Source organism: Panulirus ornatus, chromosome 1 (assembly GCF_036320965.1).
Source record: "Panulirus ornatus isolate Po-2019 chromosome 1, ASM3632096v1, whole genome shotgun sequence".
Lineage (NCBI taxonomy): Eukaryota > Metazoa > Arthropoda > Malacostraca > Decapoda > Palinuridae > Panulirus > Panulirus ornatus.
In genome coordinates, this window is record NC_092224.1 from 67,593,567 (window position 1) to 67,665,655 (window position 72,089).

Sequence of the window (72,089 nt, forward strand, 5' to 3'; positions counted from 1 at the left end):
GGACAGTATACGTATACAGGTATAAACTTACTTTCAGTGTGTCATTTACAACCATAATGTTCGTAGATCTCCTCTTCGTACCTAAAATGCCTCACAACCCGACACATGCAGTATTCCAAACTAATTACCTTTTGGGTGTAGAAACAATGACCGTGTAAGCATAGACGTCTGATGGTCTAGGTTCTGGAGCACTTCAAATGATGGTGTGGGTAGTTTAAGAAGATAAGAAAGTGCAGACGTGAAGACTTGGTGGGTGTAGAGTGTATTCACCATTCAGTGATGTATGGACACTGTAGCAATGTGGCCAATGAATGTAGGTGTTCAGGACAAGGTGTGGGTGAATGTGACACTGAGGGCAGGTGCTTTGCCACTGTATAGCTGCGTAGATGGACATTGTAAGTGTATTGAGAGTGGGTATAGAGTTGTGGGCACCGAATGAAGAAATATGAATATGAGGTTGTAGATTTAGACACCCAGATTATGTGGGCCGCTTGATAGACACTATATGTAGACTGTGGATGTAACGTTGTGAACATTATTGGATGTAGATACACACTGGGAGAAGACGTGTAGATATTGTAGGTGTAGGACGTGTCAGTCCTTGATTGTAGAGACCACTGGGTGTTGCTGGAAAGACCATCAATGGAAATTCAAAGATAACATATATATGTGTGGAAGTATGGGTATATGTAGCTAGTCTGGATGCGGAACTGGATGTAATTATGAATATTCCAAGTTTAAGTCTGTCAGATTTAGTCACGTAAGTATTTAGTTACATGTGTTTTGACGCAAGACATGAGGACGTAGCATGGTGTAAGTGGTAGGACAACGAGGTGCAGTATGTATGAATATACGAAAATAGGTGTATTGATACTAAGTGTGAGGACTCAAAACTAAAAGTTTCAAGAAAAAAGATAACAATGGCACAAATGTGTCGCTTCTCTTGTCATTCATTAAAAGATTTTTTCATCAATACCTCACAGACTGAGGCAGGTGGCAGTCCTGTGCACGAACCCCCATACATACCACGGTAATCATTCAAGTCCTATTTGTTGAATGACATCACCAGGTCAAGATTTCTTGAGCTATGATTCACATTTAAACTTAACCGAGATTAAGAAGCGAGTATGGTCCACCCATGCAGATTCTGCAAAAAGATGCTGGCCGTTGTCATTTTCCTAAACTTAAAGCGGTGATCCCTACATTTAGATTTATTTTTTCTGAGCATTATTTAGTTTGCGAGCTCTCCGTAAAGAAGCTGGAGGTACGCTGTATGTCCGTTCGTTTTTCTGTTTGTTTGTATGTCCGTCCGTAATGTATGGTTTTGGTTTTGAGTAACGTGAGGTGGGAGGGACGCCAACGTAACGTTGTTGGGAACATGGGTTCGAAACAAAGTGGACAACTCCTTGTGTAGCCTGGTAGTGTGTGTGTGTGTGTGTAACAGTAATGCCATCATTATTCCACAGAATTACGGACAGTGTTACCAAGAGTGTTACGCCTGTGTTGGCTACATTGATATCATCAGCAGTATTGTGATGAATTTGGACACTGTGATTGAGAACAGTGTTGGCAACGTACAGGTGTTTCCCGTTGATGATAGTTGCTAACGCTTTGGTCCAGACTGTTAGCAACAATGTTCTCGTCACTTCTGACCTGCCTTGCACTCGCCGTTGTTGCAGACACTGTCGGTAGCTTTTGTTTATATGTGTTCCTAACGCCGTTCCGTTGGTGTGGATGTGATTGTCAACACTGGGATGAACAGTCGCCAGCACATGGTACATACGATGTGTGAGTCTGGTGTGGCCCCCAGTGTTCATGTGATTTGGTAAGTGATGTGAGTTTGCCTACCCTGAATCACTAGTTTGGGGTTCCTGTTGTTTGCCGGACACGTAAATCCAATCGTGGACACAGTCATGACTAGATTCTTGTAGTCTAGAGTAACAGCTTGACCTCTGTACAGATGGCTCCACACCCTTGAACATGCTACCAAACCAGCACATGTGTGAAAGCAACACCTCACCTGAACCCATGTAGAGTCAGCAGCGTCACACTCACCTTAACCCATGCAGAGACAGCAGCGTCACACTCACCTTAACCCATGAAGAGACAGCAGCGTCACACACCTTGACCCATGTACATCAGCGTCACACCCTTAACCCATGTACAGACACCACTGTCCCACCTTGACCTATGTACAGACACCAGCGTCACACTCAGATCCTTGAACACGAAGAACTGTATCTTACGCTTGTGTAGACCTGCCCTTGTGTGGATCGTGATACATCCAGAGTGTTGTCTGTGCTTCACCCACACGCTGGATGAGACCTCACGACACCCACACGCTGGTGGAGACCTCACGACACCCACGCGCTGGTGGAGACCTCACTACACCCACACGCTGGTGGAGACCTCACTACACCCACACGCTGGTGGAGACCTCACTACACCCACACGCTGGTGGAGACTTTACTACACCCACACGCTTGCATAAGCAACATCCACATCCACCCTCTGATCTAGACCTATGTCCCCTATTTGAGGTTATACTGGGAGCCGGCTAGGCTCATTGCCCCCTCCGCAGCCAGCAGGGAAGCGGATGGTCTACGGGAGCGGTCACCTCGTCTGCAGTCTGACCACACCGAAAATTTGACGCCATCATGTCCCTTGGGATTAATCTTGAATCTCGGTCACAATTAATCTCCAACTGTTTTTATGCTGATAATACAGTGAGCCAGCACTACAGTCACTCTTAAGTTCCTCTCCCTGACCCAGGTTCCTGTCTCTCCTCTCCCTGACCCAGGTTCCTCTCTGTCTTCTCCCTAACCCAGGTTCCTCTGTCTCTCTCCTCTCCCTGACCGAGGTTCCTCTCTCTTCTCCCTGACCTAGGCTCTTCTCTCCCCTCTTCCTAACCCAGGTTCCTCTCTCTTCTCTCCCTGACCCAAGTTCCTGTCTCTTCTTTCAGACATGCAGACCACAAAGACCCTGGCCCTCCGTCACACATATTACACCCTAGAGCAAGTAGCTCTTGTTAAACCTTTACATTCTTACTTCTTGGATCTCTGGCGGTGAGTGCCACGTACGCGTTAGCCTTGCTTGATGGCAGAACTTCGTCGTGGGTACTAGTAGGTAGGAAGGTATACATTCAAACTCTCTCTCTCTCTCTCTCTCTCTCTCTCTCTCTCTCTCTCTCTCTCTCTCTCTCTCTCTCTCTCTCTCTCTCTGGCCTCCCACCGCACCACACTGATGTCCTCATCATGTTTACACACAACCCCCGAGACGCAGACCAAACAAGCGACGCCGCGCCCTTGGCAGTGTCTTTTATTAATTGCTTAATCACAGGTTGTCCATCTCCGAAGGGGTAACCCCCTCTTACTAATAAAAGGCTAACTGGTCACCCCGGCTCAGTGGTTCACTCCCCATTTTCTGTGTACGAGGGCCGTTTTCCTTTTGTTGTAGAGTTTCTCAACCTAATTGGCTAATTGCCTAATTGTTCACAGCGCTTTGGTGGTGGTCCTTCGCCCTCAGGTGCTGTGGAACCCGGGATGAGGGTTGGTGGGGAACGTATACGTAAGATAAGATGGTATTCGAATCTATGATTATAAGTCTTTAATAAGCGTTCACGATTATCGTGCTATAAATGAGTCGGCTTTTTAAATGATCCAATGGAGTTATTATAATGATCAGATCCGTGTGAACGTATGTATATGTATATTGGACACACTCGTTCGAGCTAGTGAGCCAATCAGTTATTCGGATCCTAAGGCTGGAGCCTATTTATTCAGCGTATTGAAACCAGGAGCGAATTTCTACCATGAACTTAAATGTCTTATAAAAAAAGTTGAAAATGGCTAAGCATTTTTCCTTATTTTAGTACGAACCTTTTTTTTTTTTTTGAGGCGGTTTTTGTACAGTTTTGAATCTTATGAAGCAACTGCTCAAGTGAAGTCTTTGTTGAATCTTCGTTGTCTATCTGGAGATGTTAGTCATGTGAATTTGATGGTTTATGGCCAAAGATTTGAACACAAACTAGAGCACTATGTCCCAGATTGTGAACAAATAGAGCATTTTAGGGATAGGTCCCAGCAGACCCTGCAAGAAATGTCACAACACCTTGTTGTTAATAACACGATACTTGAAATGTTAAGATTGTATCCAGTTTTTGCATTTAGTTGATAAAGCTTGACATATGAAACAGTATCTATTACATGTAATGTTGCTTTTGTAACAAATCAATTTTTGTAATAACGTAAATGAATACTTGGCCACTGGGTCCAGACAAAGACGCTTTGTAACCTACGTAATCCTTTTTAGCTTCCGCTCACAGGATGAGCATGGGTTGGAGGATGAATTAGCCGATGATACTGTCATAAATCAAAAAAAATCATAGTCGTCCAAAATCTGAAAGTCCTGGTCATAATTCTACGTGACGTTACACATAAGCTTTCAAAAAGAGTGTTCATACTTCAGATGCCTCAGACATATGCTATGGCTCTGCAGTCCATCTGATACACTTTGCTGTGTATTTTGAAAAGGTAAGACTTGGAATAGAAAACGTAGATTACAGTATTCATTTGCGTAATCATGTGAAATACATGTACCTACATACATTAAGTGAGTCTTTGGGAAACCAATTTGATGAAAAAAATCGTCAATGTTATCGTCATTATTACCGTCATAATGATCAATATGATTATCATCAGTATCATCTATCAGAATTATCATCATCACTGAAATCATCATCATCATCATCATCATTATCCCTTATATTCACTATCATTAATCCTCATCATTATCATCATATCATCGTAATCATCAGTATCATCATCATCATCATCATCATCATATCATCGTAATCATCATCATTATCAACATCATATCATCGTAATCATCAGTATCATCATCACTGTCATCATCACTGTCATCATCACCACGGAAACTGACGTCAGGTTCTCTCAGTAAGACACCGGTTGTGCCTCGGATGGTCATGTGAGCACCTGCCTTATGTCTTGCTACAATGGGGGTTCAGACGTGACAAGCAGCCACTGTATCTTGATGATGCTGTACCTGTGTGATGAAGCTGAGTGATTCTAACCTCCTTGTGTGTGTCTTGCCCCCTATAACTCCTCCACTTATGCTTGTCTTATTGGCAGGGGCAAACTCCCCACCACCTACACCCCATGTTTTACCACTCTGTGAGCAGACACGAGCATATGGTATTTAGAATATAGTTAGACTTCACAGTTCTGCCGTCTATCTGGCATACTTATCACATTGTGCGATATTGATGTCGAAGTCGGAATTAAGGGCAGAGAAGTACTGAGAACCTTATAATTAAAGGCAGTGAGAAATATTAAGAATCTTATGTTTAAGGATAGTGAGAAATACTGAGAACCTTATAATTAAAGGCAGTGAAAAGTACTGAGAACTTTATGATTAAGGGCAGTAAGAAATATTAATAACCTTATTATCAAGGATAGTGTGAAGTACTGATAATCTTATAATTAAGGGCAGTTAGAAATATTAATATCCTTATAATTAAAGACAGTGAGAAGTACTGAGAACCTTATAATCATATCTTTGTCAACTCCTCTGATTTCTGATGTCTTGTTACTTCCTGGAAAAATAAACCTTTTGGTTGTGTTGATATTATTAGAGGTGCCAGTCCCTCGTGTGGGTTGGTCAGTGTTCTGGCCCATGATAGTCTTTAAATCTGACTGAGTTCTTCTCAGTTCTTTCGTCATGCAATGTGTGTTCTTCATACGTCCTTCACTGGCCAAGGTTTGATCTTGCGTCGATAGCTGATATGATCGTTTAAGTGCGGTGGAGCTAAGCCACACGTCAGGTTATCTCGGGCCGCTGCCTTTTGGTAAATATTCTTTAAGTTTTTATTTTGATGATTGATTTGTTTTGGGAGAATCATATAAAGCAGGTGGCTGCTGATGGGGTGTTCGTTATGCCTCTGACTGACTCTAGCATCCATCATAGTTGTAATTGATGATGTAGAGTGACACTGCGTAGTGATGTTGGTAGGATGTATTCATTATCTTTAAGACTTCTCTACTCCGCTGTCACGAGGGATTCAGTCTTTTGGGTTGAATTGAGGCCTTAATGGACAACTTATGATGATGGTGATTGGGTTCTGCCATACAATTTTTCCTCTTGAGGCTACAGAAAGCTCAACTGGCCACATAACCCTCGAGGACATTCTCCTCTCACTTACATGCCCGCTTGCATCATACTGTATAGCGTAGACTGAGTGGCTCCCGCTTCCATCCATACCACCCTTGCTCAAGCACCTCCACTTTACCATTTCCTTTCCACCTTGCGTTCTGTGACGAGACTGATGATCAGGTGGCTAGCCAGCATCAGACGCTCTGTGGTTTGACGTAGAACATGCAGTGATATGGTGGTATTAGCATAATGTGTTGTCATGTTTAACTGGGATAGTGTTCTTCCTTGGCCTCCTTGCATCCTGTGCCAAAGTGGGTTATGCGCAACAGCTGCTCCTCCTCAAATCTGTGTTGATGATGAGTGGCAGTGCCTCACACGAGGTGTCAGGAGTGTCACAGTGGGTGTTGTGGTAAGCTCTCCCTTCAGTGTTGTAGATCTTGGTGGTGGTGTTTAGTCTGCCTCTGAAAAAAAAGATAATGTTTGCTGCATCAATATCCCGTCCTCACGCACTTCCGTTTGAGTTGCATATGTTAGTTCATTTTAGCTACGTACACTGGTTGATTCTAGTGCATAAACTAGTTCATCTTCGTTGCACATGTTAATTCATTTTAGTTACATATACTATTTATTTTCGTTACATATACTAGTTTATTTTAGTAGTATAAACTAGTTCATCTTAGATACATATGTTAGTTAAGTGTAGCTACCTAAACTTCTTCATTTCAGTTACATATTCCAGTTCATTTTACTTACATGTATATAGGAAGAGCAGCTTCCCCCACCCGTGTGTTGATGCTCATAGAAAACGGTAAAGTGGGGCGGAATTCAAACCAGCTATCTTGCCGTGGTGGCCTAATTCTATACAAGACTTGTATCGTCTGTACACTGTAAGCAGTTTCTATCACCTGATTTCCATACCTTGACTGAGAGCATTTCTTTACTTTGCGTCTATGATATCCTCAAGATGGAACTTAGTGGAACATTTATTATATTACAGTTTCCTTCAAGCATCAGATAGATTTTGAACTGCAGTCATAACCACATTATGTATATATATATATATATATATATATATATATATATATATATATATATATATATATATATATATATATATATATATATATATATATATCATCAGCGAACAACAACTGACTCACTTCCCAAGCTCTCTCATCCCCAACAGACTTCATACTTGCCCCTCTTTCCAAGACTCTTGCATTTACCTCCCTAACAACCCCATCCATAAACAAATTAAACAACCATGGAGACATCACACACCCCTGCCGCAAACCTACATTCACTGAGAACCAATCACTTTCCTCTCTTCCTACACGTACACATGCCTTACATCCTCGATAAAAACTTTTCACTGCTTCTAACAACTTGCCTCCCACACCATATATTCTTAATACCTTCCACAGAGCATCTCTATCAACTCTATCATATGCCTTCTCCAGATCCATAAATGCTACATACAAATCCATTTGCTTTTCTAAGTATTTCTCACATACATTCTTCAAAGCAAACACCTGATCCACACATCCTCTACCACTTCTGAAACCACACTGCTCTTCCCCAATCTGATGCTCTGTACATGCCTTCACCCTCTCAATCAATACCCTCCCATATAATTTACCAGGAATACTCAACAAACTTATACCTCTGTAATTTGAGCACTCACTCTTATCCCCTTTGCCTTTGTACAATGGCACTATGCACGCATTCCGCCAATCCTCAGGCACCTCACCATGAGTCATACATACATTAAATAACCTTACCAACCAGTCAACAATACAGTCACCCCCTTTTTTAATAAATTCCACTGCAATACCATCCAAACCTGCTGCCTTGCCGGCTTTCATCTTCCGCAAAGCTTTTACTACCTCTTCTCTGTTTACCAAATCATTTTCCCTAACCCTCTCACTTTGCACACCACCTCGACCCAAACACCCTATATCTGCCACTCTGTCATCAGACACATTTAACAAACCTTCAAAATACTCATTCCATCTCCTTCTCGCATCACCACTACTTGTTATCACCTCCCCATTTACGCTGGTGGCGGATTCATGTGAGAAACTGCAGAAGCTGGTGACGGAGTTTGGTAAAGTGTGTGGAAGAAGAAAGTTAAGAGTAAATGTGAATAAGAGCAAGGTTATTAGGTACAGTAGGGTTGAGGGTCAAGTCAATTGGGAGGTGAGTTTGAATGGAGAAAAACTGGAGGAAGTGAAGTGTTTTAGATATCTGGGAGTGGATCTGTCAGCGGATGGAACCATGGAAGCGGAAGTGGATCATAGGGTGGGGGAGGGGGCGAAAATTTTGGGAGCCTTGAAAAATGTGTGGAAGTCGAGAACATTATCTCGGAAAGCAAAAATGGGTATGTTTGAAGGAATAGTGGTTCCAACAATGTTGTATGGTTGCGAGGCGTGGGCTATGGATAGAGTTGTGCGCAGGAGGATGGATGTGCTGGAAATGAGATGTATGAGGACAATGTGTGGTGTGAGGTGGTTTGATCGAGTAAGTAACGTAAGGGTAAGAGAGATGTGTGGAAATAAAAAGAGCGTGGTTGAGAGAGCAGAAGAGGGTGTTTTGAAATGGTTTGGGCACATGGAGAGAATGAGTGAGGAAAGATTGACAAAGAGGATATATGTGTCGGAGGTGGAGGGAACGAGGAGAAGAGGGAGACCAAATTGGAGGTGGAAAGATGGAGTGAAAAGGATTTTGTGTGATCGGGGCCTGAACATGCAGGAGGGTGAAAGGAGAGCAAGGAATAGAGTGAATTGGAGCGATGTGGTATTCAGGGGTTGAAGTGCTGTCGGTGGATTGAATCAAGGCATGTGAAGCGTCAGGGGTAAACCATGGAAAGCTGTGTAGGTATGTATATTTGCGTGTGTGGACGTGTGTATGTACATGTGTATGGGGGGGGTTGGGCCATTTCTTTCGTCTGTTTCCTTGCGCTACCTCGCAACCGCGGGAGACAGCGACGAGGTATAAAAAAAAAAAAAAAAAAAAAAAAAAAATATATATATATATATATATATATATATATATATATATATATATATATATATATATATATATATATATATATATATATTCATGGTAAACTAAATGTTTTCAAGATTTGCTTCTTACTTGCTGAGTACGAAGCGTGTGAGTTTCCACTGGAGGCTACAGAACAAACGTGAAAAATATGACGTAAATTCTCATGTATTATTTCCAATTTCTCAAATGTGAGTTGTTGTTAATATTCCCACTGCGGGGAAGAGTTTAGACTTGGTCAAATAATACGTGGTGTGCAACGCAATCTTCTTATGAGAATTTTGAGCACAGTTCATCGTGCTTAAAGAGATACAGTATGACCAAGAGATCATCATCCTCTAACCCCTCATAATTGTAAGAGTTTATTGCTGCATATCATCCATGAATGATTAATCAGATCAGATTCTTTATGATGCACGTCACTTGTACACGAGAGATTTGAGCTTTATTAAAATCCTTTTTCTTCACAGTATTGACAGCTGTACATGGCACTCTTTCTTTGCTGAGCTTTTGACACTATGTTTTGTGGGTATTGAATGACTTTTTTTTTCGTCTACCTGTCTAAGCCGACCTTGATGTAAACACGAACGCCCTTGATCAGTGGCATTTTGTAAAAAGAAAAAGTTATCATGCGGGCACTGTGTTGGGATCGAATTGCGTTTATGTTTCTAGATATTCGAAATATTGCATAACAGCAAGCACTTACGTTAGTGGAATACCGACGTTTGTAAGCGGATATTAACGTTTTCCCATCATATATTCAGACGAATCATCCTGTTTTTCTTCCAGTTAAGTCGCACCACACTCATCATAATGCATGACCTTTGACCCATTAAGACACGTATGAATGAATATCTGTTGGAGCATATTGGACCACGTTGATCAACCCAGGAGTAATGGAATGGCGTATAGTTAATTGATATTGACAGAAGGAAGAGAGACGTGAGAATTCTAGAAAACACCATGTCTTTCTCCCTCTCTCCAGAGGAGTCATGAGTATTGTTAGGGTACGTTGAATACACTTGGAAGGAAAACGGAAGATTAACATCTTTGGAGCATGTGTTGGTGACACGCGAGGAGCCACAGGTTCAGCAACCTATGATACACACTCGCAGTAGCTAACCTTAGATCAAGAACACAGTAGAGCACAAGGGAGCGTGTGTGTGTGGAGTTATAAAATCGAGTCGAGAAATCAGCGTCGCTCCTGTCTGACAGTCCTTGCATAAGGTATGGATATAAAAAAATGTATTGCCCCGAGTGTCTCTCTCTCTCTCTCTCTCACACACATCTATGCCCCTACGCATTCCGGCTCTGGCCCGGTATTAGAATCATCGTCGTTTCTCATTCATTTATATATTTTCTTGCTCCTCCTACTCATGTTCATTCCCTCCCCAGCCTCCAGCTGGGTTCTCCCTCTCCTCCTATATCATTAGCCTGGAACATCGTGACTTACCGCGGGGCCTTCACTAGCATTATATATAATACTTCAAGGACAAAGCTCTCGACTACCTGGTACGGCACAGATAAATCTCTCTCAGGTCCTGATATCAAATCTCCAACACTGTGTGTGTGTGTGTGTGTGTGTGTGTGTGTCTGTGTGTGTCTGTGTGTGTGTGTGTATGGGACAGGTGACGTGTCACCTGAGTTCGGGGTTGAGTCGCCTTCATTTACCCTCAGGACGTACTTGGATGTGGCTAACACACGCAAAAGGGATTTCGACTGAGTGACGAAGGCTGGCTTCTTCTTGTTCCTCAGCCTTGAGTTCGATGGTGTCCCCGAACGGAGAGGTCCTAGGCTGGTCTAAGGGCCCGGGCTGGGGACACTGCTCATCCCAGAAGCCATCAACGCTCGCGTAACCCCAGCCGGCATCCCGGGATAGATCCCGTGTCCCTGAGGACCGAATACCAAGACATGCACCATCTAGCGAGGTCGTAAATGATTTTTGCGAAAAGGACGAAAGGACGGAGATAGAAAACGGTTGTGAAGTTACACAATATGGAAAATGAATAAACCAAATATTAGATTAGAAAACGATGTCAAAGAAAATAGTAATAAATGTGAATAGAAGAGAGATAATATAGAGGATTAAATGAGACGACGGAATGGTAGAATTGTGACACAAGAACGTATTATAAAAGAACGAAGGAAAAGATCAAACAGTAGTATTTTATTCGCCAGAAACAAAACGTGAGAACTTCAGGACAAATGTTGTGTCTAGAAGGTTAGAAATGAGACGTAAATAAAGAGGAACTGGTTCAGGTTTCTGTAAGGAGAACCATGAGAGAGAGAGAGAGAGAGAGAGAGAGAGAGAGAGAGAGAGAGAGAGAGAGAGAGAGAGAGAGAGAGAGAGACGGGTCACTTTTGACGCCCCGGTGCAAAAGTGAATTACTAGCCCGCCAGCTGGGCTGGACGGTCGGCTTTTTATCACCAGGAAAAAAGCAAAAAACTACAAGGCTGAAATTGACCCAATTTCGCGGGTTATCCCAGACGGAGCAAGATATAAAGTTTGAAGTATTGGAGAATAGCTTGCGTATCGGGAATGTGTGTGTGTGTGTGTGTGTGTGTGTGTGTGTGTGTGTGTGTGTGTGTGTGTGTAGCTGTTACCAGACTTCGCCTGCTTGAGGTTACACCGCGAGTGAAAGGTCACCTTGTGCGAGGCTGTATCATAGGGGGAGTACCGTCATGCCAAAGAACTTCTCACTCCAAAGAGTCTACATTTCCTTGCTACTGGAAGTAGGGCAGCCCTTCCGGGGTAGCTGTTGAATAACAGAATATATACGAATAATCTTGAGTGCCTGTGTGCAGTCAGTCATAATATTATCTTCAACCAAGTCTTCAGCTTGGGCTCCGGGGGGAAGTGTCATTCATGCACTGCAGATTTCCTTAGTGATCCAAATCAGGGGACATGTGTGCAGTCCAGTCCTTCACTTGTGGTGCTCCTCAGCCCACAAGGATGAAACCTCTGCATTTCCACATTCTTATGGTGATGCTTTAGGGGACGTACTCGTTCAGGGGAAGTGACTCAACGATTGAGAGTGGCTCCCCTGCCTATACCACCCTCCACAACACCTTCAGCAGCCTCATCAACACAACATTCGCCAACCACGTCACCGTCAGTTGTAGCAAAGCCATGGTCGTGCACATTGCCCTCGCCTGTAGGCAGGTTTCACCTCGCATCTTTTGTAGAATCCATGACACAAAAGAATATGTCACGTTCTTCCTCCACCCCTTACACATTAGAGGGTGTATAATCAGCCCATAGGCCCATTAAAACAGATAACTCTGATTTAATAGCTTTTGTTAACAGAGAGATTTTGTCTAGACACAGATTCCCTTACGATCTAGCTGACATCTCCTGACGGCGGTAATTGTACTTACAGTTCCCTTCTTCTCAAGTTGGTCAAATACCAAACACAAATAAAAATCTATAAAAAACATATTCATAATAGCAAACTAAACATGGCTCTCTCTCGTAACATAAATAATACCATTTATCCTTGATACATAGATCTCTCTCTATATTACTTTACTTAACATCACTCTGGCAAGTTCACTGGCCTCAGTTATATAACATATGGGTTTGAGATGACTGAGATGTGTACAGATTACATTATACATTTACCAACAGCTTTGTATCACATACATTATTCCTGTGCCCATTCCGAGAGAGAGAGAGAGAGAGGGAGAGGGAGAGAGAGAGAGAGAGAGAGAGAGAGGCTTGACCTTGGCCTTCTCCCAGTTTCTATACAATTTCTCAAAGAAAACTGAATAAGATATAATGGGTAACTATAACATTTATTGGTAAATAGGGGAGATAACTGTAACAAATAATTCCAGAAATAAATTTATGCTCATAACAGTTATGTATCACACACACACACACACACACACACACCCTGACCAAATCTTTGAAATATATTTCAGGATTAAAACGTTAAGTTTTGGTGAAACGGTTAGTGTGCCGACTGGTCAAGGATGTCTCAGGGATCTAATGAACACTTAGCTTAGATTTTGACGTCTTTACGGTTGAGGTTGGATGACTGTGACTATCTGAATAACCAAAGCCAAGATGGTCGGGACTTTCCCCAGATGAAGGAACGTGGCAACGCCGCCTCCCACGAGCCACAGATTCCCAGAGATGTCATCTGTCAGCTGGAATCTCCTTAACTGTACCTTCGGTTACGACGCAAATTACACCTGTTGACGCCGTCTACGCCCACAGTTTGACCTCAAGACGCCCACAGACTCGCGACCATTGTTTGCCTCCCCTCACTAGCATCGAAGAGACAATACCTCAAGATTTTTCATCTTCATCTCTCTGGGTCAACCAATATCAAAGGTTTACCTCAGGATCGTGTGATCATATTCGACTTAAGTTGATAATTTGACTTGATATTATCCGGTAAATGACAGCTAGACCATAGTCTGTCTGCCAACCAGAGAAGTTTTAGCCAACGTAATGATATTTGGACTATTTTGGAGATGAATATTTGGTAATGCTATATTCTCTCGATATTCACACTGTTGGCTAGAACTTTTGGAGGTAATGATCTTAAGGTGGTACTGGATGAGGGAAGGGTTGGGGAACTGGGCCGAAGATGAGATGATGGTGAGGGATCAGGAAGGGAGCGATGGTACTGAGTGAGGAGGCTGGTCATGGGCAGGGGACGAGATGACGATAAAGGGTGTAGAGGTCGGTGTTACTGGGCTGAGGTGGGGTTGGTGGTACTGGACCTGGAATGAGATGGAGAAACATGCTCTGGAAGGGACCGGTGTTACTGGGTAGAGGAGATGGAGATGGTACTGGGTTAGGGTAGGTGAGTGTTGGTACTGGGTGGTGGTAGGGAGAGGAGAACGGGAAGATGGAGAGGTGACGTTGATATGTAAGTAAGGCAGTGTTAGGTGATGATGGGCTGGACGCGGTATGGTAGGCTGCTTAAACACCAGATGGAATAGTGGTATTAGGTGTGTGTCGGTGACAGTGAGGGATGGAATGGTTTCTCTGGATGGTGGATAAATGAACCAGTAAATAAATAAATGAATAAATAGATGAATAGATAATTAAATGAGTAAATGAATAACGGTTTATTGGATGTAAGGCAGCCATCTGGCTGGAAATATACAGCTGAGGTATTACAGACCTGGGAGAGGGACGGAGAAGGGTGGTAGTGGGTGTACTGGTGGTGCTACTGTACAGTAAGGGGAGTGTTAGTACTAGACATAGGAGAAGATGGTCATGTCATGGCGGGGAGATGGTGGGTCGTACTGATTGGGGAGATTAGAGTGAGGTCACTGTAGATGTGGTGTTACTGGGTGGGGAGGTAAAAGTGAGGTCACTGGGGATGTGATGTTACTAGGTGGGGAGGTTAGAGTGAGGTCACTGGGGATGTGGTGTTACTAGGTGGGGAGGTTAGAGTGAGGTCACTGGGGATGTGGTGTTACTAGGTGGGGAGGTAAAAGTGAGGTCACTGGGGGTGTGGTGTTACTGGGTGGGGAGGTTGGAGTGAGGTCACTGGGGATGTGGGGTGTGGTGTTTACTGGGTGGAGTGTAGGGCGGTGTTTCCAGCTTGGGCAGTACTTATCGGCACTGGGACGAGGAAGGATGGTGCTGGGTTGAATATATACTGAAAAGGGAGGGAGTAGTAACGTTGAGGTGGATATTGTAGTTATGGCTGAGTGGGGTGAGGTAGCGGGCTTTAGGGGGGACGAGTTGTACTGGACGGTCGAGGGGTGGAGGGTGGCTAGTTAGGGATGATACAATTGTAGGTTAGTGGGGGGGGGGGGGTAGTAGAAGCAGGGGGAGGGAGGGTTCGTTGATGGGATGGTGGATCTGGAGGTGTGTTGGCGTGGTTATGCTGTTTGGGGGAGGGTGGCTTTTTTGAGGAAGAACTACGAGAAACTGGTGTGGTTATAGTATTTGCGTGGAACTGGTTTATTGGTTCTGGACGTAAAAGTGGATGTATGTGCACTGGTGGAGCGAAGATCTAGTGATACTAGGCAAGGTAGGGTCTGGCTGTAGTAGTAGTTGTAGTAGTGGGTGGGAAGTGGGGCTGTTATTGGATGGAGGAGAAAGTGGAAGTGGGAGGTGGGTGTGGTGCTACCGGGCTGTGGAAGTAAGTGGTGACACATATCAAGACAAGCGATGATGGGCGATGGCACTGGGTAGGGGGTATAGTCATGGACTGGGTGGCAGTGAGCGGTAGTACCAGGTAGGGATGGGGCACTGGTGATGGGAAGATGTACTGTTAGGGTAGCAGTGGTATTGAGAGGGATGCGGTACTGGGATGGGTAGGAGTCATGGTTCTGAAGGTTGAAAGTAGTGATGATAAGCTTTGGGGGGTGAACTGGGCTGGGAGAAAAGGTTGGCGAGAGGCGATGGAGAGGAAGGAGGTACTGGGTGGATGAGAAATGACGTCGTTGGTTGAGACTAAAAGTCGAGGTACTGGGTAGAATGGGACGGTGGTGTTAGGCAATGGAAGGAATGGTGGTGCTGGGAGATGAGTCGTGGTAATGGGGAGAGGGGTATGTAATGCTGGGTGGATATTGGGTAGATTACCAGGTGGGAGGGAAGAAAGTGCTGGTACAGAGTAGGGAAGGGATTGGTTGACGGTAGATAAAGTGATGAAGGTATTGGGTAGGGCTGGTGGTATTGGGCAGGGGATAATTGGCGTTACTGGAGGGCGTAGGGGATGTTGAGTGCAGGGAAGACGGGATGGCGGTACTTCCTGTAGTAGGAAGACTAGTGGTACTATATGAAGGAACATGAGAGATGGTTGTGCTACTTGCAAGAGGGTCAGTCTAATGGTAACAGTGGGTCAGGAAGCAGCTGGTGTCGGTGGATCTGGGCGACGAAGGGAGCACTTACTGGACGTGGGTCAAAGCCTTCTAGTACTGGACGGCGAGGAGCGTTGCTGTCCTGAGCCAGAGATGGATGATGGTGGTGGTGGGAGGAGATATTAGCTGTGCTGGGTGTGGGGGCGTAATGACTCCAGCAGGCATGTGTGACCCTCGGTGGTGTATGAGGAGGACAGATGACAGTAAACCTAACTATCCATTGACCAGGTATAAATCTCCAGTATACTTAATATTATGAGCAAGAGAGACGGATTATTGTATGTGCTTCCTCACCCACCTCATTCTCCGGCACAACAGCTGGCAGTACGAGAGCGTCGCTGAAGCAACTTGTAGTACGCAGAGGCCATACTTCCGTGGACATTTTATATGAAATGTGTGAAAAAGAATTTCTTAGTTACGTACTGCAGCAAGGTTTTCTGGGGGGGAGGCTCAACTCTGCAACGAGAAAAGGAGGTTGAAATTCTATACGTAAAAGAAGTTGAAATGTGTATCTATTTCTAATTGAACAGATTGATTTACTGGTAATTGATGTCGTTAAAGTATTTGTCTTCTTGTGATGTAGGAGCAAAGGAGAGTCTTCACGTTGACAACATCTGGTGGTAGTTTGTTGCGATGTTCTGCAAACTTACAGATGGGAAAGCTGTAGTCCACTCTAGTGTTATATCTCAAATTGATTTAATACAAATAAATACAAGTGAATCTGAACAGCAACAGACCGCTGAGTCCTAACGTGGTTGTTTGTGATAAAGGAAAGAAAAAAGAAATCCATGGATCAGCGTGTTAGGAGTAGAGAGACATACAGGTTTTCTCTCAGAGGAAGACTTGTAAACTTTTCATATAATTAAGGAAGCACAAAGATTGTCGGTCGTGCATTTGAAGCAAAATGTATATTGATCGAGTCTGTGGTTAAACGTATCTACGATACTGCTTTCAGCTATTATGTTGGTCAGTCAGTCCATATGTTAACAATCCTGTTGAAGGAAAAAGTACTTTGCCTCCTTTAGGGTAAAACGTTTTCCCACGAGTTTATGTAACCATTGCTACTCGTGATATCAAACGTGCGTAACCTTAAATGGCTTGTTAGATCGAGATTATCGAAGCTTCAGATCACCTCTTGATCTTCTCTTTTCAAAGCTATATAAATTCATTTCGTTTAGTTGGCTCTGATAAGATTTGTTTCTCAGGTCGAGAACAATCTTGGTAACTCGCTTCTGTACTCTCTCCATTCTATCTGTGTCTTATCTCAGGAAGTGAACCAACCTGAACACAATATAAAAGATGGGGACTCACCAGTGGGTTGTAAAGAGTGAGGAATCCATGAATTATGTTCTCCCTTAGCACTGCATTTCTGCCCTGCAAATTTAGCTTTAGCTCACCAGAGATTATGACGCCCAAATCCTTTTCCTCATTTACTTTTCGCAGCTCATGAGAATTCAGCTCATTGGTGGAGGCTGGTCACTGGTGGTGATGGTGTGGCTGGCTGGTTGGTGGAGGCTGGTCACTGGTGGTGATGGTGTGGCTGGCTGGTTGGTGGAGGCTGGTCACTCACTGGTGGTGATGGTGTGGCTGGCTGGTTGGTGGAGGCTGGTCACTGGTGGTGATGGTGTGGCTGGCTGGTTGGTGGATGTTGTTCACTGGTGGTGATGGTGTGGCTGGCTGGTTGGTGAAGGCTGGTCACTGGTGGTGATGGTGTGGCTGGCTGGTTGGTGGAGGCCGGTCACTGGTGGTGATGGTGTGGCTGGCTGGTTGGTGGAGGCTGGTCACTGGCGGTGATGGTGTGGCTGGCTGGTTGGTGGAGGCTGGTCACTGGTGGTGATGGTGTGGCTGGCTGGTTGGTGGAGGTTGTTCACTGGTGGTGATGGTGTGGCTGGCTGGTTGGTGAAGGCTGGTCACTGGTGGTGATGGTGTGGCTGGCTGGTTGGTGAAGGCTGGTCACTGGCGGTGATGGTGTGGCTGGCTGGTTGGTGAAGGCTCTTCACTGGTAGTCATGGCTGGCTGGCTGTCAGGAGGAGGCTTTGGGGTGTCACTCAAGGTGATTGCCCAAAGAGATTTCATTTCCAACAGGTCCTCCCTCTCTCTCTCTCTCTCTCTTGCTCTTGTATTTCGGACCCACGACTAACCTGCAGACAGCACCGTCTAGACTACCATACAGTTAAACATAGCCAGACTTGCCTTCACAGGCAGTGACCTCTCTTTCCACAATCTTCACAGCGCATCCAGGACCTTTGCCCCACCACCTACCCTATGATTTGTTTCAGCTTCTATTGTTCCATCCGTTGCCATGTCCACTCTCAGGTACCTGAAACACCTCCTGTCCTCCAGGATTTCTCAATTCAGATTCACACTCAAACTGAACTGCTGCTCTCCCATGCTAAACCTCCATACCTTACTTTTATTCGCATTTAACTCTCAGTTTTCTCCTTTCACACTGACTCTCATACTCAGAAAGCAACTTCAGCACTTTCTCAGTCTAGTATGCTATCATCCACGTCATTTGCAAACAGCAACTGACTCACTTTCCCCCTTCCTTGCCCGTCACCTTCCCCTAGAAGACGAAAGAATGACCATCCCAACCACAAACGGATTAAACAGCCATGGTGACATCAAACATCCTTGAAACAGACCCCACCTTCACCTGTAACCACTCACCCGCTTCTCTTCCTATCTTGTACACGATTTTCCTGAGAGAGAGAGAGAGAGAGAGAGAGAGAGAGAGAGAGAGAGAGAGAGAGAGAGAGAGAGAGAGAGAGAGAGAGTACAAAAAATAAACATTCAAGTAGTTTCACTTGTCCTTTACACTCCCCTTCAACGCATTTATCACACACTGATTAACCCCAAGAGTTTCCCCCCTTCCCCGCCAACACGCGAGACCTGCAAGTAGGTAGGTAGGTAAGTAGATAGGTAGGTAGGTAAGTCGGTAGGTAGGTAAATAGGTAGGTAGGTAGATAAGTAGGTAGGTAGGTAGGTAGATAAGTAGGTAGGTAGGTAAGTAGGTAGGTAGGTAGATAAGTAGGTAGGTAGATAAGTAGGTAGGTAAGTAGGTAGGTAGGTAGATAAGTAGGTAGGTAGGTAGATAAGTAGGTAGGTAGGTAAGTAGGTAGGTAGGTAGATAAGTAGGTAGGTAGGTATGTAAGTAGGTAGGTAGGTGAGTATGTAGGTAAGTAGGTAGGTAGGTAAGTAGGTAGCCCCAGGTCTCGCCACTTGTGACCCTCCCTCATTAAAATCTTCGGGACTCGGGTTTACCGGCAAGACTTCCGAGTGTGCAGAAGGTCCCATAATGATTACACAATAGAACATCCAAATAATATTTCATTCGTGTCCTCCAACCGGTAATATTAGGCACTAAAAATTCCTCCCGAAGTGTTCCTCCAGGAGACGTTGAATCTCCCAAATTCTTATACCTGACGAAGTCGAGGTCTTTATTCGAACAGCTTCTTGAAAACAAAGGTGAAAATTTTTTATGAATACTACTTAAGCGTTGTCGTGAACTTAAAATGTATCATAGGCTAAATACTGTGTAGTCATATCCTATAACGAACGGGTCAAAACGCATCTTTACATGTGTGTAAATGATCAGTGTTAGGTGTAAAGCCAGAGTCAATGGACTGGTATCGGATGAGGTTTCGCTGTGGCCCGTGGGAAAATCGGTTGAGCCCGTAATGGTCATTTCGCGGCGTGAATCATGTGTGGGGCCGCCCTTACCTCTGACCCGCACGCACTATCGCAAACACCTAAAGTCTTCTGAAATCTTCTGATAGCCTTTGTCGTCTTTCGGATCCATATTGAAAACATATTTTTGGAGGAATGACAGTGTTAATATCTCTCAGGAGTTGATGTCACTGTTGTCGTCCTCAAGGGTAGTGACGTCGTGTTTGAATGTTGTATCTTCATGTTCAAGGGCCAACAGTCGCGCTCAAGGACCGTGCTGTCGCGCTCAAGGGCTTTCCTATCATCTTCGAGGGCCTTACCGTTGTGCTCAAGAGCCTTACCGTCGTGCTTGTGCAATATACCGTCGTGTTCAGGCGACGTATCGTCGTCGCACCGTCTTGCTCAAGCTAAAGGGCCATTGCACCTGTGGATCCTATACTCGCCTTCAAGGATCGTATCATCCGTTGTGCTCAAGGATGATGGAAGGCAACCAGACAAGCAGTAATTAACCAAACGACCAAATGTTCCCAATTAAGGATATGAAATAAATGATTTCTTGTTGCTTTGACACGATTTAATTATGTATCTTAATTGATGCGATAAGCGGAAATATATCCGAGGTTCCAGCAAGTATATACGCTACCTTTAAAGGTACGGTACGAATCGTTGGTAAATAAAGTAGATACATGCATGGACAGATAGACAGTAGTAAAGTCGTGCCTCTTGTTAAATGCCATAGTATTTTTCTCCTTTACTTATATATGTTTATATATATATATATATATATATATATATATATATATATATATATATATATATATATATATATATAGGCAGGAGAGAAAGATTTCTACCTCCGTATTCCCTGCTTGTAGAAGGCGACCAAAGGGGGCAGGTGCGAGGGTCTAGAAACCTTCCTCTTCTTGTATTTCCGTTATTAAGTCGGCACAGAAGAAGGAGCCAAACGGGGAGTGTTCATCCTCCTCGAAGGTTTAGGCTAGGGAGTCTATATGTATGTGAATGTAACCGATGTTAGAGGAGAGGAGAGATAGGTAGCATGTTTGAGGGGAAAAACCTGGATGTTCTGGCTCTGAGTGAAACGAAGTTCAAAGGTAAAGACGAAGAATTGGTTGAAATGTTTTAGGAGTGAAGTCATGGGCTGGTGAAAGGACAAGAGCTAAGGAAGGAGAGTAAGAATACTGCTGAAGCAGGAGTTGTGGGAGCGTGTGAAAAAGTGTAAGGAAGTGAGGTTTAGAATTGATGTGGATTTAAATGAAAGTGGATGGCGAGAGATGGGTGATTATTAGTGTATGCACCTGATCATGAAAAGGTCATGAGAGACCAAGTGTTTTGGGAGCAGCTGAGTCTCACTCAGCTGCTCCCAAAACACTTGGCCTCTCATGATCTTTCTTTTCATGACCAGGTGCAAGAGACTGGGTATTAGTGATGGATAATTTAAATGCAAAGGTGAGGGTATAATTGAGGGGCATGGGGTATTCGGTATTATGGATGAAAATGGCGAACAGCTTGTGGAGTTGTTTGCTGAACAAGAATTGGTGATTGGGAATACCTATTTTAAAAAGGACTCACACAGGTTTTCGTATGTGTCTTGAAAAGATGGTCAGCGGGCATTATTGGATTACATGCTAATTGGTAGAGTGTGAAAGAGAAACTTTTGGATTTTAATGTGCTGAGAGGGGTAGTAGCTGGTAGGATGTATGATCATTATCTTGTGGGGGCGAGGGAAAAGATTGGTAGAGGTTTCCGGAAAAGAGTGGACAGTGTCGGGGAGAAGAGAGTGGTGAAAGCAAATGAGCTTGGAAAAGAGAATTGTGTAAAGAAATACCACGAGAAATTGATTGTGAAATGGAAAGAAGTGAAAGTGAATAAAGCATGGGGGATGGATGAGAAATGGGAGCCAGCGATGGCATGTTTGAGAGATGCATGTGACGTGTGAAAAGTGGGAGTTGGGTAGATTAGAAAGGGTAGTGGGTTGTGAGATGAAGTGAAGTTGACTCTGAAGAGAGAATAGAGAGGCGTTTGACCGGTACTTAAATGGTTAGAGTGCAAATGATTAGGGGACGAATAGGGGAAAGCAGGGGGTGGTCAAGAGGAAGGAGCAGGAGTTAAAGAGTGAGGTAGATAGTAGTTGGGGTAAGCGAGTATCAGTAAAGTTTAGAGAGAATAAGATGTTTTTGAAGGCGGCTAATATTGTGCGTAAAAAAAAAAAAAAAGAACAAATAGGAGCATCTGTGAAGGGGGCAAAAAGGGAATTGGTAACAGATTGTGATGGAGGAGATGGAGCGGGTGTTTTGAAGGATTGTTGAATATGTTTGATGATAGAGTGGCAGATGTAGGCTGTTTTGATTGGTGCGGTGTGCGAAGTGAGAGAGTCATGGAGAATTGTTTGGCGAAGACAGAAGAGGTGGTGAAACCCTTGCGTAAGATGAAATGTGACAAGGCGGCTGGAGTGGATGGTAATGCAATTGATTTTTTTTTTTTTTTTTAAAGACATAGGGTGACTGTTTTGTTGATTGGTTGGTTACGATTTTCATTGTATGTATGGATCATGGTGAGGTGTCTGAGGATGGCCGGAATGCATGTATAGTGCCATTGTATATAGGCAATAGGGATAAAGGTGAGTGTTCAAACTACAAAGTGATAATTTTGTTGAGTGTACTTGGTGAGTTGTATGGGAAAGTTGTTACTGAGAGGGTGCAGGCATGTAGAGAGCGTTAGACTGGGGAGGAACAGTGTGGTTTCAGAAGTGGTTAAGGATTTCTGGACCAGGTGTTTTGTTTAAAAAAGCTTGTGATAATTCTTTAAGAAACAGATGGATTTGTATGTGGCATCTATGGACCTGGAGAAAGTGTATGATAGGGTTGATAGAAATGCCTTGTGGAAGGTCTTAAGAATAGACTGTGTGGGAGGAAAGAGTTTTCATCAAGGGTATAAAGTGTATGAATAAGTAGAAAGAGGACAGAGTAATTGGTTTGAGAGTGAAGGTTCGTCTGTGGCAGGGGTGTGTGCTGTCCCCATGGTTATTTGATTTGTTCATGCATGGGGTAGTAAGGGAGGTAAATGCGAGTCTCAGAGGGAGGGGCGAGTATGCAGTCTGTAGGGATGAGAGGGCCTAAGAAGTCGGTTGTTGTTTTGCTGATGTTACAGCATTGATGGTAGATTCGGGTGAGAAGTTTGGAAGAGTGTGTGTGAAAGGAGAAAGTTAAGAGTAAATGTGAATAAAAGTAAGGTTATTAGGTTTAGCAGGATTGAGGGAGAGGTTATTTTGGGTGTATTTGAATGGAGAAAAATTGGAGGAAGTGAAGTGTTGTAAATATCTGAGAGTGGATATGGAAGCGAAATTGAGTCATACGGTGGGTGAGGGGAAGAAGGCTTTGGGAGCACTGAAGAGTGTGTGGAAAGAGAAATCGTTATCTGGGAGGGCAGAAATAGGTATATTTGAAGGTGTCGTAGTTCTAGAATATTATATGGATGCGAGGCATGGGCTGTAGATGAACATATACGGAGGAGGGTGGATATGTTGGAAATTAAATGTTTGAGGACAATGTGTGGTATGATATGGTTTGATCAGCTAAGCATAAAAGGATAAGAGAGGTGTGTACTGATCTTGTGCTGTGTACATGTACACAGAACGTGTAGGTGTCTGCCGCAGCAGCAGGACCAACTCGAAAAATCTGTCCACAGTCGCCTTGTTGATGAGGAAACGTCTTGCCGTACCAGGGCCTTGACCAGGGTGAGAGGAGGAGGAAGGCGTAGGTGTACCTGGTGTGTGTGTGCGTGTGTGTGCTGTGCAGAGTGACACACACCTCACTCGCCATACCTCCTCCACTTTCCCTCCTCGAGGCTCTTGCCTCCTCTGTATCGCACATCGTCGGCGGCTCGCCTCACGACTCGTTCTTACACCAAGTGTCGCAAAAAAAGAAAAATGGCGACACTTGACATTCTCTGGAGGGAGAAGTATGCCAGGGGGTGTGAGTGTGTGGGGTATTCTCTTGTTCCCGTGGGATTCTCTACTACCCACACGGAGCAACTCCACACTTCCAGGCCTCGTCTCCAGACGCACCACACATTTCAACTTAGGCTGGACGCGAGACACGCCCGGCCGCCCATTTCATAATTGTTAATTGTCTGTGGCACTTGGCCTGCTCGGTCGCCCTATCGCGCGCCCCGCCGCCGTAATGCAAAAGGTCGCTGTATCAAATGACTCTGACGCAAGGGTTCGAGATGATGGTTGCTGTGATCCCGCTGTGTTTGAGGGAGGTTTCGCTGGTCACCTTTGTTGATGATCTGTGCTGCTGCTGTAACCAGCACGGCTCTGAGAGGTCTCTGCCTACCGTTTTCTCTGTTCATTTATCCGCCTCTTTGTTTACCTGTCTCTATATCCATCTAACTGTCTAACTGTATGAAGAGATAAAAGTTATCTACTTACCACCGTATTTTTTCTGTCTCGTAACCCTGTATATATGTACCATGTCTTTGTTCCTACGTGTACACACACACACACACACACACACACACACACACACACACACACACACACACACACCAGCTTAAGCCAGACACCCATTTATCGACCAGCCCCGCGTGGAGGAGGATGAACAGCTGCTATTTAGCTGTAGGCCGACTGCCTCGCCCAGGATTCGAACCCATGCGTTTTCCATCCCGGACAGGCCCGTGCTGATTGATGTTGAGTAACGCTAATCACATTGACCATAGAAACTGTTTGTAGATATGTTTATATATGAAGTTCGCCTTCAGCGACGGCAGTAAGCACCACAGGTTACGCCCCTGTCACTTACCCTTGCACTACTGTTTACATTTCACAGAACATGATCAAACACGTTATGAAACTTGTGACTTGGATAAATGTGAGAAACTGTTGAGTAACAAAAGAATAAAATCAGCGTTTTTCTTCCCACTGTGATGATATTTCTCTCTCTCTCTCTCTCTCTCTCTCTCTCTCTCTCTCTCTCTCTCTCTCTCTCTCTCTCTCTCTCTCTCTCTCCGCCAGAATATTATGGATACACAAAGCAGCGAGAGCCCACTGGGTCGTTTTCGAGACTGTTAGTGGAATCGACTAGAGAAAGAGAGAAAGTAAATCTTAAATGTGGAGTGAGTAGTAGATTAAATACATAACTAAAACGTAACTGTAAACGTACTTATTAATGACACAAATAACATCATTCTTGCTTATGAAACCAGGTAGGTGTTCGTTTTGCTTTCTATTTTTAATACGTATTTTTGTTTTACTACGTATTTCCATACTTTTGCCATAAGCATATTTGCCACTGTCTTCTTAGGTAAGAAATTTGCATTGCTATTTGATCTGAGGCTTATGAGAAAATTGTATGAATTTTATATAGTTCTGTATTAGTTTGTTTATACAAAGAGGCGTTATTTTGCCAGCTTCTGGTCGTTTATATCGCCATTACATTCGAGTCCCTTTGATGAAGCTTCAGACCCGAGAGATTCAAATCCCTTTAATGAGGCTTTAGATCCAAGAGATTCGAATCCCTTTAATGAGGCTTCAGACCCGGGAGGAGAAGGAATGCCTCAAATTACCTCAAAATTATATCTGTCCTTCCACTCTTGCCTCCACCATCACACTATCACCCAATTCACGTGGCCTTAGTGGTTGCTAAACTCCTCAGACACTACGGTGAAAAAAGTTTCATGTAATCAGTGTAAGACAGACTCAACATCTAATCACAGAAACAGTGCGAAAGGATCAAATGAGAGGGTCGAGTGTAGCACCTGCAAGCCTAGGCCTACCGTAGCAAAGGCATAGACAACGAGGGGTGTCGTGTGTTCCCTAACCCAGCCAATATCCTAGCACTGCGTTCCCTAACCCAGCCAATATCCTAGCACTGTGTTCCCTAACCCAGCCAATATCCTAGCACTGCGTTCCCTAACCCAGACCCATCCTAGCAACACGTGCTGTAATTTAGAGATGTTATTATCCTAATTATCCCGCGACCCACATCTGACTAGAGAAAATGGGGAAAGAAAACGGTGATGGCCTTGGATATAACAATAGCCAATCACGACGATGGTCCTTAAAACATAAATGCTACCGTGATATCTGTTATTAAATGACCTACACAACCATTTGTAATATTAATAGCCACCCTCACCCACCGTAATTGAAGGCTTATCTCCATCTGAACGGAACAGCGTAACTGTCACTTCCTTTGTATATGTTTAGTCCATTTGATATAAAAAATATATGAAACTCGGTTTACAGTTGTTCGTCAAAATATTCACTTGTATACAAAGCCGTCCTCGGGTTTTTTAACCGGGAAATAGGTTATTAAATTTGCATTTCCAATTTCAAGGTTGACCGTGATGATATGAGAAATGTTGATGCCCATTTTTGTTCGATTCCTGTAGCACTATCCAATGTAAGGTATCTCATCGCGCTCGTTAGTTCTCTAGATTCATTAAATATCACAAATGTTGAGATTTATACCTCAAGTCAAACTCATGAATTGACTACTCGTGCCATACTGATAAATCATTGAATAGATATTGCTGATTTTTTTTTTCTTTTAAATTGAAGTTATGAATACATGTGTTGGGACGAGCGTCGGCCATAGATCAGAACGCGTAACACAAGTGGCTCCCGCCAGTGACCACGCAGCTGCCAGAAGTACGAGTCATTGTATTGTATGTAATCCATTCAATTTTTTTTTCACAATATTTTGAGCATGTTGATAACTGCGATACATTTTGGTTAGATTTATGTAGATCAATATTCATAGATATAAACACTCGTAGGGTAAAGTGTTGGAAATTTTGATAGAATACATGTTGTCTTTATGCCTACATAACATAGCATTCTCAGTTGGGGAATTTTACGCTGCTGCTTGACATACTCATGGACTAGAGTGATTTCATGGCAGTATCAACATAAAGAAAATGAGACGTGGGTAGAATGACATAAGAAACTTACAAAGGAAAAAAAAAAACGAATCGTAATCTTGACGGCGTAACACAGGAGCAGAGAGGAAGACCCCGTTTTTACGCTCCACCCTCGGTAACTTGACCCGTGGGCTGGTGCTGGAGTGCGTCTTAACCCATTTATGAGAGGGCGATAACTGAGCCGTATTTCATCGGCGTTGACACTTAATTTTGGAAAGTTATGTTATAGTTAATGTGATTCAGTGTTGATTAAATTCGTGGTGATTAACTTACTTTGATAAGGCTGTTTACGGGAGGTTGTACTTAACAGAGATACGCGCTGCTACGTGGAGAGTTGCCATGTTTTGATGTCATTCATAAACAAAGAAACTCATTTAAACCTGTACTTTGAAAGGTCTTGTTGGATAACAAAACATACTGTGAGTCTGTAACTTAGTTACATATTCAATTTTTAATCATTCATAAGTCTGTATAAGGGTTCATGTTATGATTATCAGATTAATATATAGATACATTAGCTCAGCTGCTTGGAGGATATATTCGTCAATAATAATGATAATAATGATAATAATAATAATAATAATAATAATAATGATAATAATAATAATAATAATAATAATAATAATTATTATTATTATTATTATTATTATTATTATTATTATTATTATGGGGTTGTACTTTGGTGTACAGGGAATTGGTTGACTGGAGTTTAGATTAATGGTCAATGCTCAGAATGGCAATACGTGACAACTAGAGTGCCACAAGGATCAGTCTTGGGACCGGTTCTCTTTCTCATATACATTAATCATATTGATTATGGGTTGTATTGCAAGATAGCAAAATTTTTTGATTGTACAAAGATGGAAATTTAAATCTACAAATGAGCATGAACAGCTTGTAGCCGACGTACACCAAGTGATGAACTGGGCTCCTAAGTGGTATAGGAACTGACAGTTAGCGAGTTATTCTCTTCTTTTTTCAATATTTTTTCATTCATAACTTATACCACACAAATGTGCGAGTTTCTGATAGCTTCCATTGTCACAAACAGCGCCGAAAGACCCAGTAGTCTGTTACTGTTTGAATTCCCTTGTATTCTTTTGTATTCCTTGTATTGCAATGCATTATTATTCCTGAATAAAGCCAGTGGCTGAAAATATACAGACAGTAAAGAGATAGAATGCATACCATACGCAGGGGATTATAGAAAATAGATAATTAACATGATTTTTTCTTACTTCATCAGTTTGTTTTAAAGACATAAGTTTGTGATCAGGTCACCTCTCACTGTTACAGGCAAATTCAAGGCCTCCAGCCTTTCCCTGTAACTCAATTCTGAATTCTGGTACTATATTTGTCGCCCTCCTCTGGACCTTCTCTGTTTGCTCGTTGTGCTTCGTTAGGTTTGGTGACCAAACCTGGGGAGCATAGTCCAGTGTTAGGTCTTATAAAAGATGTGAACAGCTCGATGGACACTTCCTTACCCAAGAAATTGAATGCACTTCTGATATCTGCAAGCAGAATGTGAATCTCCTGAGGTGGGACTCTGATGTCGGGTTGGATGCGATGTCGACTCCTCAGAATCCTCTCTTACGTAGATTCCTGCTGTTTACACCCATGGAGACGAGATTGATATCGAGGCTTTCTTTCGTTGTAACTCATCCTCTTGGCTTGAAAGTTACTGAGGTTGAAGTTTATTAACCATGTATTGGACCAGCTTTGCAGTATGTCAAGGTATCTTCGTACCGTGACGCAATCCTCGTCGCTTTTCCGCCTCCCTCGTGACTTGTGCTGCATCATCTGCCAACATAGTCGGGTCGGAGTCCATACCATTTGGCGAGTCATTCACATAAATAGCTCCAGAAGGGTCCCTGAGGCACTCTGTTGGTGACCTCAACCCAGTTTGAGAAGGCTTTTCTGTCATGCGTCCGTTGTTACCTTTCAGTGTGTGTGTGTGTGTGTGTGTGTGTGTGTGTGTGTGTGTGGTCCCAAATCATTTTCCTCTCGGCTCTGGCGTCTCACTACCATCAGAAACTAAGAAAAAACTGATCCTACATGCCTAGTATAACTAGTTTTCATTTTCACGCGACCAGGACCTCCATCATTGATCATAGTTGGACTTTACTTCACAGATACATTTTTTTTCTCCTCGACCTAAGACGAAGAATGCTACAAACCAGTCGAAAATATCTTTAGCCACACCTGTTATCCAGGGTGTCATTCACCATCCGTCGGATTCATCATTGTATATATCAAATAGCCAGCTATCTCCGTATACAAGAAAAAATGTCTTTACTAATGTTTCATCTGCTTGGGCCCAGCCCGGTTTGTGGAGGTAGAGGACACCGGAAGACTTTACCATGTAATCACCACATCTTAGGCGTACCCCTAGGCGGTGCGCGCACTCCCCAGACGTTCTCAGAACACCCGGGAACCACACTGCTGTGTCTCAGCAGTTGATGCCAACTGAATTAATATCTATCGTTCGTGACGACGACTTGTCTAAGCATTGATGAGCCCTTTGGCCACATTGATGGACCCTCTGGCCACATTGATGGACCTCCTGGCCACATTGATGCACCCTCTGGCCACATTGATGGACCTCCTGACCACAGTGTTGAGCCCTCTGGCCACATTGATGAACCCTCTGGTCACACTAGTGGACTTGCTGGTCATACTATTGAACCCTCTGACCACACGTACCGGATCCTTCAGCTGAATCTCTAGACCCCTGCGCCACCCACACCTATAGACCATCTGGCCTATGTACTGAGTCCTCATTAGCTGCAGTGGCCACACTGAGGGGGAATAATATCTCTAGAACGTATCTGATGGAGAGTGAATCACAATAGACCAAAGAGTAGAGGAGGAGTGGATCACTCTGGACCATAATGGAGTGTGGGAAGCCTTGTAGTTGATATGATGCGGCAGGTGTAGGGTCGGCACCACGTCCTTGGGGACTTTACGAGGATAATGATAACTGAAGGTTCCACAGGCCGGGCCAACCGACCTACAAGAGCACCTCCAAAGGTTCTTTACTGCAGGGCCTCCAAACATAACCATTCGTGGATCATTGAATGGCGTGGATGGAATCATGACGGTTTGAATGTTGACGTTGTTAATCAGCTTGGTTATCTAAGTCATCTGGTCTGTCAGTTAGTTCTTCAGCCAGTTAGAAAATCAGTCCATTGGATGACCAAAAATATGACAATCAAATATACATCGGGAAAAGGAAAATCATATGACTCTCATTCCTTCATCTGATGAATACTTTAAAAAATTGGGCGGTCAGTTAGCTCACTATATTCCAACGGTCTGTCAACCAGTTATTAATCATTTTTCAACAGTCAGTCAACCAGTTAGTTATTACAGACTTATAACATTAGTTACTTTATACTTATTACTTATGATATGATTAGCTGACTATATTACAACAGTCAGTCAACCAGTTAGTTAATATATTTCAACAGTCAGTGAACTAGTTACTTAATTGTATTATAACAATCACTCAACCAGTTAGTTAACTGTGTTCCAACAGTCAGTCATCCACTTAGTTATTCCAACATTCAGCCAGTTAGCTGAAAAAAAATGAAAGAGTCACGCAATCACTTTGTCATTCCAACAGTTAGCCAGTTAGTAAACTGTATACGTACAATCAGTCAACCACTTGATTATTCCAACAGTCAACCACTTTGCTAACTGTATCCCAACAGTCAGTTAACCAGTTAGTTAACTAGAGCCACGCACCAGAACCATCATTTCTCTTCACCGTTACTGTCCATCCTCACATCAGCTGGGAGTCTTACATTTAACCTCTTCCTCACAGTCCAGTTTCCCTGTACATGATAAATACTAAAAGATAAAGAAAAGGAAACAGCCACATTACGTGTCTCTTTATTAGACATGTGCTTGACATTACCTCTCTGTTCTGTGCTACAAATATCCACACCCTTCTGAAGTTGAATCAGACCCTTTAACTCCTGCCTCAGGTATTCATATTCCACAGTAGTGAAGAATTGAATACACTATACTCGCTAGGTGCGTGAGTCAGGTGTTGCTTGGGAAACCCTGCTGATGGCTGAGTCATACAGATGACCAACTGGTATCCAGTCATAACCTCAGTGATATCCACCTCCGCCCTGTGTGTGTGTGTGTGTGTGTGTGTGTGTGTGTGTGTGTGTGTGTGTGTGTGTCTTCATGTGTATTGGATAATGTTGCCCGAAATGTCCCCATGGACAGTGTTGGAGAATCTCATCTCGCTTATCCAGTACGTGGTTTGATTACTGTGGGAGTATAACATTACTTTGGCTCTATTGCTGTAGTTAATCTACATGTTCCCCCACCCAGCCTCCACACCCATTTGGTTGGATGTTAACAAGGGAGGTAGTCAGTCACATGACCCGTTCCTCTGTTTTTCCACGTATGTCGAGGATGCTGATGATTAGTGAGCTGTGTTGTAAGATATCGAAAGTCGTTGTGATACGAAGCTGGGAAATGAATCTATAATTATAATTGTACGTCTTCTATTTCAAAATGATATAGACAAGGTGACGGACGGGCTCATGAGTGGCAAATGAATTCTGACATTGATAAGGTTTTCCAACGTTGGTTCTGAAAACGAAAAGACAAGTTACAGTATGAATTCCGCTGGGCTACAGGGAAGTTACAGCATGAATTCTGTTGAGTTACATGATATAAAGGAGGAAAACAACTTGGCTGTAACAATACCTGGTGACTGTAAGTTAGCAGTGGACGGAAACAGTACGAAAGGCGAACAAAATTCTTGGATTCAAAGGTAAGAGTTTGGGAACTAAAGTCAAGGGGGATAATATTCCCACATCGCAGTTCATCATTCCCAAGTCGGGAGGATAGTGCTTCCATGGTTGGCTGGTGTCCACAACCTACTGACACGGAGGGTGTGAGATGGCTCCGGCCATCACTTCAACACTCCCAAGTCAGGAGGGTACATAACGCTGTTTCTCCCGCCAAACATACAGCTCACATCACGAAAAGTTTTTGTATTCTAAAATGGAATTATCTAAGATAGCAAATGAAAACGCTTGTTATTTAATGTATTCATGGCTGATTAAGAAATTGGATAATCTTAGAGAGAGAGAGAGAGAGAGAGAGAGAGAGAGAGAGAGAGAGAGAGAGAGAGAGAGAGAGAGAGAGAGAGGCCTCTCTCAAGAGCACTTCAGCCATCACGGTTAATCACCAGGCCCCACAACACATGTTCTGTCCACAGGAACAAACGTCCCAGGCGTCATTTAATTGGCCATTAATTCTGGATGATGTTATCAAGCGAGGGAGTGTTGGGGCTAAGTGGTCTCCTCCTGTGGGAGGCAGGCTGGTGGAGGAAGGGGACGCCATGACTCTATCAGGGCTGCAAGAGAGTGGGAAAGGAGGGAGGGAGGTAAGGGAAGTGGGTGGACTCAAGTGGGCGGGGTTTGGGTGATGTTGGAGCAGAGGATGAATGACGTCATTGTGACGACATGGATGATGCTCTGATCGCAGTGACGTCAATGATAGATGCTCAGGGGATTGTGAAGCTCTGGGTGATGTTTAGATTGTGGTGAGAGATGATAATGGAGATGATGATGATGATGATGATGAAAGAGTGATGTTAAAGACGATGAATGCTCTTGATAATGATGATGATGATGATAAGTCATCATAACGATACTTATGATGGTCGTAATAAGACTCATGAGTGTGTGGATGATAACTCATCCCTTGTGTGTGGTGATGATGGTGAGCGCTTAATGATGATAGTGGTAGTAATTATGTTGACGACCTCCAAGGGCTGGTGTGTCACTAGCAGACGACAGTGTCAGTAACAGTCTATCTCACCAGTAGCAGACTGCATCGTCATAACGAGGCTACTTTGTACGTGGCAACATCTTATATATATATATATATATACTTCTTTGTCCTCTTGTTCTATGGCTCGTAAGAAAATCAGAGCACTTAAATGCCTTGCCAGGGGAAGATAAGATAAGATCCGGTTTTCAATTGATTTCTCATTTTTTGCTTTTGTTAACGAAAGATCGACCGTATTCGATTGCCTTCTTCTTCTTCTTCTTCTTCTTCTTCTTCTTCTTCTTCTTCTTCTTCTTCATCTTCTTCTTCCTTCTTCCATCTTTATTTCTTCTTCTTCTTTATTTCTTCTTCTGCTTTGATGGAATGGTTAGGTAGAAAGTGGATAGTCGGAGAACTGAAAGTAGTAAAAATTATTTGGGTTATGTTTCAGGTTCCATCTCCTGCTCTGTCCTCCCAGGGGGCGCTAATGCTTCACACACACACACACACACACACACACATACACACACACACACACACACACACACACACCAGACAACTGTCCCAGTGGACGTCAGTGGCTTCAAAGGTAACAACACTTCCGCTACTTGGGCCATCATCACTATCATCGGGCGAGGCACGAGCCATCATCACCTTGCCTCTCCGCCAGGCCTCCATCATCATCATCCCTGTCGTAACCACTAGTATTACACACAGCTCCGAGGGTCTTGCCTCCTCCTCCTCCTCTTCCTCTTCCTCCTCTCCTCTGCTACCACGGAAACCTTATTTCCCTGGACGCCCACAGGTCTCACCCGGGGGACATCCTGATGAAGCCAACGGGTGCTCGCCGAAGGTCAGGTCATCAGATGTTGTTACTTCGAGGTCTTTTGATGATGGTGTTCGTTGCTGTCTGGTTTTATCTACATTTTTCTGTCTGTATTTCTTCGTTGCGTAAAGCCAGGAGCTGGATGTATGTATGTGTGTGGGTCTTTCTGTGTATAAGATACTGATAATATTTGATACGAAGGTGAACGTTGTGATGGAGTAGGTAGTGTGCCTCATACCATTAACCAAAAGACCAGCTCGGCTCCTGGGGGTCGGGTGGTGTGTGTTGACGGCATCCCCGTCATCGCTCACCCATCCTCACCCGAGACCTCCCCAAACGATCGCTATCATTCATCACATCGGAATCGTACTCACTGTTCTCAATCAACAGTTTTCACCTCCTTAAAGTCAGTCTTTGCGTTTGAAAGAACATAACCCCAAGTACGATATATCACTGTCATCGTTGCACACCCATAGCTATACGAATAGTTTACAGGTCTTCCTCTTTGAAGAATGTGTCTTTCTATTCCTTCCACACTAATCCGTGAGTTTCTGATGATCTTCCACTATCACAGACAGTCTCGGTAGGACTTAGTGGTCTATTGCTGTTTGAATTCATTTGTACTCAATTTGTGTTTTGTTATCCATATGTACAAACTCATAACCTCTCTCTAGCTGAAGGCAGAGGTAATCAATAAGAAATGTTTATCCTGTATGCAGTCGAGTGTGGCTTGTTGACGGAAGCAAACTTCTTCACACTGGAACGAGACAAAGGCAGAAACAGAAGCAGCAGCATATTTACTGGTAAGACATAACTGGTTGAATTACTGATCTGATTGTGTGTGTGGATCACTGACACATTTGTGACTTGAATGTTGAGTTGTTGTGCAACTTGACATTTACTCTGGAACGTGGAATACTTGGAGGAAAGTCTTAACTGTAGCGGAACTTTGTTACTCCCATGGTAGTGTCACCATTGCTGGCTGGGACCAGTTCATTGCAGTGGAAGACAGCGTCTCCCATATAATGGAAGATAGCGTCTCCCATATAGTGTCTCCAGTGGATACCTGGGACCAGTTCACTACAGGAAAACACAATTTCTCTCATTGCATTGTCTTCATGGTTAACTGTAGCCACAGTTCCACTGCAACGAAACTTGGCTTCACCCATGACACCCAACACTATGGGCGTGACTCGAGGTCACTTTACCTGTGAACTCAATATGAAGAATTTCTGCTGAGGAAAAAAAATGAAATGATTGACATAATCATCATCATCATCATCCTGTCAGAATCATATCCTGTGTCTTCTGGTCACCATGTTTTGATGAAGTGGAAGAAGCATGTTCCTAAGACGCGATAAACTTTTATTTACGTTCGAATATTTCGAATACTTATTGGAACACCTTCGGGTCAGAGAGATGAAACAGCATTCAGAGGTCGAAGAATGGAAGCAGAGCAACACAAAGATAGAAGGATGGATGCAGTGCAACACTTATAAGAGGAGGATGGATATAGAGCAACACTCACAGGCGTAGTATGGATGTAGAGCAACACTTACAGGCGGAGTATGGATGCAGAGCTATACTTATAGGCGGAGTATGGATGCAGAGCACACTGACAGGCCGAGTATGGATGCAGAGCAATACGCACAGGCGGAGAGGTGATCCCAGACCAACACCCGGCGATGGAGTGTGGAGGTCTTATGAGTGGAAAACATCCGTAGCATCACAGGAGTTTTCCCCCGGCGCCGGTAGTTAAGCCTCGGTAATGACACTTTCTTCTGGCGTGGGCTGGCGATTAGCTCATTGGAAGTGGTAGTTAGGGAGCCGGGAAGTGGTCGTTAGAGGCACTCGGATGGTTCCAACGGCCGAAAGCAACCGTCATTTCGGGCCATCTTCAATTTGCTTCTATGGGTTCCCTGTGTAACCTGTCATTACGGAGATCCCCCTATTGTCCCTGTTTAATGAAGCAAAGAGAAGTAACACTTAAGGGGATAGTTGAAGAGACAGGTTAACGATCCGCATTGCCGGGAGGGATGCTGGGCGGATGGAGGGGAGTCGAAGGGCGAAAGACGAAAGGAAGGTTTGGCTTCTGGACTTCGAAGCTAAGATCTTTGCGCGCTCCTACCCAGAAGAAACCTCGGTGAATGGAGAGTTGTGCGTATAGTTTAAGAGCTCTGCAAGATGGCAGATGAGGGGGTTGTGACTGGAGCCTCCAACATACGGAGAAAGAAAATATTATAGGGTATCCCCAGACCCCCAGACCCCCAGAGAGAAGCTGTGCTACCATAGAGTCAGCCAACGATTCGGTAATTACCATTATAGATATTGACCATCGGACAAGTGCGGTCGAAATAATCACCACCCGGCAATACAACGACCCATTACCCACCTGGGGAAAAGTTTGGACTCCTCTCTCTCTCTCTCTCTCATCACTACCTGCCTGGGTCATGTCAGGTCGTGGTATGGCAACAGCAGCGTGTGCCTCATATAGTTGACCACAGTGCAACCCCTGCAGCTGCAGCAGCTTGTGATGTAACACACGTGAGTTATAACAGTGGTCACTGGTGATGATGATAGATTGCTTCACTCGTGTTATACATTGTATAAGATGTTGATGTTGTGCTGTTGTACACTGACATTATACACATGTACCAGCTTGTACAGTAAGGACATATACATACACCGCGTTGTACAGTGACAGTATATACATATACCAGGTTGGACAGAAAAGGTATGTACACCCTCAGCGTTGTAAAATGACAACATATACATGTACTGGGTTGTACACACTTCGTGTGTTTTTGAGCTCATATAACCTAGACTTTACTCGGACTTGGATCGCATATATATATATATATATATATATATATATATATATATATATATATATATATATATATATATATATATACACACACACACACACACACACACACACACACACACACACACACACATTCTTCTTTGACACCTACACCTCTATTATCTTAATCACCTTCAACACCCCGCCTCTTACCTGCCAGATACAACCATCACTCATCTGTCGTCGTTTATTTCTAGTTGTCTCTCCCAGCCACTGATCACAACACCATTTGCAGCACCTGTGGCAGGCGATCAGTGCAGCAACACTGTCTTGTCTACATCCAGTAAACATCGCCAAGGCCTCTGCTGACTCCCCTCCCAGTATCTTCCTCCTTATCTCTTCTCCCAGGGGATCGCTCATTCGCCTTCCTTATCACCCCATCTAGTCGGAGCATCCTGTACCATATCTACTCGCTCAGTCCTACGAGAGTGTCAGCGCAAGAGTTAACTATCTATCTATCTATCTATCTATATCTCTGACGCCCACTCCCTCCGGGAATTCCCATCATTTGGGTGGCCACGGCAAAAGAGTCTCCGCTTATCCCTGTCCTTACGTGCCTCCCTCATATACACCACTCCACGCATTCTTCCACCATTTCTCTCCCCCTCCAGTATTCTTCCACATTGTTTGCCTATGTCACATGTTGTTCTCCACTCGCTGTAATCCTCAAATCTCTCGCTACATGACAGAATCCTTCCCTACCTCATTTATGCTCCAGATATGCAACGAACTGACTCGTGTCTCTATCGTACGTACTTGTCTGTACACGCTCATCTGTGTCCTGTCTGTTCAGACTCTTGCCAGTCTCCTGGGCTAAATCCTATATGTTTTAATGAAATTACTTATAGGAAATAGAGATATTCAAATTTACTGTACCCGATTGTAATACATGTAATACTTTAACACTAAACACATCTATCTATTGCTAATTTCAGAGTCCTGTGGATAATAGTTAGCTCAGATGTAATTGTATGATATTTAACGTAGCCAAGGTGAGGACTTGCGGGCTTAATTACTGTCTCTGTTTACGGTCCGAGGAGGGAGGGAGGAGTGACAGACGGTGCCCAATGTGGGAGGTGTTGGTGGGTGACCGCCAGATGAACCTGGAGAAGTGAGAGACGTTCACTAAGACAGAGAGAGAGAGGCAGGAGAGGAGAAGCATACCGAGAGAGAGAGAGAGAGAGAGAGAGAGAGAGAGAGAGAGAGAGAGAGAGAGAGAGAGAGAGAGAGAGATGTGTTCCCATCTACCAACTCTATACAGTGTCATACATTTTAGAAAGCATAAGAAACATATAGGTTCAATTGTTGAGAATGCATACATCATAAAAGTTCACAGGCGCTAGGGGGAAAAAAAGTGACGCATTTAGTGAGAGTGAAGCACATTCTATACAAAATTGTTTCATCCCTTATAGGGAAGTGTTACATCTGACTTAGGCTTATCATTAGGAGTAGATCCCATAAAGCTTTCAGACTATTCTCGAGTCTCGACTCTATATCAGCGTAAGTAATGCAGTATATTCTGGAAAACATTTGGCAGTATATTCCCTGTTATAGAAAATAAGCACCGTGTATATTGTAAGCTTGTGATATCTTACCCCTGACGGAATACACCTTATACATTCCTTGGAGAATAATCAGCCGAACATCCACAATACACACCAGGAACTCCTCGCGACCCATCACAACTACTTGATGGCACAACACTGATGCATAACTTGCAATCTATTAAGAGTAAGACTGAGGCTCTACGAAAACATACAAGAGGTTTGTTATGGAACGCAGTTATTCTGATTCTTCAGTAGAAGGTCGACGAAGTACAGAAGTCCTTTATGCACTCTAATGTCACTCCACTGCGCTATTTTGAAAGATTTGTGATTTCATGAACTTAAGAAGGAAAGTGAGTGGACTGACATCCTAGGATCCTGTCCACATGCGGCACACACCATCGTTGAGGAGGATGTTCAGGACTCACAAGGAAGGGACGACACCGTGAGGTCGTGGAGGTGTCGCCTGAGCCAGTAATTATCACTGCGAGGTGTTAAGTCCAACGCTGATTCCTATCTTGGCCTGTGTTTACCACTAATTTGGGGATATTTGAGGGAGGGAGGCTGGGTGGCGTCGTCGCTGTGGTGGAGGGAAGTGGTGTTCCGAGGGTTAAATTTGGTGGGTTGTTTGTGCTTGTGGTGGTGATGATGTTCGAGGTGGTAGAGCGTTGGCTGTTCCAGTGGTCGGGTTTGGATATGGAAAGTAATGTTGGTTGAGGGATGAAAACTGTGGTTGCGGTGTTAGACGGTATCCTGCAGGAGTGTTGATATATATGATGGTAGTAAGTTTTCTAGGGTTGTGGAGAGGGTAGGGTTGTTAACGTGGTCAAGAGCGTAAGTGCTGGAAGCTTTGTGACGGGTTACGTGTGGGAGAGAGATGGTGAACTTGCGTTACGAATAGTTGTGTTGAAAGGGGCATTTTCAACAGGTTTGTCTTTCGTGTGTTACTGAAGGGTACGATCATGCAAGGACGCGTTATGGATGTATATATCAGATTATATTGACGTAGTGACATATGTCCATCAACTGTAATATAGCAGTTAATATCAAGACGTTGAGAATGTACTGTAACGAACCGTTGTAGCCCTGCAGAGTGTTACCTTACTGAGGACGGCCTTGACGTAGGTTGTAGCAACTCACTGTCGCTACAGTACTATACTCGTTGACAAGATTAGAAGGCACAGTTTAATTATTTTCTTATTGAATATGTTAGGTTTCAATTTTCAAATGAAACGTTTTTTAAGCTGAGAAATATCCCGCGATTTTTTTATTTTTTTCTCAGAACAAATAAATTTCCTTTAAAACTTCATTATAATAAGGAGAGTTTTATATGTTGAATACACATCTGGGGTTAAGATATGGTTTGGTTGTCTTTATGACCTTTAACTAAGCTAATAAATAAAGATTTTTTAAAGTATTGTCTGATCATATGCTTTGTATTTACAGGATGTGTATCGGTAACTGAGAGCAAAACTGTATTTTAACGACAGGTGTGTATTCAGTATATAAAATTTTCCTTATAATGAAGTTTTAAAGGAAATTCATTTTTTCTGAGAAAAATGTAAAAAATTGCAGACATTTTTCGACTCGAAGAATTTTTTATTTCAAAATTGAAACTTAGGATTATTCAAACTCTTCTGCACTTGAAATAGTCATGGAAAATATCTCATACTGCTCTCAGTTACCAATACATACCCAGTAAATACAATGATCAGATAATAATTTAAAATTACTCATTACAGTTGGAGAAAATATTTTTCTGAATATCAAAGTTTTCTTTTCTTTTTCTTTAAAAACATGGGATAGTTTTACGAGTACCTGGGGTACGTATTGTTACACACACACACACACAAACACACACATGCACACACACACACACACAGACACACACACACGCACACGCACACACACACACACACACACACACACACACACACACACACACACACACACACACACACGCGCAGAAACACACACACGCAGAAACACAGCATTGTTACCCTTTAGTCACACATGGACCCGTCTCGGTTCGAATTCTATGCCCTGCAGTTCGCTCACACCCGACCCAGATCTTTATCCTTACCTTGGGATGGCTGATTAATGGTTAACTGACTTAGGCTGGTGTGTGTGTGTGTGTGTGTGTGTGTGTGTGTGTGTGTGTGTGTGTCTGTGTGTGTGTATGTGTGTGTGTGTGTGTGTCTGTGTCTGTGTGTGTGTGTGTACAGTTAAGAGTAAAGACACGGTACATATGTGGGTTACGAAGTGGGGCGACATGAATGCACAGTTCTGCTCCGTAACCACTTGCACATGGTGACATACACTGGAAAATGGAGTTCAGTGGCTAAGAGTCAAGCGATTGTGGTGGAAGGTTCTATGAAATCTGTAATGAAGGAGGAAGATCATGGATTCAATATAAGGTAATAAAAAGTATAGGAACTTCGTAATGTGCTGTGATGAAGATACAGGCAGAACTCCAGTCAATCAACATGTATAAGGTAAGAGAGAACAAGGAACGAGTGTAGCTGGATTGGACGGGAGGAACAGAGAAACTATGAAACGAATAATGTGAACAAAACAAACTGTTATTAGATTAGAAGAAAAATTGATGTTCAGCGGTGCTCTGACAAACTGGTAAATGACCAACACAAAACAAGATGATATCAGACATAATAGCTACATAATCTGACCTCCAACTGTCTCAGCTGACCACACTCTCGTAAAAGTGTCTTTGATAACCGCAATTCCTCCTCGATCCGTCCCTTCTAACTGTAGACATTGGTGCTTTGATAGCGTCGAGTAGGCTAACTTGCGAAATTTCTTTTTGGTCTTCCCTTGGAAAGATTACTACCTCCCCTCTGGTGGTGCCCCCTGGTCTTGCTGAAGGTGTAGCGAAGGTAATTGTTGCGGAAACTGAGGCATATATCCTCATCCTCGAAGACCACCTCTTCCTCTAGTCCATGGTTCGCCCATTCCTGTTCTGGCGCCATTTGAGCAAGAACTTGCCATGTCGAGCCTGGAGGGGAAAAAAAAAAAGAAAAAGAAACCTCTCCCTCGTCCGACTCGCTTTCTGGTTTCACCTCTGCTCGAAATCACTGAGAAGCATTCCATTACCTGAAGGAAGTGTAACAACCTCTCCTCGTCATCCACTGGCCTTTAACCACAAGTATCTCTAACAATATCAGTCGTACTACCTTTCCTTCGCTTCTCCGTTCTTACGTTACTACAGCCGTCTCTCCCATTGACAGAGCAACTCTCTTCGGTTCGCTTGTCTCTACCTCCACTTTGGAGGACTTTAGAACTCAGTGTCCACCATGGAGGACTATATAAGTTTTCCTCACCCCATGATGCTCCGCTTAATCTCATGCTCTTCTCTGTGCTGTCTTTCTCTACAGTATAGAAATCACTTCTCTCTTTGGACATAAACAAGACTTATGGACCAGATAGCGTCCATCCTCGTGCTGTAAAGGAGTGTTCTACTGAATTTGCGCTTGTGCTTACTCGTCTGCTCTACCTTCGTTTAAAGATAACTATTCCTTTTTCATGGAAACATTCATTGATACAGCCTGTCCCAAATAAGTATGACCATCCTAACATCTCCAGCCATCGTCCAGTTACTCTGACCTCTACTGCTTCCAGAGTTGATGGTATATCTCCTCAACTCCCATTGCCTTAAACATCTACCACACACTTTTCACAAATGACACATCACCGTATTGACAACTGTTGCTGTATGGTGAGGACAGCAATGTCTCTGAAGAATTTGACCCATACGTGAAGAGAAATTGGGAGTCTTGTAGCACAGCCAGGTACTAGCAACTGCATAGTCAGTCCTGTTCGACGTGTCCATCCATCCTCCTCTAGCTGAACCAGATGGCGCGCGTGTGTGTGTGTGTGTGTGTGTGTGTGTGTGTGTGTGGCGATGAGGCAGGGGAGACTGCACCACATCCTCTCCCCCCTCCCTGACCGCCACTCCGCCTCCCACCACACACAATGGCCGAGCAAACATGGTCTCCCACTGGTCATCTCAGCCGCAAAGGGAAGTTCAATATGGTCTTTGTTTCAACCCTTCGCGTGTCTTGTGATTGGGGACTCGGCTTAAGAGACGCTTAAAGGATTTGTTGCCCAGGGAATTGGCAGCTTTTCTCCCCAGATGGCCTGAGCTTATTACTGCTGAGGGAGGCCTTGTGTGTTCGTTTGATGCTCTCGTGTTTTGTCTCATTAGTGTTCCTGTAGTCCATAAGTTAAGGCTTCCGTATGTATCTGTCCCTTAGATCCATAGATATAATGCATTCGAATATAGGTCTAGACACAGAAATAAACTGTATGATGATCTGTTTAAGGCATCCTACTCTCCAGTATGGAAGGCCAAATCTGTTAGGCATCAAGGGATTTAACCCTGACATGCCCAACATGATGCCGGGAGCCAGGTCACCGTAACGCTAGTGTGGGTCAGGTCATGACCTCCTGTGGGTAGGAAATCCCATCCCCACAGACGCCTCCAAACTACCGCCGCTACTGTAGCGGAATTGCTCCTCTTTCCCTTGCCGTAAATACATGAGTTGGTAGTGGGAGGTGGTGACGAAATATGGTTGATCTGATGTTCAGGACAGTGGTCGTACCACCTCGGGGCTTATGGAAGTGACATTTGCTACCATGTACAGGTGATGGTCGTTGTGGTAAGGGTCGTTAATAAAGTGTAGATGGATGGTGATCGTTATGGTTGTTGTGGCACGTGGTCGTAAATGGAGGTGTGATGGTGGTTCGTGATTGTTTTTATGCCACATGGTCGTTAATGGAGGAGTGATGGTGGTTCGTGATGTTTGTTGTGGCACGTGTAGCGGTGGTGGTGGTGACTTGTGGTGATAGTGTCTGTGTTGGTTCTGGCACCGATTGTGGTGTGAATTTTCATCATCGTTCCTTCTGTACTACCAACCAAGTTGAGGGTTCGCTTCATTAAGAAATTATTTAGAATCCGTAGGTGATTTACCAGAGTAACACACACACACACACACACACACACACACACACACACACACACACGTGTGAGGATCGTATGTGAGGTTTAGATGAGGTTCGTCAGTGGGTGGGGACCACAGGCCTCAGCTTGGACGTGCCTCAAGACATCACCAGGCCTTCCTTGGTTAATATCTGTATGACATGAATGATCCCTCAGCGACCCCCCCTTATCACCGACCACAACGTATCACCGACCCCCATGTATCACTGGACCGTCCTGTTAACACATGCTGGACGTAGGTAGGTAGACCCCGGCTATCCCCAGATATCCCTTGATACCCTCAGGTTAAATTCATTTTACATGAGTGACCTCTCGTTGACCCCCAGGTATCGTCAGATACCTTGATCACATGTTCCTGACTTGAGTGAAGAGGCTTCAGTGACCTTAGACATCACCAGATTTCCCTGGTTGCATCCACGTAGCCTTTGGTCAGGCCTCGCTGAGCTCAGACATTAACCAGATCTTTCTAGCTACATGAATTTGGCCCGTCCGATCCCTAGCTGACCTCCAGTTGATGGACAGCAGCCACGACCCGTCCCTGTTTCCAATCATACCTTAACCGTCTTGTTTCACTTGCAGATCAGGTCATGACAGTAGAGTAGGATGCAGATGGCTCTTACTGACCCATGCTATGTGCCTCGTGTTTACCACACACCCTCCACTTTCATCCAGCCATTATTAGGAACTTCCCAACGTGTTAGCTTAGGTGACCTCACTTGGTGGTTTGTTCACCTCATCTTCAACACTGTTTCATATCAGAGTTCAGACATTTCTATCCTGAATCTACGTTTTTATTTTGATCTAAATCTGTCGTTACGAGTTCCCTCTAAGGGGTGTCACTTGTGGCTGTCCTCCGTGATTTCTTAAATTACTTTTACCTCTGTGGTTGGCCGTTGGCGCTGCTGGCCATGACGTGTACTTGGGCCGCCCAGGATCGAGTCAGCATCGGTTCGAATCCTTGTCGTGGTAGCCGGTCCACAGTTATCCCAGGTTTTCATCCTTCCCCTGTGGGCTGGTCGATAAAATGGGCGGCCGACTTATGGCCTTGATTAGGGCATTCAGTCAATTACCAGAACAGTCTAAGGTAACGCAGAATAAAGCCTTACATTTCTTTAAACCTCTTGAAAATATTACTTCTATTCGAGGTGACTCATTTGGTCTCTTGTCATGTGTGTTTGCTTAACATCATCGTTCCTATTGACTGTTACATCAGACTCTATTTTTCTCGCATCTTTTAAAGATATCGGTAACTTCTGCCACCTTCACAGTATCTTCCTCTTCTCGGCACTAATGCACGGAGCCTACTGACGTAAGGCAGTAATTTTCCATCTCCAAACCTGATCTAAAAGCAGTGGCATTGTCAGGCGTCTTATTTCCATACATCAGGAGGAATGATTTTGAGTTTATTGTATCATCATCATCTCTCACTTTCAGTTTAATTTGTACCATGTTTATTTTTTCTTGATAGTTCATGTACGAGGTTCTCAGCCTGAGATTCTCTTGCATTCAATTTTTCGTTCATTTTTTCTTGGCCATGAGATTCACTCTCTTGTTTTCTAACTATTTAGGGTCGTTTTTTATGAATGTGATTTGTTTATGTGGCGTATTAAGTTCTGGATCTGCCTTAAAAAAAAAGATTTTCTGTTTGACAGTTTTCATACTTGCTGAGTGAATGCGTTGTTAACTTCATGAACACGACGGTGCGACCCTTGAGCACGACGGCAGGGCCCTTAGGGACGATGGCTTGATGCTTTCTCTCAACCGTTTTGATCCTAGTCCTAAGGATCCTACCGTCGCACAATAGGGTCTTACCGTCGTGTTCAAAGGTCTTGTCGTTGTGCTGAAGTGTCGTATCGTCGTGTTCTAACGTCCTGTCTTCGTGCTTAAGAGTCGTGCTGTCGTGCTGTAAAGTCTTGTCGTAATCTAGGGTCTTCGAACTGAAGGGATCAGTCTTCAATGCTATTCTAATGCAGAACTTTTATACACGGCATTCCCAGCACAGTTGATAACTCCGACTTATGCAGCTCCGGGGAAAACCATACCTTTACAGAAATGAAGGTTTCGTAAACTTCATAGTTTTAAGTTAGTCCAATTACATCTGGTTTTCCTGGAAGATGATATATACTTTTTTCTTTTACTTTAAAAAGCTGCGTACGTTTCCCAGTTTGTGTTGCGCTACCATATCTCGACATACCTTTCGACATACCTCCTGTGTCTGGATGTGGCGGGTAGTGAACTTCACGGGGGAGAGGGAGCCATCACCCGGGGAGATTATCTCCGGGGAGAGGGATTATCCTGAAAGACAGAAGGGCGGAAACCTTAAAATCATTAGTGGCTCTGTGTTTGCCACAGAGTTTGCAAAATGATCAACATTAATCCCATACCCGTTGATGCTGTGGCTAAACACGTGATGGTCTGTTGAGTCTCATGTGCCCTGAGGAAGCCTGAATACACACACACACACACACACACACACACACACACACACACACACACACACACACACACACACACACACACACAAGGTACTCGCTCCCAGACACACAGTTCGAGCCTCTAGATCTGTCGTGTGGTCAGCATTCTTCTCTCCTGATCCTCAGAACAAAAGCTTTCCAAACACTCCCACTGGGGCCTCCGGAGGTCACAAAGACTGATTAAACAAGGTCATCCCGGGGCATTACAGGTAATAATGGGAAATTAAACACTGTTGGCCACCGAGACCCCAAGTGTGGCTTAGCGCCTCCGGCTCATTAGTTAGCGCCTCTCGCTCGCGCGGCCCTGTAATTAACGAATGGAAGGATGTCCCAGAGAGGCTAAATGTAGCACATTTTCGGGTCAGACGGCGTAGCTGACCTCGCCAGACCCCGTGATTATCACAGGAATCTCAAGTGGACTTATTTTTCTCCTCTGGGGAGTGTAATTACTGAACTCGTTTCCAGAAGTGTTGACCAGGTGACGACCGGCTGGCCCGCCGTCCGTCACCTCCGCTGGAATAAAATATATAAACAACCTAAAGGTGGGAATGCCAGTGTGTTTGAGGTACTGCGTGATTCACGCTTCTTGGGGAACTTTGTAGGGAAACTTTATGATGGAGGATGTGTTGAAAAGGGAATTGTATTTATATTACAAATCTTTAGATATTTTTTAACTCCAAACTCACACACGTTTCTTTAAGGTACATAGCTTAATTCGAAAATGTTTTGAGGGTTGATACCTTTCATGATAATAGTAATTAATATGCATCCTCAAAGGTGTCTATTCTACAGAAGTGTATTGATAAAGAGAGTGTGTAAGACGCAGGACAAACGGGAACATTATCATACAGTCCTGGGTGAACCAGGGCCTAGGTTGTTGTCTGTGATATATGTTAGTGTCTGACGGAACCAGGAGGGAGGGTCATGAAGTCTTTGACGCTGTCTTTACATCAGTTTTATTAACTAAACCTGGCAGCGATGATAATGATGCGTGGATTGCAAGCTTGCTGCTGATACCTTCATCTACATTTTCCCGTGGACTTGTAGCAAGTTTTTATACATGCAAACATACAATACACACACACACACACACTCACACATATAGATAGATAGATAGATAGATAGATAGATAGATATCTGGTAGTGGATTTGGCAGCAGATGGAACCATGGAAGCGGAAGTGGCGGGGGAGGGGGCGAAGGTTCTGTGAGCGTGGAACAATGTGTGGAAGTCGAGAACGTTATCTCGGAAAGCAAAAATGGGTATGTTTGAAGGAATAGTGGTTCCAACAATGTTATATGGTTGCGAGGCATGGGCTAAAGATAGGGTTCTGCGGAGGAGGGTGGATGTGTTGGAAACGAGATGTTTGAGGACGATATGTGGAAAGGTGGTTTGATCGAGTAAGTAATGAAAGGGTAAGGGAGATGTGTGTTAATAACAAGAGTGTGGTTGAGAGAGCAGAAGAGGGTGTATTGAAATTTTTTGGTCACATGAAGAGAATGAGTGAGAAAAGATTGACAAAGAGGATATGTGTGTCAGAGGTGGAGGGAACGAGGAGAAGTGGGAGACCAAATTGGAGGTGGAAGAATGGAGTGAAAAAGATTTTGAGCGATCGGGGCCTGACATGCAGGAGGGTGAAAGGCGTGCTAGGAGTAGAGTGAATTGGAACGATGTGTTATACCGGGGTCGACGTGCTGTCACATAAAAGGCTCAACAATCATCCTTTATCAGAATTCCACTTACTGTTGAGATGCCGTAGATCGATAGTGAAAACATATTTGTGCTGGTTCATCTACGAACATTCATCAGACTTCGAAAAGTTACCCTTGACAGTAAAAAGACAATGTTCCAGGAAAGGAGGGCGATCGGCTGAAGTTCAGAAGTATATTATAACATCCTCTAATTCTTCATCGGTGATTAATCCTTTCAAGACGATGGTACGAGCCTTGAACACAGCTCTACGACCCTTGGATATCATGACCTGACCTTTGACCAGGCTCAAAAGGACCAGGTCAAACTATTGTTCTGTCCGTCTGTCTGTGGATGATAACCTTTCGTGTATGTTCATAAATTCAGGCTGTTTGTCTGTTGTATTTAAGGCATCAGTTAAGTGTATGTGTAGGTGGCTGACCCCACTGGAAACTGTTTGGACAATGTACAGTAGGGAGGCTCCCACCCAGCCGGTCACTCAGCCAGGCAGGGACGGTGGTGTGGTGTGTTTATGGTGTGGCGCGCGACCTTCCTAACAACCCTGGACAACATCTGCTCGCTCTCCCACCACACCACACCAGTGTGCCCTCCCTCGGATGCTGTCAGATCCCATGTCTTTCCCCCGCTTCTTTTCCTTATTGATACTCCTCCGCACGAAGTAACCCTTGAGAACGGTCGCGCGACGCTTCAGCATGACGGCACGACCCTTTATTATGGCGGTGCGACCCTTGAAAACGGTGGTACGATCCTTGAGCACGACGATATGACCCTTGGATACGATGACGTGAGCTTTTGATTTACCCTTAAGGCTCATGTCAAAAGCCAGGCTCAAGGATCGTGTCGTTGTGCTCAAGGATCGTGTCGTCGTGCTCAAGGATCGTGTCGTTGTGCTCAAGGATCGTGTCGTCGTGCTCAAGGATCATGTTATCATGCTCAAGGGACTGATTGATGAGACTTATTTGTGTGTAGGAGGGAAAGATGTGAGGCTACGTGGCAAAAGCACAGTACTCGACGTGAGGGACATATCAGGTTCCAATGGGTGAACATACAAAATGTGTCTGCGTTTATCTGGTGGTTCCACACACACACACACACACACACACACACACACACACACACACACACACACACACACACATACACACACACACACACACTGGCTCAACCTACCTAGCTACTAATGGCTCAGCCTAGGTCTCTGGTGAGATGTGTCAAGACGATCTAATTATTCATATTCCTATCTACTTTTATATTTACACTTCTGCTGGGTATTGCAGCCCTGTACACACACAGTCTGTGTAGGTGTCATGCTCATTCTGCGCAAAAAGCTGTGTAATATCTGACAGTCATATAGTATTTATCGATTAGTTTTCACTTTGGTCACTACAGTCCATGGAAGCTCTCATGTAAAGTGAATCCCAAAGGCCTAAGGAGATCCCAGGAGTGTCTCACACGACTCGGCCGTCCCAAGAAATGTGTTTTGATGAGAAGGGTTCGAGTTCAAGGGAGGCTGAAGAGGATAACCCTAACCAAGTCTAAATGGGACCCTTGGCGATGTGCTGTCCAAAGGAAGCCAGGGTTAGACCTGTGAAAACCCATGTAAACAAAAGAAGTGTGAGAATTATCTATATCTAAAACCTTCAAGTTTTGATATGAATGATACGTGTAGCAATCCAAGGCTTTATAATGGTGTTCTTAAGGAGTCTTATGCTTGAAAATGAGGGTGGAATGCGGAAACAAGAGAACAACGACAACAACGGTGCTTTACTGAGCAATGTACGAAGGTGATGTTGCTCAGGAGGAAGGAGCTACAGGAGGCACAAGAACGTGGCAAGATGGAGAGGTCTAGTGAGGTAGGGTGAGATGCAGGAGGCAGGCTTGGCAGGAATCCAGCGGTGCTTGTGAAGGTGCAGGAGGTGATTCAGGAGCCTTTAGGAGAAGTGAGTGGCTGCCGAGTCTTCGTGGATCTTCTGTAGGAGGGAGACGTGGCGCGTGCTGTGGTCCTGAGTGAGTGAGTAACAACTGTCGTTTGTGCTTGGGTAGCAGGAGTGCCGCGGACGTGACCGTAGGTCCTGTAGTTTTAGCGGCTTCTCGAGCCGGCCGGCGGAGGCGAAGTCTCGTGTGAGTCTTGCCGAAGGGGGGCCATGGGAGATGAGGCAAGGCAAAGCCATGCCATGAGGAAGATGGAAAATCAAGAGTCACATGGTAGACTTGTACTGACGAAGGAGGCGCCCCTGTGTGCTGCTTAAGTCAAGAGTAACATGGTCAAGATCTGTCAGTATGGTAGAAACTTCTGGAACGATCCAGTAATCCCACAGATTGCTCGGGTTATCTTTAGATTCAGGTTAGAAATGAGCGACAGCAAAATATGTTAATCTGGCAAAATTTAACTAATGATTTTTCCATATTTTGACCAAATTAGAAGACATAAGTTTAGCAATCCTCAACAGTTTACCACTTGCAGGAGCAGGAAGTTTGGAGTTTATGTCAGTGACAGTCCACGATGCTGCGGCAAAAGCTAGCAAGACGTCCCCTAAAACGCAACTTTGAGTCACAAGGGAAACGCTCAAAGAAGAATATGGACATCAGGCAGACACCTTATCACCTCATCCTTAAGTGCCAGTAAGATGAATTAAGAATCATCATTGTTGTCAAACTTGACATTGTTTCAAGGCTGGAAGGATCAGATGCATAGACTAGTTGTCATGGTGTAGCAGGACCCTCAACAAGACCTTCAGAGCTTCATATGATCCTGCATCATGACCACGGTCACAGAGTCCTCTTGAACGGACGACCTCGTGTGTGTGTGTGTGTGTGTGTGTGTGTGTGTGTGTGTGTGTGTGGGTGATGGTTACCGGGGCTCATGACTGGATAGTTCCAGTCAGTGACATTACCATGTTGCAGCACTGAGCTCCACGGCTGTGGGATGTCCTCCTCCCTCCCGGTACTCTCCACCTACAGGTTCACTTTGGGGTGGGTCCGTGGGTGCGCGTGGTCGCCCCGTGAGTCACTGATAAGACGCGACGACCCGGCACTCTTTTCGCCATTTGCTGAGACGATAACGTATCTCCTGCGGTGTCGTCTTTGTCTAATGCCGACACGCGAGGCCGCCGTCGCAACCCCTTGTCTTGGGTGTGTGTATATGTGTGTCATGCCCTGGTTGGGTCATGACTCTACTGTGTTATAACAGTGGTATGATGATGTGTTGTTGTGACGGTATAAGATCATAATGCTGCACTGTACAGTGACGCAGCTGTTGTGTTCCTGTTGAGTTATGACACTGTGTTGTGTTTGTCTTGTGCAATGGCTATATGCTATCATTATTGTTATTATTATTATTATTATTATTATTATTATTATTATTATTATTATTACTATTATTATTATTATTATTATTATTGTTGTTGTTGTTGTTGTTGTTGTTACTGTTATATTATTATTATTATTATTGTTATTACTATTATTATGTTTCCAATGATAATGATAATAATATTAAAACAATAATGATAATGGTTATTATTACTAGTAGGTGTAGTGATAATAGTAGCACAAGTAGTGGTGTACACCCAAGGACCTTCCACAGATGCGAGGTTGCGCTGCAGGCAATGGGAAAGAAATTATTTACTTCTTTTGAGCGAGGTCATCGACGGGCTACGATCTGTTCTGTTTACTGACGATGATACAATCTTGCCGAGGATGACTTGTCACTTGCAGTGTACCACTTGCATGATTTCATGCCCTTAAACATTCTCCGTTGTCATACATTTCTTTTACTAATACATTGGGTCTGCAATAATGGCTGTACTGTCAGTCAGTTTATCCCCCTTCATCCTATATCCTTTAACTTAAGCAGGGCTTAGTAAGATTTTGTATTCCCTTATCAACAAGTTTCCCCAGGAATTTCATGTTATGGCCTTTGGTATTGTGACCCTGCATCTTTCCAAGATGTGTGAGCTCTCTGCATCATCAAGTTGGACAATCACATGTTTACCAAATGGCGTCCTAGCTTCGTCTCTTCGATGTATGTCAACTGACTGTATTTCTCTCTTGTGTCTCCTCTGATGATGTGATTATTACACGAAAGTGCACTTGGAAATTTTCGTGTTTCATTTTCCCCGTTGACTCATAGGAGTATATATATATATATATATATATATATATATATATATATATATATATATATATATATATATATATATATATATATATATATGTATATATATTCACACACACGTATTCGCCGTTCCCCACGTTAGCGAGGTAACGTAAGGCACAGACGACTGAAGCCTTTGAGGGGAAAATCCTCACTTGGCCCCTTCCCCTGTTCCTTCTTTTGGAATAGTGAAACTGGGAGGAGGGATTTCCATCCCCCCACCTCTCGCTCCCTCCCTTTTTAGTCACCTTCTAGATAGCTTAGATTAAGGCATTCAGTCCCCCGTGCTGTCTCAGCTGACGTGAAGTTAGATATGCTGATCCGGAAAGCAGTTTGAGCCACACCAAAATAAGGAGAATCGAGTCGTTTATAAGCGAATTTATGTTCCTTTAGAGTACATGAGGATCCCCTTCCTGTGACAGCAGGAACTCAAGCAAGATGAAGGTCCACGAAGAGGATGACGAACCTACTAGCTATAACATCTACCTGCTTACACTTAGTACTGTGTAGTGCAGAGCCAAGACAACGCTACACCAACTGCTGGCTGATATGGGGCTTTACCGAGTCAATAGGTGTGTGTGTGTGTGTGTGTGTGTGTGTGTGTGTGTGTGTGTGTGTGTGTGTGTAGAGAAACCTACACCACGCCCGCGCCGCAGAGGCTTTGCAGATGGGCGTGTGGGCGCGGCCACGAGTACACACGCCTTGTGGACTTGGCCAGGCGGAGGCGTATTAGGCAAGGCAGAGCGGAAGTCAGCACCTTGTAGGGAGAGGCGGGGCTGAGGCCCTTCATCAGCCAGGCCCCTGCGACAAGTGCAGTGTCATGCCCGAGGAGAGAGAGAGAGAGAGAGAGAGAGAGAGAGAGAGAGAGAGAGAGAGAGAGAGAGTACTAAGTTTCAGTCATTGGCGTGGGTACCAGTAAAATGTCAGTCAACTTCTGCTACTCGTTCTTTCAAGTCTGGTCCCGCCTGCCTCTCTGTGCTGTAAAGCCCCACAATGTAGTGCACCGGTGGATGAATCCATTTGAACGACCTAATCGAGGTGCACTAACGATCAGCTCGATCCTCTGCTTCCTTGAATATGTGCATGAGCGACGACACACACACACACACACACACACACACACACACACACACACACACACACTGACCTCCGTGGTGTAGCGGTTAATGTCGCTGACCGTCACGCATGCACGGCCCGCCTGGGCTCAAACCCTCGTACGCTGGAACCTTGATTTCGGCAGCCGGTCCACAGTCCGACCAGCTGTTCATCCTCCTTTAAGGCTAGCATAAGCCATTGTGTGTGTGTGTGTGTGTGTGTGTGTGTTTGTGTGTGTGTGTGTATGTGTGTGTGAATATATACATAGGGGTAAAGACACAGTACATAGGTACAACGTTAAGTGATCACAGTCTTGCCAAGACCTGCCCAAACAGTGTGTGGACACCACCGCCTGGGTCAGTGCTCCAGGGACTGCTGTAGCTGTCTAGCACAGACGGCCTCACCTCTCGTTACCTGATGGCATCCAGCAGCTCCACGATGTCATCAGCTCTGATGATACACGATCATCTCAGTGGTAGCCTGACTCCCTATCAAGGACGCAGTGTCTCTCTCTCTCTCTCTCTCTCTCTCTCTCTCTCTCTCTCTCTCTCTCTCTCTCTCTCTCTCTCTCTCTCTCTCTCTCTCTCTCTCAAGAGAATCTTACCCCAAACATCAAAGCTTCTGTGGATGTCGCGCTTCTCTTCAGATAGTCGTTCTATTTCTCTCTCCACCTAACTCTCCCGACGCAGGGTCTTATGGTCAGCCTCCTCCATGAAGTCAATTTTAGTGACGGTCTCGAGGTCTTGTCGAACAACGCCGGCGAGGCAGGGCCCCGGGGTTTTTCACTCACGTTGAACCTTTCACCTGTCATGGCCACAGTGTGAGAGACGTAGAGACTCTGGTTGTAGATTCAAAGATAACAGACGCTGGGAAAATCGTCCACCTTCACAGCTTCATCGTCCAGTGCCTCACATCTGGTCATCCTTTTTCGATCCAGCAGGTCGAATGGATCCTTCGTTTCCTCTTAGTCTACTTAATCTTTGTTTATCCTTTAGTTTGGTATCTTATCTACTCCTTCATTCAATTCTCATCTTTGGTCCTTAGCAAAACCCACCTCCTTCTCGGGGACCATCTTTCCCGCGGAATTCCCGCAACAAGGAGGGTCCCTAAGCTCGCACCCTGCATGGTTGAGTGTCGCACAGTTATAGAAAAAAAAGTATCTTTTCCTTAATTAAGTTTCTGAGGATCTTTCTCCTGCCCTTACGGTGCATGAGTACTTGTGTCCATCACTCTCCACACTCTCCTCTAAGTCAGTGATACGTTTATCGCTGAGCCAGAGTACTTACATGCGGCATAAATAAGCTATGAAAAAAAAAAGTCTTTCACGTTCTCAAATGTCCGCATATCACCTCGAAAAGTTTAAGTCTTGACTTCGAAATCCTGAAGATTATTTATCTAAGGTTCCCCGACAAAGCAGGAGAGTTCCCTTGGGTACATAGTTGTCTGGTCCCCTGGTGCTGTGTGTGGACACTACCCCTGCAGGATGCCAGACCCTTCCACTCCTCAGATTATAGGGGGTTCACATGGACCCGTAATTAATGTTTTGACTCCCGTCTGTAGCAGACTAATGCGGTGTCCGATCAGCCATGCGATACCTTGGCGTCTAAAGGACCAACCCTGTTGAGGACATTCCTTCCTGACGGGCTGTGCTGGCGGATCTCGGTCGCTGTGGTGACGGCGGCTTGACAGCACTTGGTCACCAAGAGGTCCCCAGCAGGAGCACTTCAGTGACCAGATCCTCCTCGCGATACACCTGGTGGGAGAGAGGTATGGGCTCGCCACGGGTGGCCGGCGGTCATGTGTCGTACAAGAGCTTGGTTACTGGTGGATTTGTACGGTGAAGACGAGCCTCTAGATAGATAGATGGATAGATAGATAGATAGATTGAAACAAAGATGAATATAGATAATTTGGGGAGCGGACGTAGTAGTGAATTAGCATCTAGAGAAAATGTCAAAACTTGATTGTGCTCAGAAACGGTTGTGGCACGAAAGCCAGCCATTACGGTAGTCTTGTGCTTACAGGACATCAGAGTGTTAATGAAAAAAATCATCTGTACTTTTGTAAGTGTAAAAAGATAACAGGAGAAAAAAAGTTGATTGAATAGGAAATGAAGCAATTGTGTGGATGGTGTTTTGATTACTTGCCTCACCTGGTGTATACCTGATGAAGTCTTCAGGGGCCATTTGTAAGCAATTAACAGCTGATTGATTCGTGAAACGTGAACAGAGCGTGAATAGCGCAGCAACTGGGATTATTGTAAATACAAATGATAAATGATCGATGAACGCAAGAAAAATCTCAGTTACCACGGGGAAATCAAGGGTAATGTTATCGTCTCTCTCGATTAATCCACAGGTTAATGAGGCCAATCGATGACACTAAAAGCAGGATGAAGGAAGTAAGCAGATACGATCTCTTCTTGTACCTACAGAAAGCAGTGATACCAAACATGCTTACCGAAAATATGTAGAAATGGGAAATTGTGTGAGATATTAATGGTTTTAAGGATTAAAGTTTGTCTAGCTGATTAATTCTTATCACTGTAACAAGGAAAGTTGTACATCTGACGACAATTGTAGATTAAGACGTCCAAAAGTTTATCTCAAAATACACATGGGAGTAGCAATAGAACGATTAATCTAAGCCGTTTTTCAGATGGATATGCTCATAGAAACGGCATGGAACTTAACATATAATCGAAATATGTAAAACAATTCCGAGAATATATTAAGGTCTATGAAAAAAAATAGACACGGTCTTGAAAGAATGAAAACGAGAGCTTCGAAGGTAGATCTAAAAATCCATGGACAGTATCAAGAATGAATGTACGAAACTCAATAACTGAGCAATCCAGGCTGAGAACTGATTATCGTCAATAAGATTATACAAGTGAAAATTGTATAATACTTACGAGTCTGATGGAAACTTAGTTGAATGAGAGAATGATGAATGATGCAGGCTTTGAATGTTATGAGACCTTCCAGGAAGACAGGTGAAAAACTGTACCAGGTGTTGCAGCCATCTATGTAAACAGTCAGAAGGAAATCAGTTGAGGAAAGTAAGCCATCGAAATGAGAACTGATAGCGGGAATCATACCAGTCATCCAAATGTTCTTAACATACTGAGACCCAGACCACTGATAACAATTAAGGAAAAGTTTATAAAATGATAAATGAAATAGAAATGTTTTGGGGAAGTAGAGATAAACCTGATAACTCAGTAATTTGATGAGGTGACTTCACTTTCTTGAATATACTAAAGAGGAACAACTCAATACTGAAGAATTCAAAGAGCGACAGACCACTGGGACCTTACGAGGCTGTACGTGATAATAATGGAAGAGAACAGACCTTCGTGGATTAGTGTGGTAAGAGAAGAAAGGGATACCGATATTACAACGCACGGATGCATGGCATATGTCTTACAACCGAACAAATGCATCAGGCATACGGAAAGGGAATAGCTGAAAACCATTACGAATGTATGAGAAAGTCAACCAGATTCAAGTCTCCAAACCATCAAGAAACAGTAACACGATCGACCTGCTTTTAACACAAGATATCACACAAGGAGACAAGCCCGTGGAGGCGGGGAGAGGCGAACAATAACGGAAGACAAAGTGATCAGATCATGACACCCAGAGGAGTAACCACAAACCACGAGAGATTAGATAAAGACCCAGTATGACACGGCCGAACAGGAAACAGGAACGAACTGCACAGCAAAACAGAGTGGAGTGTCATGAAGAGATTTTGTTTTAGTATCACATTGTACGTTATACTTGAGTCACTCACTGTCTCGTTATACTTGAGTCACTCACTGTCTCGTTATACTTGAGTCACTCACTGTCTCGTTGTAATTGAGTCACTCACGGTTTCGTTATACTTGAGTCACTCACTGTCTCGTTATACTTGAGTCACTCACTGTCTCGTTGTACTTGAGTCACTCACGGTCTCGTTATACTTGAGTCACTCACTGTCTTGTTATACTTGAGTCACTCAATGTCTCGTTTTTGACGTGAGGTTCGTCTATGGATTCCTGTGTTCTGCCATTGCATTCTGCTATATTTTCTACGTTTACTGATGTCTCTCATAGGGTTCTTATTCGTGTATAGAATTGCGTACTTACTCCATCTATGGTTTTGCTTTATTATAGTTTGCCTCATGAGTGCCGCGAGTGAAAAGCCACCTCTGGCGAGGCTGCATCGTCGTCTGCTTACGAAAGAGACTACAGTCTCGTCGAAGTAATCCTCACCTCAAAAGAGTCCATCATTTCCCAGTTACTAAAAGAAGCTCAGCCTTGGAGCTGCAGGAGATCCTGGAAAAGGGGTCCTGTATATAAAACCAGGACCCTTTCCAAGAAAGGGTCTCTGAGGCAGTTAGAAATAGAAACATAATTAAGAGTGCTGGTATTGCTCAGGACATCTTACCAAAGGTTCCTGCGGCCCAAAACTGCCCTGCGTCTAGCAGGGAAAATGGACTCTTTTCGAGTGAGAAAAGCTCTTTGACAAGACTGTTATATATATAAATATATATATATATATATATATATATATATATATATATATATATATATATATATATATATATTATGTAGTCACCCTTTCGCTCATATATTCATCGGTCTGCTGTGTCTTCGAGGATGGGCAAACTACAACTCCAGTCTTTGGCAACCCTTCCATTCTGGCCAATCCATTTCTACCTCGCCCTCATTGTTGTAGTAATCTCCCCCCGATCCGGTCATCATGCCCTGACCCCACGTGACCTATTGTAGTACAGGCGACCTCTCCGCTCCGTCACTGATCGTTTTTCACTGATATACGTTGTCGTTTTCGTCCATTAAATGTGATCTAGCAGACGATAACACTCTTGAGGTCCCGCCGACCATGAAGTGTTGTGACGCATGGTACAACCAGGGGGAATGGGTGGGAGTGTGGCTTTGCGCCAGACCTTAGGGGTTGAGGGCTCCAAGGAGAGCCGACCTTTCGTGGGAAACGGGATCAGGTTAGGTGAAACAATACCGGTGCGTGACCTGTTCTGATCACTGCCGAAGTCAAGTGACACGAACCAGATAAGGTCAAGTCGGACGCTGGTTCACTGACCTGATAGCTGGCGGGGCTTTGAGGTTTTTTGTCCAGGATTGTGAAATGTTCGGTCAGGTTACTTTAGCGTAAGATTGAAGAAAAAATAATATGAAATACGAGAAATGAGATAAAACCAAGTAATAATTACAGAACGTCGGATCTCATGTACCAAGTAAGGCAAGGTATTATTTACATCTCCGTAGCTGAAGGAAAAATTTACATATTGAAATATCCGGATGTCTTTCTACTCCTACCACACTAGTCTGTGAGTTTCTGTGGTCTTCCACTGACAGCCTCGCTGGGACCCAGTGATCTGTTGCTGTTTGTCTTCACTTGTATTCCATTATGTCTGCTTCTCTACATTATTTCTCGAGCCTTTCTCACCTCATCGACGAAAGATAGTTTAGACCAAAGCGGCATCTTATTTACTCTTCAGTATGTTAGAGGGACGAATTGCACCTATCAGGTCTGTCCATAATCCCTTCCTACTCGTACACATGCCTTACATCCTCGATAAAAACTTTCCACTGCTTCTAGCAACTTGCCTCCCACACCATATACTCTTAATACCTTCCACAGAGCATCTCTATCAACTCTATCATATGCCATCTCCAGATCCATAAATGCGACATACAGATCCATTTGTTTTTCTAAGTATTTCTCACATACATTCTTCAAAGCAAACACCTGATCCACACATCCTCTACCACTTCTGAAACAACACTGCTCTTCCCCAATCTGATGCTGTGTACATGCCTTCATCCTCTCAATCAATACCCTCCCATATAATTTCCCAGGAATAGTTGCACGCACGACGTATACACAGGGATGTCCCTGAACGAGCCAGTTCGAGATGTGTCAGTAGCTGTCGTGTGTTTCCATGCACTGTGAACACGTTTGTCTGAATGTAAGAGAATGTGAGAGAAGCTCCGACAGAAAGAGGGTATTGTGAGGCACAGAAGGAGCCATGAGTGGTTCCTGAGACACCGGAGAAGCTAAGAGATAGTCCTGGGTTGCATGAGGAGCCAGGAGAGCGTAGCTGAGGTACAGCAGGAGCTGGGAGGTGGTCTTGGGCTACATGAGGAGCTAGGAGAGCTTAGCTGAGGCATAGCATGAGCCAGGAGGTAGTCCTGAGGAGGAGCCAAGGGGTTCAGTTCTCTCCTCTACCTCGACCTGTTTTGACCTGTCTTTACCCCGTCCCTTACACGTCTGTCTGCGACCTATTCCGCCTCGACCGTGACTTGTGACAGTTCAGTCCCTCGATCAGCTTGACCTGTGCCTCGTTATTGCTCCGTGCCTCACACTTTAGTCCCCCCCCCCCGCAATCTTCCTCGACGTGCGACCTGCCTTAACGAAAACGTGTCGTGCGTTGGTGACGAAGTCCACTTGCCATTCATCGGAGAGGAATCTGGCTCAAGTGGATAATGAGAGAGCGATTATCGCATCGGTCTGTTTCAAGCTGTGAGTGGCGGCGGCGAGGGCGACGCAGGCAAGGGGTGAGTCTTGAGACGGAGGAGGAGGGAGGAGGAGGAGGAGAAAGGGGCGGCGCGCCTTGGTTGATTACGGGCAGGTGTTCAAAGCTCGCCGAGCAAAGCGGGGGACTTGGGAGGCCGACTGGGGCCGTCGCGCGCGTCGCGTCGGTGGGAGCGAACGAGTCACCACCGCTTCACCTGTCTGCTGGGGCCTTATACCTGATCTGCTTTAAACATCCTTTGTATGTCTGTCAAAGGCAGCGTAAATCTCGTCCATCGCCAGCCTTGTATGTGAACGTTCTCTGGTACTCTCTATGTTCGCAACTTGTGTGTAAAGGTAACTCGGTCTTTGTATCATACCAGTGTCCTCAAAGCTGTTCCACACACCATCCCAAACGCTCAGGGACTGTCCCACACCCTCACGGCTGGGTTCCGAACAATACCATCATAAACGGCATGAAATATCCCAGGTTTCTGGAGGTCAGCGTACAACATATTCCCGCCTCGTAATTGCACACACCCTGCTGCCACTGACAAAAAGTACAGAGCCCACCTAAATACACCCGACCATTTTATGACTATAAATCGTTTATTTTCCGCCTTTTGACCTGAGTGTCTTTGTGTCCTAAATTAGCGTCGTGCGACCGCAGTAAAGCCCAGGTGACCCGTCCTGGCGTGTGTTCCCTGTCCAGGTCAAGACTGGGGAGTCAGTAATTGCTGTTGTCTTCCCATTCACAAGCAAGATCTCGATTAGGATAATGATATTTAGGTCGATGGTATCACTCTGTTGTGACTTTGGCTTAGCAGGGAGGCACCGTTAAGACGGCAAGAAGGGGGTTGTCGAAGTGAGGAGAGCAGGCAAGGTTGGGGTGGGGGGGACTGTCGGAGTTGTGACATGGGTGTGGAGGGTGAAGGAGTCCTGAAGTACGGAAGAAGTGGGGGAGAGACAGCCCACTAGAGGACGTAATTGCTGAGTCCTCAGAGCATGGGAATGTCTGAATGTAGCTCGGGGTCTTATGCAAGTCTCAGTCTAACAGGCTAGGACAGTTATTACCATGAGGGGCAAACGACGTATAGACATGCCAGAATTACTCTCCCTCAGCGTAGTGACAACCACATAGGATGAAGGAAAAGTAATGGATATGGGAAATGTACATTGGGTTCTGTATCGCTTAGGTGCTTTGCCTGAGAGAGCCTCAAGACCTCCCCACTCTCCTTGGACCTTTGACCCGTTATACCTGGCCGCTATCTGCTTTGTATTACACAGTCGCTGTGTCTCCCGGACTGCCAGTCTGCCCCAACCCAAGCAAACTTAAGAAGACATACCATACAATATCCCAAGCTTTCAATTTTATTCCAGCCTCAGGTACGTATACCATAGCTTCAGAATTTATTCCGGACGAACAAATTCTATTCCAGGCACTCGAACACTATCCACAACCCACAGACAGACTCCCAAGCCTTTAGGCTTCATCTCAGAGTTATAAACTCTGTATAACCCACAGACTAAATCACTTGAGACTTTATCTCAGAGCTGCATAATCTGTCATAAAAGCCAAGCATTTTTCCCATAGCCACAGACTGTTTCAAAAACCCACCGCTTTCTCCTGCGCCTTGAAGTATATACAATCGTAAATCCTGCAGCTCTCCATTATATGCCTTTGGAAGGTATGTAGAGGGTTACAATTGATCTTTGGATCCTCGTGCTTAGTTCGAAAGAATCAGGCATACCTGAAATTGCTGACATAGTCTTGTACCTACTCGTCATCTTGAATAATCAATAATCAAATAATCATTTATCCGATCATTTAATCTACCTTCTGCTTCATTAGTCAATAATAATAATAATGATAATAGTAATGATAATGATAATAATAATGATGATAATACTGATGCGTCACAAGTGACAGGTCATGCCAGCGACTTGTGGCATGTACCCACCGAAGGATTTAACTTCATTCCATTCATTCTAAACAAGTTTTGGGTTCCACTGATTGTCAGTACAGATCAGTACGTGATTCTGTTGTTCATTTCACTTTACCTGTGACTCACTTTCACTGTATTGATGCGTCGATAGCTCCATATACTAGCAGCAGTGGCCACTTGCTCTCACTGTATTCATACGTCAACAGCTGCATTAAACTAGTGGCACTGACTCACGTCCTCAACAGGTTACTCACTTTACGTCATCCTGTGACGTAAACTTGACATTTCAATAGCTCACAAAATCTGGGTTACGATACCTGTGTCTACTACGGGCGTTGTGTCAACTGATCCATTATTACACCTTTTCATGTCGTAATGAATGTCATGTAGACGTCTTCTTGACCTCTTCTTTTGGCTCTGTATTGGTCAACACATGACAGTTGTACCAGGTATGTGTTTTATAAAGTAAATTGGCTTTTTCCTGTACCACATTTACAGAATTGGCTTTCTCCTGTACCACATTTACAGAAATGGCTTTCTCCTGTACCACATTTACAGAATTGGCTTTCTCCTGTACCACATTTACAGAATTGGCTTTCTCCTGTACCACATTCACAGTAATGGATTTCTCCTGTACCACATTTACAGAATTGGCTTTCTCCTGTACCACATTTACAGAATTGGCTTTCTCCTGTACCACATTTACATTATTGGCTTTCTCCTGTACCACATTTACATAATTGGCTTTCTCCTGTACCACATTTACAGAATTGGCTTTCTCCTGTACCACATTTACATAATTGGCTTTCTCCTGTACCACATTTACAGAATTGGCTTTCTCCTGTACCACATTTACAGAATTGGCTTTCTCCTGTACCACATTCACAGTAATGGCTTTTTCCTGTACCACATTTACATAATTGGCTTTCTCCTGTACCACATTTACAGAATTGGCTTTCTCCTGTACCACATTTACAGTATTGGCTTTCTCCTGTACCACATTTACAGTATTGGCTTTCTCCTGTACCACATTTACAGAATTGGCTTTCTCCTGTACCACATTTACAGTATTGGCTTTCTCCTGTGCCACATTTACAGAATTGGCTTTCTCCTGTACCACAGTCACAGTAATGGCTTTCTCCTGTACCACATTCACAGAATTGGCTTTCTCCTGTACCACATTCACAGTATTGGCTTTCTCCTGTACCACATTTACATAATTGGCTTTCTCCTGTACCACATTTACAGAATTGGCTTTCTCCTGTACCACATTTACAGTATTGGCTTTCTCCTGTACCACATTTACAGAATTGGCTTTCTCCTGTACCACATTTACAGAATTGGCTTTCTCCTGTACCACATTTACAGTATTGGCTTTCTCCTGTACCACATTTACAGTATTGGCTTTCTCCTGTACCACATTTACAGAATTGGCTTTCTCCTGTACCACATTTACAGAATTGGCTTTCTCCTGTACCACATTCACAGTATTGGCTTTCTCCTGTACCACATTTACATAATTGGCTTTCTCCTGTACCACATTTATAGTAATGGCTTTCTCCTGTACCACAGTTACAGAATTGGCTTTCTCCTGTACCACATTTACATAATTGGCTTTCTCCTGTACCACATTTACAGTATTGGCTTTCTCCTGTACCACAGTTACAGAATTGGGTTTCTCCTGTACCACATTTACAGTATTGGCTTTCTCCTGTACCACAGTTACAGAATTGGCTTTCTCCTGTACCACAGTTACAGAATTGGCATTCTCCTGTACCACATTTACAGTATTGGCTTTCTCCTGTACCACATTTACAGTATTGGCTTTCTCCTGTACCACATTTACTGTGGTGTACATTGTATACATCGTCCCGAATTCTCTCCCTAGAGATCAAGGTGCTCCACTCACACACCATGCTGGTCGTCCAAGCTCATCATAGATTCTTAGTCCCACATGCCGTCCCGAATACGCATGTACTATCCCCATACACTAGCCCAAACATTCGGGGAATCCCACGACGCCGTCCCAAATGTCAAAACAGCTGCCCCCAGTACTATCCCAGTATCCCACATATTTTTTTCCCTCGAATCCGGTCACCTTGATTCTATCCCAGGCACTACTTGTGTCATCAGATTCCATCCTACGCACTATCACGTCCGCCCTGTTACTATCCCACACACCACCCCGGCACTTCGATACTATTGGAGGAGCTATCCCTCACACCGTAGCACTATCTCACAAGTACCACCCGCCTACCCCTTCTTGACAACCAGCAGTCATGCTGAAGTTTGCTGCCTGAAAGAGAGAGAGAGAGAGAGAGAGAGAGAGAGAGAGAGAGAGAGAGAGAGAGAGAGAGAGAGAGAGAGAGAGAGAGAGAGAGTTCTCTGCGGTGACCTGGGTTTACCCTAATGACCCACGAGACCTATTCATTGGGCGCCCCACGCGGGTCGACTAAGTTCAGCCAGTAATTACAGAGCAGTTCCCCTTCACAAGCGAGATCTCGATGAGGATAACACAACATTAGACTCATCTTGGTGTTCTGTTGTGACTATCACATTTCAGGTGGATGGTTGTTGGGAAGGAGGCAGTGCGGCGGAGTGAGGTGGAGGGCGAGGGGGACGGTCGTGGACGTGTAAGGGAAGGAGGGAACGTCCAAGTGACAGGTGAGTGGAGGGAGAGAAGGGACACTGCGGGACACAAGGGTCAGGTGCTCAGAGCAAACCCAACACCTGTTGTGGAAGACGAGTCACAAGACAGGTTGTTTATCCTCGTAGCTGCGCACACTGCTGGGAGGGGCGCCTCCCAGGCCTAGCAGGGGCGCCCCCCAGGCCTGGCAGGGGCGCCTCCCAGGCCTGGCAGGGGCGTCTCCCAGGCTTGGCAGGGGTGCAGTCTGCTGACGTGTTGTCTCTGTGCTCGGGGGTGAGGGTCTCCTATCCTCGGCTACAACACACACCAGCCACGCTTGGTAACCCTCGGCCGCCTGGCATCAGACGACTGCTCTCAGAAATCCGACTTCGCTTCGTAAGATTTCCAGACTTCACCTGACGTGAAGGATAGAAGACTGTCGTCTGGACTGCTGGACCCCCACACTCGCTCTCCATCATGGAATGTACTTGACTGGCGACAACCGTTGTTCTGGCGCTTGATTCACGATGTGGATCACCGTTATAACTTGAAGACTAGAAACTGAGGTACATTGAAGTACATACATTTCCGTCATTCCAAAATTCTCGTCATTATTACATTTTTGTCCTCGTCTCTTCGTGTACATGCGTGAACCTCATAGTCTGTTGGCTCTGACTGCAATTGGAAGCTTATATTCATAAAATCAATTCTTCCTCGTAGGGGAACATTGTTGCCAAATGTATTATCACACGAATGTAGCCACATATAGTGCTCCTGCCTCGCACAAACCCAGCTTTTCCTTCCATTCCCATTATCTTTTACGTTCCTTCTCATTTATGTCACAATTTACTCATATATTGCTTCATCGTAATTATTGTCCATTCTGCCGAAATTTACGATGTATACATGAGGTATAGTGAAGTGATGTGATGTATACATGAGGTATAGTGAAGTGATGTGATGTATACATGAGGTATAGTGAAGGTAATATGAGGTTGTTTTACATCTAGTGTATCTCTCAGGTTAACGAGATTCTCACCTTGATATCCCGAAATGCTAATGAGAATGACCCGCTCTGTTGACAGACTCCCCCACGCGACCTCTTTTGACCTCGCCAGCCACAGGTTAACCATTAACGACATGGCTAAGGTCACTCTCTCACAAGATCTGGCGGTGGATAACAGTGCTTAAGTGCCTCGTGTCTGTTTCACTCGATTTTCACCCCAGTTTCCCCGGTGGGAAGTGGACGCGTGAGCTGACCTCTCTTACACACACGGGCTGCCCAGGTCAACTCCAAAGTCAGCAAATATTTCCCACAACTTTTCTGATCAATAACAAAGGGTCGGAAGGCGCCAGTGTCTGGTGAACTGTGTCTTTGGCCGTGACAGTAAGTTTTTTTTTGCGGGGTGAGGGGTAATACGAGAAGAGAGAGAGAGAGAGAGAGAGAGAGAGAGAGAGAGAGAGAGAGAGAGAGAGAGAGAGGCTCTGGTTGCTTAGTTACGAATAAGTTCCATGAAAGTGTTTAGTAACCTACACCACCTGAAAAGTGTGTTACGGAAGACTGCGCTCTCTCTCTCTCTCTCTCTCTCTCTCTCTCTCTCTCTCTCTCTCTCTCTCTCTCTCTCTCTCTCTCTCTCTCTCTCTCTCTCTCTCTCCTTCCCTTGAGTACCGCATCATGATAACACGTGTGTGACCCCCCCCCAGCCACCAGCCTTGGCTGATCCTGAAGCGCGGCCACACCGGACGCTCAAAATCTCGCGTCACCTCACTCACCCGGCGACGCACGGGGTAATCCATACCTCCCCATGCATGGGACTAGATGAGATAAGCTCTTTCTATAGCCCATAAGCAAGCAAGCACCATCATGTACCTTAGTGTCACTGTCAAGATATGTAAGACAGGGTAATGCAAAGGAAAGAACGTATATGGCATACAGGTCAAGATGTAAGTAAGTTCCTCTCCGTTGTATGTCCTATGCTTGTAATGCATGGGTGAGTATCTCTCTCTCTCTCTCTCTCTCTCTCTCTCTCTCTCTCTCTCTCTCTCTCTCTCTCTCTCTCTCTCTCTCTCTCTCTCTCTCTCTCTCTCTCTCTCTCCTGCTGGTTTATTATAATCTTATGTTATTGCTCAGTGTTGGTTTGCTTGTCTGGTTAGGTTGGTATGCGAGCTCTTGTGTGTGTGTGTGTGTGTGGTTTTGAATGTCTTTGCACCTGTGTCTGTGTGTGTGTGTGTGTGTGCAAGTGAAGGGGTGTGTACACTCGATCACTTTCTCTTTATATTTACAATTATAGGAATACTTGTATCTTTATTAAAGCCTATAGAATCTTATCATTATGACTTTATGGTAAAGAGTAATGAATAAGACCTCATGACTTAGGAACAGGAGTCTTAATGTCGATATCCAGCAACACACTAGACAACACCAGTGAACCACCACAACACACTAGACAACACCAGTGAACCACCACAACACACGAGACAACACCAGTGAACCACCACAACACACGAGACAACACCAGTGAACCACCACAACACACGAGACAACACCAGTGAACCACCACAACACACGAAACAACACCAGTGAACCACCACAACACACGAGACAACACCAGTGAACCACCACAACACAACACACGAGACAACACCAGTGAACCACCGCACCATGACCCACTAGTCGACACGTGTGACCAGCATGAAGCGGCAGAACAAACACCTGTTGGATATGATCATCATTCGTCCAGCTGTCAAGATGTACCATCTGACCTAGTGTGAGGGTGGCTGCATTGCATTTGTGGCAACACTGCAATATATCAGTTGTAGCTGTTTTTGAGTCTGTTGTATCATCAGTTGTATCTGTTGTATCATCAGTTGTATCTATTGTTGAGTCTGTTGTATCATCATCAGTTTCTGCTCTCTGTATCAGTAGATCTCTATTATCTATTGTCATCTTATCTGTTATTATCTCTGTTATTATGCTGCTTCTGTTGTTGTATCTATTATTATCTTTGTTGTTGTTTCCGCTCTTGTCTCTGTTGTTGTATCTGCTAGTATCTCTGTTGTGTATCTGCTAGTACCTACGTTGTTGTATCTGCGGTTATCTGTGTTGTTGTATGTGCTGTTATCTGTGTTGTTGTATGTGCTAGTATCTGTGTTATTGTATCTGCTATTATCTACGTTGCTGTATCTGCTAGTATCTGTGTCATTGTTTCTGCTAGTATCTGTGTCGTTGTATCTGCTAGTATCTGTGTTGTTGTATCTGCTAGTATCTGTGTTGTTGTATCTGCTAGTATCTGTGTTGTTGTATCTGCTAGTATCTGTGTTGTATCTGCTATTATCTACGTTGTTGTATCTGCTAGTATTTACGTTGTTGTTTCTGCTAGTATCTGTGTTGTTATATCTGCTGTTTCTGTTGTTGTATTTACTTTTATCTTTATTGCTGTATCTGCTATTATCATGTGGTGCATTTGTGTGTGTGTGTGTATGTGTGTGTGTGTGTGTGTGTGTGTGTGTGTGTGTGTGTGTGTGTGTGGTGTACATATTTCATAAATTTGATATATTTTTAATATTAATAAAGTGCTCCCATGGTGTGGGTAGTATACTTCTGGTATACTTGTGGTATAGCGAGCCTGTTGTACAGTATGCCCTTGTTGTACCTGTGATGAGGTACGCCAATGGTGTCACAAGGTCTGGTGTACCGGCAGTGTGGTGTACCTGTGTGTAACCGGGTGTACCGGCAGTCGTGTATCTTTAATGCATTCTTGTAGTCTGGTGTACCTGGCCTCCGGTGTACCTGCGATATATACTTGTAGTCTGGTGTACCTGGCCTCCGGTGTACCTGCGATACATACCTGTGGTCTGGTATACCTGCGATGTATACCTGTATCCGTGTGTACCTAGTTTTGGGTGTAGGTGTGGGTCACCTGTCGTGCCGCCGGGGGAGGGCGGGACATTCCTTGCTTATCAGTTGTCAATATTTACCTGCCATCATGGCCCGCTTTGATGCCGCCGCCCACGCCTGCCAGACGCACGACCAAACTCACCCACATCCGCAGCCCAACTTGTCGCACGGAGCGGCGATGATCTGGAAACGGTCATTTTGATATGTATTCCCCAAGTTTCACGAATTTGATAATGAACGTACGCATCCATCGCATTTTTGATTATTTAATCTTTATTCTATTCCTAAAAAAAAAGCAATCTTCCATATATAAGATTTAGTATACATGTTTTCATTATAGATTTGGATAATTTTGTTTTTCGTGAAATGATTATATAAACGACAGATGACACTGTGACATTTTTGCTATATAAAGATTATTGAGACTGAGAGAAGGACGGACTTTTCTATATAAAGGAGAGAAGTGAAAGCTTTACAGAGGTAGCTACAGTCACATCTGCCAAGACCTCTTATTAAATTAAAGTTATCTAACCAGGTTTATTATGTAGCCTTGCGGTAGCGAATATGAAATACACAAGTTTCTCTACTATCTTGAGACACAGTCTTTGTACAAGCAGTAGAACACCTCGAGAGAATTACGTTACCTTAGTTTGCAGCAGAGTAAAGTAATAGTAGTAATGATAGTTGTAATAATGATAATGATAGCAGTAGTAGTAGTGATGATAATAATACTAATAATGATAAAAGATAATAATAATGATAATAATGATAATGAGATAATAATAATAACAATAATAATGATGATAACAATGATAGTAATAATGATAGTATTAACGATGATGATAATAATTGATATAGGAAGAAATCTATGCCAAATGATTTTTATCACAGAATCTTTCAATGAACCCAGTAGATTTTTTTTTCAATATTTCACTTGAACACGGTCTTGGTTTCTGGACCGGGAACAACACATCAGTGACATCTACTTTCTATCACACAGAAGTGGTACAATTCTTGTCCGTTAATTATATGCATGCACGCGCGTTCACGTGGGTCTCGGTGGCTTGACATCCACCCACCAAGACGAGGTAGGGACCATGTAACCTTGAAAAGGTGTGACGCCTTCACCTAGCTATGTGTCTTCTGGGGTCTGAGAAGGAGGGAGGATCGGAACCTCTTTGGCTGTTTGGTTATGTTTCTTATTCTTGTACATCTCCCACTCACTTGCATTCCTTCCCTTAAGTAACGTGTATACACCTCTCTTTCTCTTTCCCTAGAAAGTAAACTTCGTCATCCCACATTGAGGCGAAGGCAAGATCGGAACCTCTTCATCTGCTTGGATATGAGGCGAAGGCATGATGGGAACCTCTCTGGATGCAGATGGCACTGAGACTGTACGAAATGGTAATTCCAGCCAGCCATAGTAGGCCTAGCAAGGTGTTTACACAACCACGATGGAACCACTGAGAGACAGTGTCGGTCGATTGAGGTGCGCCCTCCTATACTAGTTGTTGTCTACACCATAAGACAGTCATGGTTATCGAAGTGAATCTCTGGGGTCTGTCGTCCACATTTTTTCACGATTTTTTCCGCGTTAAAAGTATTTTTCAAGGTTATGATTTAATCTGTAAGATATTACTTACTGTCGTGGCCTGGCGATCCTGACGCTGGTTGTAAGTTTCGACAGGTCATCCATCCTCGTGGTCTTCATGTTCATGACGGGTTCCTTGACCACTTGTTGAGCAAGACAGCGCCAGTTTTGAGGAAGGCCGGCCCATTATACCCAAGGGTTGTATCATCGTCTTCAAGGGCCAAACCGTCGTGCTCAAGGCTTGTAATGTCTGCTCAGGGGCCATAACGTCGTGTTAAGGGCCATATTTTCGTACTCAAGACCCATAACGTCGTGCATAAGGGTTATACGTTGTACTCAAGGCGCAAACATCCCCACAACTCTGCCCCATATGAATTTACAGCTTGTCTGAGTACATAAACACTGTACATAGTCTGAGGGACAGGGGAAAATTAAATGTTTTGCGATTCATTTTCTAAGGAGTATTATTTACAATGAATGGAATATGCCCCGAAAATCCATGGATCCGTCTTCAGATTCTTGTAGTTACTTGTATTAAGTCGTAAATTACAATTTTTTTTTTTATTATCTTCTGGGGATCATCATCGTCTTGTGTGTGATATTCAGCCAAGGGCAAAGTTGCCAGACCATCCCTACTGAGTGAACAGTAGACAGTGGTTGTGCTGCCCCAGAGGATGTCCTTATTCCACTAGAGTTCCACAAAGGACGCCTCATTGATGAAATCCCACTTCCACGGACAGCATCAGTCCGGTGAAGCACCACTGAGATGGTCGAACTGCATTCGAGGTCAGTAGAGTTAATCTTATACTAGTAAAGGCCCTTAGAGGTGGCCTCATTCCAATGGGGCCCCATTAAGGTGGCTTGAGTCCAGTGGAGCCTTCCGGAGGTGACTTCATTCCAGTGGAGTCCCGTTCAAGTTGTCTTTACTCCTGTGGAGCCTCCTAGAGGCCGTCTAGCGTTGGTGGCTCCAAGTACCAACGGCGCAGCATGCAGGGTGGACTGACCTGGTCTGCTCACACACACTCCTTTCGGTCACGAATTCAGAGCTGCACCATCCCAGGCCGACGAACAATATGGAACAATAACCTTGTCTACTTTACTTATAATCCTGAATATAATTCTCCAGAGCGATTATAACATTTAGAATTATCTTTGGATTTCTTCCTAACTTGCGGTTACGATGTATGAATACCGTAACTCTATCCTCAACTCGTGTTGTTCAAAACTTCGAAACACAGACTCGTCTTTATATGAGTGGTTCATACAGCGAAGTAATAATGTCTCCTGGACAATGTATACGAGTCTGGCGGTAAATCAACGCGTCGCGCTGTGTAAGGGAGCATAAAGAACATCCATTCCCCTCCATGAAACCCATTGGTACCATCTGACACTCGGGTCGCTCACAATGACCACCAATTTGGTAACAACAATTGATTTTCTTGGTAAACAAGCCTTGTAGGGTGTGACGCGAGGAGAGGGATTTTCTCTCTTCTTTCTGTACATCATCAAATTGTTACGTCGGGGTGAATTTGCTGTCCTGAGGGAATTTGATACAATGGGTTTTCTTTCATTCTTTCATTTGCTAACTATTAATTTTCATCTTCCAAGTGAATACCTGCAGACATTCTCATCCTTCTCTGAGCGAGGGGGAATAACTGGCTTCTGTCGGTCAGTGCAAATCGCGTCACGTGACCTAAGGAAAAGGGGGGTGGGGGAAGGGTCAGGTCATTGGCGCTGAGGGAGGAACACAAGTGACCACTGAAGACCTCCTGGCGGGCGTGTTCAGACTCTTTGCATGGTAATGGAGTGTCTCTTATTGTATGTAAAGTGAGGGTTCGTAGGTCCTGAGTTTATTGGACGGTGGCCATTATTCTCTATAATCCGACCACGCACTTTAGTGTCAGTGAAGTACTATATAACAGTAGTAGTGCACAAACGGTGGGTATATTCTCACACACTCCTTTACACTGGAGACGTCGAGGACGTTTGAGTTTTACAAGTGACACTATTTCCAGCAGGCGCCTGGGAGGGAGCCTTGGATTACTACTTGTGTGTACATCGAAATCACCCGAGTTGAAAATGATCCAAGCTGAATAGCTGCCAATCCGGACGCGGCCCCCTGCCGCTCCCGCCCTCCCGCTGGTCACTTGTGGACACAAAAGCCGCCCAGTGACTCCTGACGAGGCACACAATGGCGTCCTTAGTCCCCCTCCAGAGCCTCGATGAGAGCTCCACATTGTGGCGATAGTTGGACAGAGGAGGAGGTACAAGAAAAATGGAGTGTAGATGAAATAGATGATGCGATTATTCGACGATGGAGAACGGTGTGTGTGTGTGTGTGGGTGTGTGTGTGTGTGTGTGACATGATTCTATAGAAGCACCTCGAGAACGGGTTGTGCGAGGGTGTTTGTGATGTTTGTGGTGGATGTTTGTTGCATTCCGACCATGAATGCACAATGAATTAGTTGAAACTCAAACCATGGATTCATCTCACGACATCAGTTCCTGGCATCATAGTTCATCAGCAAGGGAGAGAAAATGGATGCAATTGGAGATGTGATTTCTCGTCCCAATTTCTTCCATATGTCATAATACATGAAGACTTCCACTACCAGCACTGCTGATGCTATTAATTATACGTGATACGAAGTTTGGTTAGTCATACGATCGAAGAGTCAAGAGGATGAGATACGATCTATGTCTTTTATTTGTGATGCGGAAACACTGGATTATCTTCCAGTCTAGTGAATGACTGTCTCGTCTCCTATTCATATGCGTATATCCTTCCCATTTCCATGTATGATTTAGTTGAATTTTTCTTTGGCAAAAATGAAATACAATAAGCATGCGCCTACCTAAGTATCGAAATTAGAATGCGTTCTCAAATCCTTACACAATATATATATATATATATATATATATATATATATATATATATATATATATATATATATATATATATATATATATATGTATATAATACATATACATATCACATCCATATTCATATACACCGCACAAGCAAGCACTCGCATGCATATGTAAAGATCAACTACCAAGCAACACATATACACAAGAGTAAACGCACTCGATGTTTGGTTTCCCGGCGTATTTCTGAGCGCTCACCCCTCAGTCCCAGCGAGGCCACCGTAACGCCCTCCCACGGTGCCTCGGTGTCGTACCTGGCCGGCCATTACCAGGTCCTCCCGTGGTGCCCCAACGTACCTGTGCGGGCCAGGAATCATACCTCTCGGCCAGAGATCACGTACCATACCAGTGCGGCCAAGGATCAGTTACGGCACCAGCCGGGACCACGGACCACGCACCGTACCACTGTGGGCATGG